At 46.5% G+C, this 72089-nt stretch overlaps 1 protein-coding gene across 1 annotated transcript; it reads left to right on the top strand.

Moving 5' to 3' along the window:
- The first annotated feature begins 3926 nt into the window (after window positions 1–3926).
- Window positions 3927–52346, top strand: ADD2 (adducin 2). The gene is made up of 14 exons (XM_052648544.1): window positions 3927–4109; window positions 5824–5962; window positions 15553–15704; window positions 16130–16210; window positions 19635–19784; window positions 20948–21091; window positions 22949–23047; window positions 27828–28004; window positions 36450–36707; window positions 37616–37735; window positions 38839–38928; window positions 40921–41068; window positions 43010–43135; window positions 52039–52346. Exons 1-14 carry the CDS (start codon window positions 3927–3929, stop codon window positions 52344–52346), a joined length of 2175 nt encoding a protein of 724 aa, XP_052504504.1.
- Window positions 52347–72089: the final 19743 nt, after the last annotated feature.

Below are 72089 nucleotides of genomic sequence, written 5' to 3' on the forward strand. Positions count from 1 at the left end.
AACTCATGGTCTGGTTCCAGAGTCCTGCTTTTAACCACTAAGTTCTGCTGCTCACAGCTTTGATCACCTCCCAATATTTTGGAAGGGAAGGAAGGAACACAGAAGGATGCCTCTGGCTCCTGCTGTCACAGTAAGGGAGTCAGGGTTCCATTTTCTCCCCTGCCGACTGGAGCAGCCCTATGGGACTGGGCTCTAACAAGTGAAGGCCGGCCTAGGGGCTCCTGTCCATCAGGCCCCGAATGTCTTCATTCCTCATGCTTTGTGGCAGAGAGCTACTTCAGAGACTTACAGATCGATTCCCGGAAAATCCAGATACTCCCAAAGGAAGGGAGAGGACCAGCCTTTTCCTGCCTGGATGAAAAGGATTTAGGCCAGGAAGGTTCAGTACCAGATGGTATCAGTCCTGGAGAAGCTGACAGTTCAGCTGTGACTTGGTGTTACAAGGAACACAAGGATCTCCATGCCCACATCCAGTGTATCCATTGAGGAATTGTCTATTGCTATTTTAAAAATAACATCAAAGATTTGGGGCTGTGAAGGTGCCAAAGAAAGAGAATGAAAATGGATAAGTGTGTGTGGGGGGGGGCAATGCCTCTGGAAGAACTTTGGTCTGCTGCAGTATTTGCCCAGGAGAATCTGGGTGGTGACCCCAAGTCTGCATGGCTCTGATGCATTCCCACGCATCAGATGTTTGACCTTGTGCTCTCTTGTTATTCCCCAAGTTCCAGAGATGAGGCTCGCTGGGAGCATGAAGCGGGTGAAGTATTCTTAATTCAACCCACGTGCATGGGATTGACTTGAAACCACAAGGCAGTCATCAGTAGGTCATGTGTGTTCTTTGCACATGTTTCTCTTTTGGCATTTGGCTTGATGAAGAGGCACTGGGGGAATGTGGGTAGAAGGTCTTGCTCCAGGAAACCTAGATCCTCCGTCCTTCTGCCTTTTTCTACATGAGTCTGTTTCTTTCCATAAAGTATCAGAGCTGGATGGGGCCCCAAGGTCCATTCTGTTCGTTCCCCCATTTAAGGATGGACAAAATGAGATCCAAAGAGGGAAAGTACTTACCTGAGTCCATGAACAAGGGAATGTCAGAACTGGGGCAGCACTGCAGGCTTCTGCTGCTGTTGCTGCTGCTAAGTCGCTTCAGTCTTGTCCGACTCTGTGCGACCCCATAGACGGCAGCCCACTAGGCTGCTCTGTCCCTGGGATTCTCCAGGCAAGAACACTGGAGTGGGTTGCCATTTCCTTCTCCAATGCGTGAAAGTGAAGTCGCTCAGTCGTGCCCGACTCTTAGCGACCCCATGGACTGCAGCCTACCAGGCTCCTCTGTCCATGGGATTTTCCAGGCAAGAGTACTGGAGTGGGTTCCCATTGCCTTCTCCCTGCAGGCTTCTAGTCTGGAGCTAATTCAGCCTGAAACATCCCCGACAGACTCCATCACTCTTTACTGAGATGAAGAATCTGGCTTTAAATGTCACTAAGTACAACCTCAAACATTCTCGCAACCTGCCAAATATGTTTCAAAATGTCTCTTTAGAGAATGTTTGCTTTGGGCTGCCACTCCCAGGCCGCTCGTTCCTCCCGCCTCCATCTCATCGACATGGCTGGTAAGGATGGTGCTAACTGGGGGAGATCTGTTGAGGGCTTTCACAAGGAGCTAATTAGTGACAGAATTAAGACCAGGGGTCATGGCTTTGTAGACTTGCAAAAGTGGGTTGTGGTGGCATTTGGACCACTCTTGCTGCCCAGGTCAAGAGTATGGTGGTAGATGGTAGTTAGAGTGGCAGGAAGGGGCCTGGACAGCCATGGGAAGTGGTGCATAACACTAGCGTTAGAGGCTTTGTGCCATCTTGGCATGCTTGCTAGAAATGGTAAGCTCCTGGAATGAATTTTTTTTGAAAGTCTCTCAGTTGTGTCTGACTCTGCAACCCAAGGACTATACAGTCCATGGAATTCTCCAGGCCAGAATACTGGAGTGGGTGGTTGTTCCCTTCTCCAGGGAATCTTCCTAACCCAGGGATCGAACTCAGGTCTCCCACATTGCAGGTGGATTCTTTGCAAGCTGAGCCACCAGGGAAGCCCTGGAATGAATGCCTTCTCTTATACGCCATAACCACAAACATTTATCTGTGGCATTTCAACCATGGCTGCCCATTAGAATCACCCAGAGAACTTAAAAAAAATCCTGATATCCAGGTTATACCCAAGATTAATAATATTAAAATCTCTGATATCGGTATTTTTCAAAGTTCTCCAGGAGATTCCAATGTTCACCCAAGCTTGAGAACCCCAAGGGTTCGGAGCTTCAGCTGACCCTTGAAGGACCTTGTCCATGTGTCTTCCCTTGGACTTGCTATTTGCCTTCCCCAAAGAACAAGAATGCAAACAACAATAATATCAGTCAATCACCCGAGTATTCTGGGCTGATGGGATGGGCTCCCACTTACTTCTCTTGCCTAGTATGCCCCTGCCTACCCTACTTGGAAGAACTGTAAGGTAGAGCGTAAAGTGCTGACAGAAGATGGAAAAAGAAGTCGCAGACATCTCATAGACAACAAGCATATGCTATCTGGTTGTCAACAAGGCCTGTTCCATAATGAGCTGCTGACTGATAGAAGGCTAAGGCATGGGCTAACAGGATGAGCCAAGAGGGCAGAGCAGATCAGGTCTGGGGAGGCCAGGAGCTGCTTTGAGAGAACAATGGCAGCTCCACCTCCTTCTGGAAGGGAGCCCCCAGAGGCAAAGTGAGGGAGGGGCAGATTAAGGATGAAAGCCAGGTACCTTGAGCTCAGGTAAAGCTCTTTTGTTGGTATCTTCCTATTTGCTTTCAAAAACTAGTTATTATTCAGTCAAGGCACTTGCCTTCTTTTGCTGAGAAGGCGCTCCTTCTTTTGGGAGAAGGCTGAAGTTCTGTAAGCCCCCACATCCTCTGGATGTTGAAGGAGCATGATAACTCAGGCTTGAGAGCCTAGCAGGGCTGACACAGAGCGAGACTGGTGGCCACAGTCCCACAGCTGGGAAGCCAAGGCTGAGTAGCAGCCTGCTTCTTCAGCAGGACTCCAGTATGGCCATAAGGACATTCATTCACTCATCATTCAGGCATTTTTAAAAGCCTGCTTGAGTGGAAAAAATAAGTGACTTGTTCCCAGCCCAACCTTCCAAGGATGGCCCTAGTTCTCACTCAAGGTCTAGATACGCAGGCCTCTGGGCAGCCCGGCATATGGTGTCCTTCAATCAGTGTTCATTGTTTCACTATTTCTCAATATGCATTTACTGGGGTTTAGAGAAACTCATTTTCCACTAATAAAAACTGCACACCTCTTTTAAATTCATGATAAGAAATGATTCTCCAGTGAGACACATTTTGCAGAAACAGATTCACCAATAATTCTTTTCCTGAGGCGGGAGCAAAGTCAAAGTTGTAGGGGGAAAAAAGCACTGCTTAGCCTGTTAGAAGTTCCCCGTTCTCTTTTCAGTTTCGTGGATTTCCCACCGCATGTTTTTTAGGAGGCTTCTTAGAGGGTTGACATTTTAGATCAAGTGAATAGCTTTACACTGTGTGGATAAGCATCACAAAATGCCCCCAAAGCTTTGCAGGTCGCGCTCGCCCTGGGGGACCAGTCTACTTGAACCTGAGTGCGGGCGCCCGAGCCCCGCGAGTCAGGCGGGGAAGGGCTGGGAGCCGGAGCCAGTGACTAACAGACCTTCACCTAGTCGGACGATGCATCAGCGCCCCCTACAGGCCGGCAGCCGCGGCGCCCTGCCTGCCAACCCGCCTCCCGGCTCTCACTCTCCTGGGAATAGCCTCATCCCACTCCCCACCCCCAATGCAAGCCCTCCGGCCTAGGAAGCGTGCACCCCGACTGGGAGCACCCTCCTTTCTTCTCGGCAGGGGTCCAGGAGTGGACTGCAAACCCACTAGGACGATGAGTGAAGAGACCGTCCCCGAGGCCGCCTCCCCGCCGCCCGCGCAGGGGCAGCAGTACTTCGACCGCTTCTCTGAGGACGACCCCGAGTACCTGCGCCTTCGCAGCCGCGCGGCCGACCTGAGGCAGGACTTCAACCTGATGGAGCAGAAGAAGCGCGTCACCATGATCCTGCAGAGCCCGGTGAGTGGGGGTCTGACCCCCGCGGGCAGGGGAGGAGGAAGGAGGCCAGAGGGAGGGCGGGGAAGGGGTGCAGAGCACGCTGACGCACCCGGTGAACCCGAAAGAGAAATTGCTTCTCTTCCGCTTGCTCAGAGACGAGCAGTTTTCAGCTCTGAGCAAGATGCTCTGGCTGCGTGGGTTATTTGAGTACCTCCCTAGTCGCCGGCGGATGGCAAAACCCGGGTTATGTGCAGCTTATGGCTTGTGTTTGACTCCCTGGTTGGGGAAGGTGGATCTGAGAAGCAGGAGCCCTACTTCAGTTCCTCGTGCCCCTTCTGAGCCTCACTTTCCAGTCTTCCTCTCCCTCTTCACCAAAAACTCAACAATTCGGGTAAACCAGGGGCCAGCGAGAGGTGCCACGTGGGAGGTCTGGGGCTCCTTTTTCTGCACACCGCCGAGAACTCTGTCCTGGCAAATAAGGCTTTGACATACCAAGGCAGGAGTGAAGTGGGCCTGAAAGCCCCAGGAGGCGGGGAATAGAGAGCAGAGGGGCAAGTCCGGGTCACCCAGCCCTGGCCAGAGTCTTGAGGTCAGTTGGCACCTGCCTTGCATGGACACAGTGCCCCAGGTGGTGTGTTGGGAAGGATGGAGGGTGGGTCTCCCGGACCAGTGAAGCAGGACCATGATGCAGGCCCTCCCAGCGGGGGGAAGAGCGGTGGGAACAGAGGCAATAGATCTCTCAGGGAGTAGAGCTGGGCGGTCCTCAGGAAACAGTACATGATCCTAAGTGTTGGTAAGCCCAGGGAGGAGTAGCATCTCCAGGTACTGGCCAGGATGGGCTCTGCCCCAGGCCCTGCCAAGGTATTGGAGAGCCAGGGCGTGCAGTGGGCTGTGTGTGACCCAGCTGAGAGCACACAGTAAACGCTAAGGAGGACGGGCCCCAGGTCTTGGTGACAGGTGACAGTGAGCTGGGGGGTTTGGAGGAGAATGCATCGGGATGACAGAATCTCTGTGTGACCAGAACGGGTGGCTGTTGTGTGGTAGCAGCGGAGGCGGAGTTAGTACTAACCCAAGTTTGGGAACCTGAAGGATGGGACTATTCTCAGGCAGGAGACGGGGCCAAGAGGCAGTCATGCTGCTTCTGTCCTTTTTTGTAGATTCCTCAACACCTAAGTGGCTCCCTATTTCCTCCTGAGTGTCACCTGATGGGCTGCCATGCCCTATCTATGGACTGATGGTCTGAAAAGCCAGGCTTAGAGTAGCAGGATATCAGAAATGACCTCTGAGGTCATCAACTCCTCCTGTATAGGACCCACCATCCCCACCCCTCATAAGGAAACTGAGGCCCAGAAGAGCTATCAGCCTGACTAATGACAGGAAAGATGGAATACTTTTTCATTCAATTCTGTTTTTTAAAATGTCTTTTAATTACTAAAGTGAAGTCCTGTTATGTCTGATGGGGGGAGGGGTCTAGGCTATCACTAAGACATCAGAAGGACCTGGATTCTAGAGAATATATTGCCTGGAGTTTTCCCCCAGGGCAAAGGGAATAGGATCCATTCCCAGCATCTCCTTATTGCTTCCCACGCAGCAGTTTGGGGAGGCTCCTGAGGTCTCAGATATGTGGGTCTGATCTAGCTGACCCAGGGGCCACGGTTGGGCACTTGGAAGAGGGGCCATCAGTATCCCTCCCACTTGAGACACACTGTGAGGAAGCCTCGGGGGCTTGCTTCAGTCTTTCAGGGAGGAGCTGGAAGGCCTTATCCAGGAGCAGATGAAGAAGGGAAACAACTCCTCCAACATCTGGGCCCTGCGGCAGATCGCGGACTTCATGGCCAGCACTTCCCACGCAGTCTTCCCAACATCTTCCATGAGTACGTGGGGAACTGGGGAGCTGCCAGGAGCAGAGGTGGAGGAAGTGGGGGGTGGGGTGAGGGGAAGGCACAGTAATAAGCAGCTTGGTTGCCAGGCTACGGAGTGAGTGGTACAGCTGCCTTAGCAGAACTGGGGGATCTGGGCAGCAGGGAAAGAAGTACCTGGCTCTGCTTCTAATGCTGCTGTGACGTAAAGGCCCACGGAGAATGATCCCTGATGCCCAGAACTAGGAGGGCGGGGGTGGTTCTGCTGGGGGAGGGGGTAGTATAACCCAGTGTCATTGCAGAGAGGCAGGGCAGCCTAGGTATGACCCCACCACCTCCACCCCTCATAAGGGGATTAGCGTAAAGGGAAGAGCTTTGCAACCCAAGATCCCTTACATGGCCTCTGCCTGAGGCCCGGGAGTGGACACTGGAGAGTGAGAATTTGGCTCCCTGCCACTCTAGCTTTGGGTACAGAACCTAAGAAAATCCTCCTAGCATCCAGCTCTCAGGCGGCTCTTTCCTCAGTCCCCTGGAGTCACTCCTTTGGAGATGGAGTTGGAAGGGGACACAATGAGGCCTTTGGAGCTGGTGTCTCCATGCCCCACTGGACAGGTCAACCTGACTCCACAGACAAGGGCCAAGAGCAGCCAAGGCTAGGTACAAACCCATCTTCCTTGGCTCTGAAGCTCTGCCCACAATCTTTAAGAAACAAACATTGGAAAATACTTTCCTCAATAAAATAAATACAGGATTATGGTTGAAAATTAGGAAAATAATCAAGAAAGGGAATTAAAAATCACTGAACTGTGTCCTTACAACCAAGACATTCTTATTATCAATGTTTTGGTGTGTGTCCTTCCAGCCTTTTTTTCTTAATACATGGAGACTATGCAAAAAATGCAATCACATTATACACACAAAGTTATATCCTTACCGTATCTTGACTAATTCTTCACATAAGAAATATGGTTATATAACATACATTTTGGTAGATGTATGCTATTCTATGCATGGTTGAATATGCCATAGTTTATTTTAATCAGTTTCCCATTTTTGGACTTTTAAGTCATTCCCAACTTTTTGCTATTATGAATGACAATTCAAGAAACATCCTTGTCAATAAATCTGTGATTAAATCCATGACTATTTTCTTAAGATAAATTGCTAGAAGTAGAATTGTTAGATTGAATTATATGCATCTTTTAAAGATTGTCATGCATAATGCCGAATTACCCTGGAGAAAGATGGAACGAATTTACATTGCTACCAGAAATGCAGGGGTGCCCATTTCCTCCACCCTGATCTGTAGTCTGTTACCATGTTTCATCCTGATGATATGATAGGAGATAAATGGTACTTTGTGTTTTAGAGTGCTTTTATTTGATTACTAATGAGATTGAATATTTTCGTATACATATTGGGCATGACAAAGAGAAAACCCAATATGCCCAATATGTATATGAAAATATTCAATCTTATTAGTAATCAAATAAAAGCACACTAAAACACAAAGTACCATTTATCACCTATCGTATCATCAGAGTGAAAAATGGTAACAGGCTGCAGGTCAATAGTAAATTGCCTGTCATACCCTTTGCCAGGTTTTCACTTGCACATTCTTTTCTTGGGCTTTTCTGGTGACTCAGCAGTAAAGCATCTGCCTGCAATACAGGAGACATAGCAGATGAGGGTTCGATCCCTGGATTGGGAAGATCCCCTGGAGGAGGAAATGGCAACCCACTCCAGTATTCTGGCCTGGACTATCCTGTGGGCGGAGGAGCCTCATGGACTATAGTTTGTGGGGTGGCAAAGAGTCAGACACAACTGAGCATGCATATTCTTTTTTTACAGGTTTAAAAATCTTCATAATGTAAGGCTAGTTCTCTACTCCCTATCAAATACACTACAGATTTTCCCCAGTGTCTCCTTTGCTTTTTAATTTTTTCATGATATTTTTGTGTCGTAGAATAATTTCCATGGAGTTGAATCTGTTTCTGTTTTCTTTTGTGTTGTCTGCTTTTGATTGTATGCTTAGAAACACCTTCCTTAGGTTTTACCATCCAATAAAATACTTTTAATTATTCATTTGCAATTTTTCTCAGCCATCATACAAGCTGATTCTTTAAAATAACTTTAGAAGTATTTTGTCAATCTCTTTATTCACCTCAAAAAAGTTCCTTCTGGGATTTTGAATGAGGTTGCATTAAATGAATAGATTAATTTGGTGGAGACTTTATAAATGTTCAATTTTATATTAGAACGTAAGCTCCATTGGGGAAAGGATATTTGTATGTTTTGTTCACTGTTAGAGTAGTATCCTGAACTTAGAAATGTAGCTGGCATGTAACAGGTGCTTACAAAATACCTGCATAAATGAATTTTAAATCTTTTCGGAAATGATATGTCTTCGATTATTTAATTCTTTAATGTCCGTCAGAAAAGATAGCAGCTATTTTTATGTTCAGTTCAGTTCAGTCATTCAGTTGTGTCCAACTCTTTGCGACCCCATGGACTGGAGCACACCAGGCTTCCCTGTCCATCACCAACTCTCGGAGCTTACTCAAACTCATGTCCATCGAGCTGGTGATGCCATCCAACCATCTCATTCTCTGTTGTCCCCTTCTCCTCCCGCCTTTAATCTTTCCCAGCATCAGGATCTTTTCAAATGAGTCAGTTCTTCGCATCAGGTGGCCAAAGGAGTGGAGCTTCAGCTTCAGCATCAGTCCTTCCAGTGAATATTCAGGACTGATCTCCTTTAGAATGGACTGGTTGGATCTCCTTGAAGTCCAAGGGACTCTCAAGAGTCTTCTCCAACACCACAATTCAAAAGCATCAATTCTTCGGTGCTCAGCTTTCTTTATAGTCCAACTCACATCCATACATGACTACTGGAAAAACCATAGCTTTGACTAGACGGACCTTTGTTGGCAAAGTAATGTCTCTGGCTTTTTATTATGCTGTCTAGGTTGATCATAGCTTTTCCTCCAAGGAGTAAGCGTCTTTTAATTTCATGGCTGCAATCACCATCTGCAGTGATTCTGGAGACCCCAAAAATAAAGTCTCTCACTATTTCCATTGTTTCCCCATCTATTTGCCATGAAGTGATGAGACTGGATGCCATGATCTTAGTTTTCTGAATGTTGAGCTTTAAGCCAACTTTTTCACTCTCTTTCACTTTCATCAAGAGGTTCTTTAGTTCTTTTTCACTTTCTGCCATAAAGGTGATATCATCTGCATATCTGAGGTTATTGATATTTCTCCTGGCAATCTTGATTCTAGCTTGTGCTTCATCCAGTCCAGCATTTCTCATGATGTACTCTGTATATAAGTTACATAAGCAGGGTGACAACATATAGCCTTGATATACTCCTTTTGCAATTTTATGTAGTGCTTGCTAATTTCTTTTTTTAAAAAATTAATTATTTTAATTAATGTATAATATTGTGGTGGTTTTTGACATACATTGACAGTTACTAATTTCTTGTTAAATTTATTCTGGAAATTTTATGTAATTTGTCATTTTGAGTGATTCTCCATTCAGATCTTTTTCTGGTTATAGCTGTCACCTAGGGAAATCACTGGAGTTATACATATATAAATGTGTGTGTATTTATGTATATTATGTTTATATATATTATATACATATATATATATTTGTCATTGGAGTTATATATATATTATACATCATTGGAGTTATATATATATATATATATATATATATATATATATATACACACACACACACACACACACACATATATATATACTAACCCCTTATTGAGCTCCTAAATTCTATATCTTCTCAATGAATTCTTTTGGGTTTTGTATATCAAAAGAAATCACATAGTCATTTTGCATTCTTCAACATTTTGCCCTTTGGTTTATTTTTCCAGTTTTCTCACTGCATCCATTAGAACTCACAGAACAATGTTTAATAATAGATCAGAGAGGAATCATCTTTGTCTTGTTTCTGACTTTAATGGTAATTCTTTTACCACAAGAGTTTGAGATAATTATTCTTTATCATGTTGAGGAAATATCTTTGTATTCTAGTTCAATATGGGTTTTTCTCAGAAATGGATATTGAATTTTATAAAATGCATTTTTGGTATTTATTGATGTTTCTTTCCTTGATGTGGGTGAATTGTGTTAACAGATTTCTGAATATTGAACTCTTTTCATTCCTGAAATAAATCATTTGTGATTTTGATGCAGTCTTTGAAAATTACTCTTCTGGCTTTGATTTGCTGGAATTTTATTAATTTTTGCATCCATAGTTGCACGTGATGAAAAGCAATTAACTTTCGGGCAGCTTTTGCTTAGTACTGGCATTAAGGCTATCATTTCCTGAGATGAATCAGGGGGATCCCCACCCACTTCTTTGCCCTGCTGCTGCTCAGTCACTCAGTCGTGTTTGACTCTTTGTGATCCTACAGGCTATAGCCCGCCAGGCTCCCCTGTCCATGGGATTCTCCAGGCAAGAATGCTGAAGTGGGTTGCCACTTCCTTCTCCACTTCTTTGCCCTAACAGAGCAAAAATATTAGGTAGGAAGTCTCTGCTCTTTGAAGACTTATTATTCACTTTTGAAGCTGTCCAGATCTGAAATACTTGGGTAACATCTTTTTTTCTGTTTCATCTAAAGTTCTTTAAAATTTTGTTTTGCTGCTTCTTGAGTAAATTTTGGTCATATTTATATAAAATAATTCATTTCACATGGCTTTAAAAATTACTAGTGTGATTTACAATATTATTTTTATCATTTAAACTTTCTGCTGTGGATATGACATCCCATTCTCATTCCTGATGCCGTGTATTGCTGCTTCCTCCTTACCGGCAAATCCAGAGACTGGTTTATTCATAGATCTTCTCACATAAGCCAGTTCTTGGATTTATATATTGATTCTCCTAATTTCCTTGTATTCTGATTCATTGATTTTGTTTTTATACTCATCAATTCTTTTCCATAACTTTCCTTTGATTTATTTTAGTCTTTATATTTTTCTGTAATAGAATAAAATGGATTTGATTTATTTTCATATTTAATACAATAATAAAGACATGTAAGGCTATGAAGTTTTTTTCTTTGAGTATAAATTTGATCTTGTTCCATAAATTTTGACATGCAGAATTTTCTTTATTGTTAATTTCTAGGTAGCTTGCAGTTGCTGTTTTGGCTTCATTTTTATTCTAAAATAAAATAAGTACCCTCTGGGAGTGTGCTTTCTCATTTTTAGTGGTAGAATTTGTATTCTTTTAAAGGTTTATTGATAATGTCTAGTTTTATTGCATTATGTTTAGAAAATGTAGCCTACTTATTGTCTGTGTTGGGGATTTATTGAGTTTTTTTTGTGGCCTAATAATATCATATTTAAATGATACATGGATATAGACTCTATCCCTGGGGAATAGTATTTCATTTGTCAAATGTATTCATTTATCATTTTTTATTTCATAAAAAATTAATGTTGTGTTGTCTCCCACTGTATTTGATTTCTGTTCATTTCTCTGTATTTATGACAGCTTTTGCTTTGTATATCTTGATAAAATGCTTTTCAAAGCATAAATGTTTTTATAGCTATAGCTCCATTATGGATTATGCTTTTATTCCTTATAAAATGACCTACAAAATGGCTCTTTTTGTCCAAAAGAGCATTATTTTCCTTGGCTTCTATTTTGGTCATATTATGACCTCTGTTTATTTTTTGTTTATAGTTGGCTGGGCTACTTTTGATGGTCTCTTTATTTTTACCTGCTTTGTGTCACTTTATTTTAATGTTTGTTTTTATAAATCTCCTATAGTATTGTCTTTTGGCATCTGTTGTTATAACAAAGAAATCTAAAACAGTCTATTATTGGTTCCTTTGTTGGTAACCTTTTGTTTTCTCCTAGATGCTTGTGGAATTTCCTCCTTACCCTCACATTTCAGAAATGTTGTCAGAAAGCATCAAATTGTGGGTTATTTTCTTTTAATGGAATGCAGTAAGTCCTTATACTTTATACACACACACACACACACACACACACACACACACGTCTTGAACTCAAATTTTTTTCTTCTATTATATCAGTACAGTTCAGTTCAGTCACTCAGTCATGTCCGACTCTTTGCGACCCCATGAATCGCAGCACGCCAGGCCTCCCTGTCCATCACCAGCTCCCGGAGTTCACTCAAACTCACGCCCATCAAGTCAGTGATGCCATCCAGCCATCTCATCCTCTGTCGTCCCCTTCTCCTTCTGCATCCGAGTCTTTTCCAATGAGTCAACTCTTTGCATGAGGTGGCCAAAGTATTGGCGTTTCAGCTTTAGCATCAGTCCTTCCAAAGAACACCTAGGACTGATCACCTCTAGAATGGACTGGTTGGATCTCCTTGCAGTCCAAGGGACTCTCAAGAGTCTTCTCCAACACCACAGTTCAGAAGCATCAATTCTTCGGTGCTCATCTTTCTTCACAGTCCAACTCTCACATCCATACATGACCACAGGAAAAACCATAGCCTTGACTAGACGGAGCTTTGTTGGCAAAGTAATGTCTCTGCTTTTTAATATGCTGTCTAGGTTGGTCATAACTTTCCTTCCAAGGAGTAAGCGTCTTTTAAATTCATGGCTGCAATCACCATCTGCAGTGATTCTGGAGACCCCAAAAATAAAGTCTGACACTGTTTCCATTGTTTCTCCATCTGTTTCCCATGAAGTGATGGGACCGGATGCCATGATATTTGTTTTCTGAATGTTGAGCTTTAAGCCAACTTTTTCACTCTCCTCTTTCACTTTCATCAAGAGGCTTTTTAGTTCCTCTTCACTTTCTGCCATCAGGGTGGTGTCATCTGCATATCTGAGGTTATTGATATTTCTCCTGGCAATCTTGATTCTAGCTTGTGCTTCTTCCAGCCCAGCATGTCTCATGAGGTACTCTGCATAGAAGTTAAATAAGCAGGGTGACAATATACAGCCTTGACGTACTCCTTTTCCTATTTGGAACCAGTCTGTTGTTCCATGTCCAGTTCTAACTGTTGTTTCCTGACCTGCATACAGATTTCTCAAGAGGCAGGTCAAGTGGTCTGGTATTCCCATCTCTTTCAGAATTTTCCACAGTTTATTGTGATCCACACAGTCAAAGGCTTTGGCATAGTCAATCAAACAGAAATAGATGTTTTTCTGGAACTCTCTTGCTTTTTCCATGATCCAGCGGATGTTGGCAATTTGATCTCTGGTTCCTCTGCCTTTTCTAAAACCAGCTTGGACATCTGGAAGTTCATGGTTCACCTATTGCTAAAGTCTGGCTTGGAGAATTTTGAGCATTACTTTACTAGTGTGTGAGATAAGTGCAATTGTGCAGTAGTTTGAGCATTCTTTGGCATTGCCTTTCTTTGGGATTGGAATGAAAACTGACCTTTTCCAGTCCTGGGGCCAGTGCTGAGTTTTCCACATTTGCTGGCATATTGAGTGCAGCACTTTCACAGCATCATCTTTCAGGATTTGAAATAGCTCCACTGGAATTCCATCACCTCCACTAGCTTTGTTCGTAGTGATTCTTTCTAAGGCCCCCTTGACTTCTTATTCCAGGATGTGTGGCTCTAGGTGAGTAATCTACTTATATGCTTAGATGCCAGGGCTTCTTGTCTTTGTCCCGTGTCTATCAAATTCTTGCTCATCATTTTCATGTCTCTGATCTTACACTCTTCCTCTTGAAAGAGAAATAGGGCTTTCCATTACTTTACTGATCAGCATCTGCCAGGAAAACAGTTGGATGCCTGGAAATCTGGTTGGTGCATGCCAGGGTAACTGAGTCAGGGAATGTGGAGAAGGAAAATTCCAGGTGTCATGAGTCCAAGCCCAGAGAGGTTGTTCTTTGTCCAGCTCCATTCGCCTTAGGATTTTGTTCCCTTGAGTTTTTTTTTTTTTCCTGCTGTAGAGCATGTCGGTAGCTTTCTGGGGGGTTTGGTGGATTTTCATCTCTGTGTTTTCTTAGGTACTTTGAAATAATGGCCCAGTTAGACCTTCACTTGGTGAGGCTGATCAGAATAAGCATCCTTTGCAAGAAGCCCCTGAGGACAGAGGACTGGGGACTCCTGTGGAGCCCTCTGGCCTCTTCTGGGCCTGTGAGTGGGTAGTCCTTACGGGAAGCTCCACAGGGTTGGGGAGGCGGACTCTTAGGGGATACAGGACACAGAGGATATGATAGTGAGTGTTTTCAGACCTCTTCTGGCCTCCTGATCGTCTCTGGGGACTCCACAGGTATTTCTAAAAGAGGGTTCAAAGACCTTTCCCAACAACAGCCTCTCCCTATCTCCGGCTTTGCTTGGGGGCCTTATGCTTTTGATATGCTTCCCTTCTTGCTGCCAGGGGCAAATACTTGTCTGGGGAACTAGAAAGGAGGCAAGGAGCCTTGACTAGTCAGCTTGGAATAGAAATCCTTAATTTTGAGATTTTGTTGCTGTTTTTCTTGCCAGTTCAGCCAGGTCTTTGGACCACTTGTATCCCTGTCAACTTCCTATACTGGACCCATGCCCTAGAGGCATACCACGGCTGGTGGGCACAAGCCTTTCGGGGGCATCTTCCTGACATGAGGTGTTTGAGGCTTGCTCTGCTTGCTTTGTGCTCCCAGTCCACCTTCATATCACAGACCTTATCATTTCAACTAATGGCAGACCTGATACAGGACGTACATCATGTGCTGTGGCCGTGAGGTTTGCAGTGATGGTGGAAGCTTCCAAAGAGCATTTTCATCCATTAAAGTTTTTAGAGGGATGCTGAGAAAGGCAGCATCAGGAGGCTCCCAGCCAGATGTCGTTTTAAGCCAGAACCCTTTCCTATTGATTCTCTTATTGTTTCCTAGACACTGATTAATTGGAGGGCTGGGGCTCAGAGGCCCTCTTCTGGCTTCGGAGGTATGCAGGCAGTGGTCAGCATGGTTCATGGGACTGACTAGACCCTTTGGGTGCCCTGAGTAGAAGACTATCAGACTCTCTAGGTTCATTTCCATATTACCAGATTCCCAGAAAGAGCCATAAAAAGCCAAGCGACTGCATATCTGGAGGCGGTCAGAAGTAGTTCACCCTCAGCCTCTGGCCCTTCAGCCCACCACAGCCACACTGACTTCTGGAGGTTTATGACTTGTCAGAAAAAGTTGAGGAAATTACCTCCTGGTTGACTTGGCTTTCTGTTTGCCCTTTTCCAAATCAGAGAAAAAGTTAGTTAAAACAATAGAATAATGCTTAGTTACTTCTTCATTAAAGCTAACTGATAAAATGTACCCATATTTCCACTCAGAAATTTATTTTTGCATTTATTCAATGTCTGTCTCTAGGGTTTATAGTCAGCTTGAGCTGAGATCCTTGCATTTGTGGCTTGAGTCTGGCCATGGGTTTTGACCCAAAGCAATGCCTTTCTTCCCTTAAGAAGCAGAGGACTTTATTGGGCACAACTGTCCATTCTGTGGAGGGTTTTCTCCTCTGGAGTCAGGGTCAAAGGATGTTGAATTCCCTGCCCACAGGAGTCTCGTGTATGGATGTAGCACCCAGGAGAACTGGGAGAGGGTAGGGGCAAGGCAGGAGAGTGCGGACGTGAGCTCCTGACCTGAAAGCTGCCCTGTGCCCCTTCAGGCTTCTCCATGATGACGCCCATCAATGACCTCCACACAGCCGACTCCTTGAACCTGGCCAAGGGGGAGCGGCTCATGCGGTGCAAGATCAGCAGTGTCTACCGCCTCCTGGACCTGTATGGCTGGGCCCAGCTGAGCGACACCTACGTGACGGTGAGGACAGCGTCCGGGGCTGGGTGGGGCTCTGCCTGTGGCCTCCCCCAGAGGGAGACTTCCTGAGCCTTGGCGTGGCTGTGACACTGCTGGCCGTGAGCTCTTCCAAGGTTTCTAGCCACTGTGGCTACCTGAAATAGACAACCTGCCTAGCGGGCACGTCTCTGGATGAGGAGCCAGGAATTTCTGCATCCTATTTCTAGGGCCACCCTTGACCATTGGGAGATTCCTCTTATAGCTCCATTTCCCTGGCTCCAAATAAAGGCTGAGTCTTCATCTCTCATGGGTCAGGAGTAAGTAAGTGTTCTTGGGGTGGGGGGAGATTTGTATGCAGTGGATTCAGGGGTAAAGGTGATTCAAGCACAGTATCATTGGAAATGGCCCCTCTCCCTTCTCACCACTGGGAACACATGTCTTTCCTCCAGCTGAGAGTCAGCAAGGAGCAGGACCACTTCCTGATCAGCCCTAAGGGAGTCTCTTGCAGTGAAGTCACAGCATCCAGCCTGGTAAGTACAGTGTGACATCTCACTACCAATTTCTTGTTGAAATGACAGTACCATCTTTGCTCCATGCTGCTGCTACTGCTGCTGCTAAGTCGCTTCAGTCATGTCTGACTCTGTGCGACCCCATAGATGGTAGCCCACCAGGCTCCCCTGTCCCTGGGATTCTCAAGGCAGGAACACTGGAGTGGGTTGCCATTTCCTTCTCCAATGCATGAAAGTGAAAAGTGAAAGTGAAGTCGCTCAGTCGTGTCCAACTCTTAGCGATCCCATGGACTGTAGCCTACCAGGCTCCTCCGTCCATGGGATTTTCCAGGCAAGAGTACTGGAGTGGGGTGCCATTGTTTTCTCCGTTGCTCCATGCTAGCCACTGCCATCTTGTCCTTCAAGCAGTTTGCAATCTGGTGGGAGAGAGAAGTCACATGGACACCAAAACAAACTGTGCAGAGAGCATGATGTGACCAAGAGACCAAATGGGAAGTGAAGGCAGCAAAAACACTAGGAGGGAGAGGGAAGGAAAGATGAGCCTAGAGGCCTCTGAGCCCAGGATTGGACTTCAAAGGCTGGGAGTCAGGAAGCCTTCCTGGCTCAGGGGTACATTAGAACAACAGCCAGTGCTTTGTCCCAAAGAATGCAAGGTTCTTCTAGTGCTATGAGAGAGAGCTTCTGGGTCCTCTTTCTGGGCTGAGTTTTCAAATTTGCGCAATGGCGTACCCACACACCCTATGGCCCTGAGCTCTCCTCAAGAGGGGAGACTGTCTTCTCACGGGACAAAGGCACTGCGTGCGACAGTAACTGTCCTGTTATGCTGTAGAGATTCTGGCGTGACAACAGGTCACATATCCACAGCTGAGATAAGGAACACACAAGGGCAGAGAGAGCTCATCCCAGAGAGGGAAGTCTGAGTGGGCCACCCAGCCGAGGAGGCTGGGGAGCTGAGCTGAATGGAAACCAGGGTCTGCATCAGACCCTTGCAGGTTTAAGTTCCTGAGATGGCAGGGTGGCTGCCATGTTCATGGGTCAGGCCACTTGAAAGGAATGTTCATCCTGTAAAATTCACTTAAAATAGGATTTAGTAAGAGAGGGCTGTTGACCATCTTGTGCTTCTGCTGGAACTGGTGTTGTCAGTAGCGTGTTCCCTGCTTTGGTACCACTTGTCTGCCTGGGCCTCTGGGCTGGGTGTGGTAGGTGTGTTGTGGAACTGCCCTGTGTGCTGCATTCAGGGGCCTGTCCCTGTGCTGGAATTTTAAGAGCCAAAGCTGACATGATTTTTAGAAAGGAAAAATCTAGCCTGCTAATGTCCAGCAAACACTTCTAGTCAATAAGTTAGGCTAAATTAACTACCTACCAGCTTCTGGGAGACTGCTCGTGGAGCAGGAGGTGTTTTCAGCCTAAGGGTGTTTCAGGATTAGGGTTGTGTTGAGTGATTTGGAACCTAAGAAGGAGGTGATGGGGACTTCCCTATAGCTCAAGCGGTAAAGAATCTGCCTGCAATGCAGGAACCTATGCTTCGATCCCTGGGCTGGGAAGATCCTGTGGAGAACGGACTGTCAATCCATTCCAGTATTCTTGCCTGGAGAATCCCATGGACGGAGAAGCCTGGCAGGCTACAGTTTATGGGGTCACAAAGAGTCAGACACGACTGAGCGACTAGCAGTGTCTGGCCAGGGGCAGTTCTGGGGTGGGGGGCACAGAATGAGGCCAAAGCTATTGGTGCAGTTAGGATGAATGTCTCCGGTTAACTGGGAGGAAGTGTCAGTCATCTACTGAGATGATCTTATGGTTTTCATTCTTCGCTTTGTTGATGTGTTGTATGGTACTGATTAATTTGCATATACTGAACCATCCTTGTATTCCTGGGATAAATCCCACTTGATCATGGTGTGTTGTTGTTCATCACCAAGTCATATCCAACTCTTTGCAACCCCCTGGACTACAGCACACCTGACTTGCCTGTCCCTCACTATCTCCCAGTTTGCCCAAACTCATGTCCATTTCACTGGTGATACCTCCAACCCTCTCATCCTCTGTATAGTCCTTTTAATGTGTTATTGGATTCAGTTTGCTAGTATTTTGTTGAGGATTCTTCCATCTATATTCGTATTCATCAGTGATATTAATCTGCGATTTTCTTTTTTGTGTGAGATATTTTTCTGGTTTTGGTATCATGATATTGGTGGCCTCATAGAATGAATTTGGGAGTGTTTGTTCCTCTGCAGTTATTTTGGAAGAGTTTCAGAAAGATAGGTATTAACTCTTCTCTAACTGTTTGATACAATTCACACCTGAAGCCACCTGTTCTTGGACTTTTGTTTGTTGGAAGCTTTTAATCATAGGTCAGTCATGTGATTGACCTGTTCATATTTCCTGTTTCTTCCTGGTACAGTCTTAGAAGGTTGTTCATCTCAATGAATTTGTCCATCTCCCAGGTTGTCCATTTTATTGGCATATGTTAATAGTTGCTTGTAGTAGTCTCTTATGATCCTTTGTGTTGGTCATATTTGCATTTGTACAAACTTGTTTTTGCTTTTCCTTAGACATGATTAAGGAGTGGCTTCTGTCTTCTGTGTCACAGTCAAAAGTGGTCTTCTCTGATGATGATGTTCTGTGAGATTGTTTATGTTAAGCAGGAAGTGCTATGGCTTAGCTGTGTGCCGGGCCAGCAACAGCCACCAGAAGTTATGTGTATGTGTATGTGTGCACACATGCATGGGCATGCCTGTGTTTTCACTGTAACACCCACAACCCCTTGGAGTCAAAAGCAGATTATGAGACCAGGGACTGCTCTCTCATTTGTCTTTTAAGACCTAGCTTTTGGGTGACTGGTAAATGGATGCTCATTATACTATCCTCTTTACCTTTGCGTGTGATTAAATTTTTTCAAAATAATAAGCTGGAAAAAAAGAAAAAGGCTCAGTTTAGATGCTGCTTCCTCTGGGAAGGCTTCTCTGCTCTCCTATTTCCACTGGGATTAAAGACTCATCCTATCTGCTTCTAGAGAATTCTATGAATGACTCTCTCCTTGCACCTTGATACTCAAACTGTGGTCCATGGACCAACAGCAGGGGTATCACTGGATTCTTTTTGGAAATGCAGACTCCCAGGCTGAGTTCTTGGCCTACCAAATTCGAATCTGCATTTTGGTAGGATCTCCAGGTGATCCTCATGCACAGTAAAGTTTGCGAAACTCTTGCATTTTTTGTGCTGAATTAAACTTGCCTTTGTTTCCCAGTAGCCTGTGTGCTTACCCTGCGGGCAGGAACTCTTCCCCCCACTCCACCACCAAGCACATCCATTGCCCATGGTGTGGTAGAGAGTGGACGTTGGTGGGTGGGCATATGCCTGGCCCACCTGCAGGGAGGGGAGTGAGGGGCCTCTGCCTTCTGGTGGTCAGAAGTCTGTCTTCCTCCTCACCCCCACCCCGGCCCAGATCAAGGTGAACATCCTGGGAGAGGTGGTGGAGAAGGGCAGTAGCTGCTTCCCCGTGGACACCTCGGGCTTCTGCCTGCACTCGGCCATCTACGCTGCCAGACCCGACGTGCGTTGCATCATCCACCTGCACACTCCGGCCACGGCGGCGGTAAGTGTCAGCTCTTCAGCCAGCATTTCAGCCCCCATGGCAGCAGCCGCATGGCACCTGTCTCTCTGAGAGTCTCCCCAAGGGGAGACATAAGTCCCTCCAAGCTAGGAGCAAACTCACCATTTAATGCAGTTCTGGAAAGATTCCCTAGAACTCAGGCCAAGGTGAGGAGGGACACCTGATGTGGGAATCTCCTCCTCTCCATTTTTCTGACTGTGGAAGTCTCAGACTGTGGAGATAAGGTGAAGGTGTGTACTGTCGGCTCCTCTGTGTCCCCCAACTGCTGCATACGCAAACCAGCCCCACTTGTGTGGGTGATGGCACCTTCTGAGCCTCTGCTTAGGTCAGGCTGGCACCTGCTCCCTAGCCCAGGCTCTGGCACGGACAGGTCTTGTTATGAGATCAGATGGTGGGAACCTGCACTGTGTCCACTTTTCACAATGTCTGGGGTTGGGGTGGGGGGCTGAGAGCTGGGGCAGGAGCAAAGAGAACTGGGAGAGAACAGAGGGAAGACCATCAAGGAGCAGGCTGTCCCCTGAGGGTCTCTGGACATTTCTCTGTCTACCTGAGGTGCTGCAGTGTACCTGGAAAGACAGCAGACCCCAACTTACCAATCCCCTGGCCGTGCACCTACAGGGGCAGAGCAGACCTGCCACTGACTTGTGATTTTTCTCTGCAAAATCACACTGGTTTACAAGCACTCAGACCTTCCAAAAGTTAGACTAAGGCTATGTGATGTATTTGTGCCAAGTGTGCATTTCTGCAGAGCTGGGGCTGACGTGAGGGGCAAGATGACTGAAGGAAAGTGAGAGGCTCTCCAATCTCTCCATGTTCCTTGCTTTTAATAAAGGCCAAGGGTTGGCACATGGTGGTTACAGCCTGGGTTTTAATCATCTCTCCTAGCACTTGCATTGCCCCATTGCTGGAAAAATGGGAGCTTCTCAATGGGCCTCCCTGTCAGTGAAGAGTCGTGGCTGTTTCTGCAGCCAAGGCTGAAGGTCTCTACCAACCCACCCCCTGGACCCTGGACCCTGGACCCTGCTTCACCGCTGCCTGTCCCCAGACAGAGCTTGACTGGGCCATCTGAGGAGAGGGCCACTGGGACAGAGGGGCAGGGGGTGGGGAAGGTGGGGGTGAGCTAACCATTCCTCATCTCACCGAAGGTGTCAGCCATGAAGTGGGGCCTCCTGCCTGTGTCCCACAATGCCCTGCTGGTGGGGGACATGGCATATTATGACTTTAATGGCGAGATGGAGCAGGAAGCTGATCGGATCAACCTGCAGAAGTGCCTTGGACCCACCTGCAAGGTTTGGCTCAGCTATTCTAGGAAGATGCTCTGGGAGGGGTTGTCAAAAACCCACATCACAAAAGGGATAACTATTCATTGGAAAATGTTTATAAGTTGCAGATAAACAAGAGCAACAGAAGAAAGGAAATAATCTTTCACCCTACCCTTTGATTTTGATGCACACTCCCATATCTATTCACGTAGATTTACAAAACTAGGATTGTAAAACTCTTCTTTCCCCTTAGCAATATAGAGTCAACTCCTCTGTAAGTTATTAAAATACTTTCTAATCACTATTTTAAATTATATGTCACTGTATGAATGGCTGTGCCGTCATTTACCTGAACAGTCCTCTATGGTTGGACACTGAAAAGATTTTTCTCCGTGAATTTTCTTTTAATATAAACAATTCCATGATGAAAATTCCTTCTGCTACATCTTTGGGTTTGCTTCCTAAAGGATGCATAGTTTAACTTATTACCGCATAGTAACAAACTGCCCTCTCCTCCGGACGAGGCTAGTATGTATGAGAATGCCATTTTTCTGTAGTCTCCTCAAACTTGAGTGTTCTCCCTTAGTTTTTATTCTTTTGCTAACTTGACAGAACAGAATCTCATTTTTATTGCTTGATTTAAGTCTGAAGACCTATTTTATAACAGCACATAATCAGGGCTGGTGAGCTTCGAGGGGGACGTTTCAGAGCCAAGCCTGGCTTGATGGGCACTTTGCCCCCTTCCTTGCTGCTGCTGGAGTCATCTCCCATTTGAGAGTCCCTTTCTCCCCATCTCTAACATGGAGCAGAAATCCCTGCTACCCTCTCCTGCCTTGCTCTGAAACCTCATGAGCAGAGCCAGGAGAGAGGTGATGTTCACAACCCTGAAATGCTACAAAAAGACAAGGGGCGTTCACTATCTGTAAAATCTTTTGTGAGCGAGAGTCATAGTCTCTTCCCATCTGTGTGGCTCTTAAGAGGAAAAAAACTCCAGCTGTTTTCAGCAAGAACGGACGTGAGGACTAGGCCACTGGGTCTCAGCCCAGGTACTGGAAGGACAGATCTGATGCTTGGGTCTGTGTCCCAGCCCCCAGGTGGGTGTCACCTGGGTATTACTCAGAGCATCCTTAAGGATGAAACCAACCAAGAAGGGAGGGTGCACCTGGACCTTGGTGTAAATTGATTCCTGTTTTTCCCCCTTTTAGATCTGCCTGCCCCTGGCTGAGTCAAAAACACTGCACCATCAGTGATGGCCTGGGTTCTAACTCTGCCCCTAATTAGCTGGGGGACTTTCAATTTCTTTAGGCTTCTATTTCCTCTAATGAGATAGAATAAAATGTTGCTATGGCCTCTTTCACAGAACTGTAGGATCTTAGAGCTTCCAGGCTCCACAGAGTTCATGGGGAGAAAGCCTGGGGGCCAGAGGTGACCCAACTCACCTGTGTATGCAGGATCATCTCTCGCGGATCACTCCCTTGGATTTGATTCACAAGTCAACCCAGTCACAGGGGACAAGTTGGACCCTTGTATTTAACAGCAAATACATTTATTCACTTTGACATACCATTCATTTTTCAGACTTCTAAGCTCTCAGGGCCTAAAAAAACCAAGCCTTGCCCAAAGAAATCCACCAAGCTATTCAGTCTCAGTTTTAAAAAGCACCTTCCATTTCTTCGGGTATATGCCTTAAGCATTCTTTTGGGTGGATATTAAAACTCATGGGGGTTGCATTGGGTTTTTGCATAGGGAGAGTGAGTGAGGAACTAGGCGGCAGGTGTTCCAGGATGAGATACGGAAATTGATCTGAATAAAATGAGAAATCTCTCCCTCTTAACTGAAGTTTAGAAGGCTGAAAGTGTCAATTGGCTGTTTGCTCCTGTACAGATCCTGGTGCTAAGAAACCATGGAGTGGTTGCTCTGGGTGATACTGTGGAGGAAGCATTTTATAAGATCTTCCACCTACAGGCTGCGTGTGAGATACAGGTAAGCATGTTCCTCTGGACAGCGGGCCTAGGAGAGGCTCCGATCGGGGCCAAGGGGTAATGGTGGTGGCCCCATGCGCTGTGATTTAAGGAGACCTTTAAGGGAGCCTCACCCTGTTTCTCTGCCTTATCCTTCTAAAGTTTCACACTTAGTTTTACAGCTTTAAAATTTTTTATCACCCTTGCCAAACAACCAGCACCCAACTCTTGGGGGTCAGTGTTGAGGGCAGGAAGATGCCTGGGCTCACCAGTAGGACAGTGGGAGGACTGTCCCGTGCTCCTGTGTTACCTGGGGTGTCACAAACACCACCCAGGCAGGTCTGCTTTTCTTTGCTTGGCGGAGGCTAACTTGCCACGACCCTGAATGTGGTCAAGTTCAGAAAGAGAAATGGAGAGAAGGCCCAGGTGGAGTGTTGGCGTGACAGGCCTGGCACCAGGGAAGCCCCAGGGTGAAGTCCAGGGAGCCTGTGGTGTGGTCCTCCGAGCTGGTAAAGGATGAGATGGAGGGTGGGTGGAGACGTAATAGGGAAACACACATCCTGCAGTTTTATCAAGTAACAAGGTGGTTTTGGTTAAGCCAAGCACATGCTCCTTCCAGCGCAGCAAGCCATCAGGGGTGAGTAGGGGGGTCTTGCACAACTGACTGGGCTCCATCCTGGGTTCTGTGCGCTTGGGTCAGGGACTTGCTCCCTGCAAGCCTCCATTTCCTGTTTCCTCAGCTGTAGAACTGGGTCTATAGAGGCCTTCTGAGGATGGCCTTTCAGACAAGGAGAGGTGTTGCTGATGGTATTTTCAGGACTCAGTTGACAGGGGAGGCCAGCTGCTCCAGGGTGAGTCAGCTCTTAGCAGCCCTCGTGGTGTCCCGTCTGCCCTCTCCTGGCAGGTCTGGGCAGAGCAGTGTCCCAGGAAGACCGCTCACCCTTCTCTTGGTCGCTATGCAGGAAGAATGAGAGTAATCCCCAAAGCATCACTAGTGAAGGCTGTACAGGTGGGACCTTTCTCAGTGGTTTTTAAAGGATAAGTTGAGAGGACAGTGATGAAGAGGTGACCCCTCCCCCCATCCAATGATGCTGGCCTTGAACTCTGACCCCTGGATGATGTTAGAACCTGGCAGAGCTTCTGATAAGCCCACTTTCTCTTCTCCACATCTGAACTCTGAAGAGTTTCCCATTTTTCTGTAGAAGGAGGCTTCTGTGAGAAAATAGCTCACGATAAAGCCTTATCTCCTTGCAAAGATAGCCCAGCCCTAAAAACGAATGGATAGAGTACGCCTCCGTAGGCTCTAGATCCCCAGAAAGCACCCCTGTGCTATTTAACCAAAGGGAGGAAGTCCATCTAGCTGGGCCTTCGGCTAGATGAAGGGCCGAGCTGCCCACCACTCTGCTGGACGGCCCCTGCTGCTCCTCTTGGCCCTGCCTGCTGTCGCGTTCTTTTCAGCTGGGACTGGTTCGATGTGACTTTTATAAAGTACATCAGGCAGTGGGGGCAGATAACTCCAAGAAAGGCTCCAGTGTCTTTTTTCAGTGAGTGGAGCAGGAAGGCTTCTACAGGGAGAAATGAACTGGAAGGAGCAGAAGAAAAACAGGAGAGATAGGTGAAGGGTGTGGGTGGATGAAGGCTCAGAAGAGACCAGGTGCCAGCAGCCTGCAGAGCTGTTGGGACTGCAGCCCCTGCAAGGGACATTTCCAGATGGATGACCTGCACTGGAGTTCTGCTTGCATCGTGGGACTAATTTTCTCTCTCAGTGACCTTGGCAAATACGCAGATGTGTCTGTGGTCATTTCAGTGGTTCAAGGCTAAGAGCCTGTTCCTCTCTCCTGGGGACAGCATTCTCTTTGCTTTCCATCCATTTGGGGTTCCAGGAAACTGGGTCATCCTCTGCAGAGAGGTGGCTACCTGCTCTGCTTACAGGCAGATGAGAAGAAGCTCAGGCAACTCTCCATGTGCTTCCCATCGCCATGGAAACGCATAGGGGAAGAGGGAGGTGGGAGGAGGCAGCTCATGCAAGGAAGTGGGCAGTTCTCTCCTCCTCCACAAATGACCAGTCCCTGGGGCACTGCTTCTCAGCGTTCCATGGTAAAGCCTCAGAATTTGTTTTTCATAAGTGTTTCTGTGGCGGTCTTTATGCACCAGGTGCTGTTCTAAGAGTTTTAGGAATACCTTAAATAAACCTCATGAAGTCAATATACTATTTTCATTTTATAGGGAGGGTAAAATAGCTGCTTAAAGTTACACAGCAAGTAGGTTTACACTGCAGAGCCAGGATCCAAACGCAGGTAGCCTGGTACCCAAGTTCTATGTCTTAAACACTGCCTTTCAGGGCAGTAAAGGCTGGTGGGAAAGGTCAGCTGACAGGCTGCGGCCTCTCCCCAGGGAGCTGGCACTTCAAGTCAAGGTTTCAGGGTCCCAGGGCTAAAGCCTGCCTTGACCAGGTAGGAGTCCAGGATGAATGTGGTAATTGATCAGCCAGCTAGGATTCGCTATCTTTGAGAGTGTATTTCCACATGCTCAGGCTCAGTGCCGGGTGTGAGGGACTTCAGAATTAGAGAACAGGGCAGCAGAGGGCAGAACTGGGACCAGTGAATGAACATGATAAAAAGGTAGATTTCAACTCAATGTAATCTCTATCATCTCATTGTAACCCTTCTAACATTTGGACAATAATACTTTAGGCTGCCTCTTCAAGCATGGAGCTGACACCTTCTAGGAATATTAGATAAGGACTCTTATTTTTTGTGAGAGTATGGAATAAATGGCCTCTAGGTGTCTGTATTTGCAATGGAGGCTTCTGTGGGACACATGCCTTGGATGAAGAGGGCGTGGAAAATGCTTGTTCTTACTTCTTCCTCGTCACAGAGTGTTGGGGGTCACTGGAAAGGTTGCCTGGCTGACCTCCAGGAAGTCTCATGGGGCTGTATGCTACCCTGGTGACTCTAATACTCTCTGGAGTATGTCCAGGATCCTCAGGGCTTCATCGGCCTGGGTTTCTCATCAGGCTACATCGATTTCTTTCATCTTCAGTAAAACAATAACTGACATAAAAACTGGAACACTGAAAGTTTAAATAATCAGAGCTGTTCCCCCATAACAAGCAGGTTTACAAGGAGTAACAAATATTAATCAGAACACTAGGGTCTTGATGCTGTGTCTGACTCTTTGCGACGCTATGGACTGTAGCCTCCCAGGCTCCTCTATCCATGGGGATTCTCCAAACAAGAATACTGGAGAGAGTTTCCATGCCCTCCTCCAGGGCTCTTCCCAACCCAGGACTCAAACCCAGGTCTCCCGCATTGCAGGAGGATTCTTTACCATCTGAGCCACCAGGGAAGCCCGAGAATACTGGCGTGGGTATCCTGTCCCTTCTTCAGGGGATCTTCCTGACCCAGGAATCGAACTGGAGTCTCCTGCATTGCAGGCAGATTCTTTACCAGCTGAGCTACTGGGAAAGGGTCTTGATGTGCAGTACAAAACTTCAGCTTCAATACTTACAACACTTGGGATCCACCATTTCTCTCTATGTCTGGACTTAGCCAGGAAACCACATCATAGCCAATTGTATCTGGATGGCAGATACGGGGTGTAAATAGAATGTACTTTCAGATGAGCATGGAATTAGAAAATAAAATTAGTTGGATTCATGAATGTTTTTAGGATCATTCTAAAACTGCCTGTTTTATACACACACCTCTTGCGCTAAAACCCAAAGTCCATTGCTTCTGGTTACCTGTATGGTCGCCTCCCCATGGCGCCTTGACCGTGGAGCAAACACTCTAAGTCTGTTGGTGAAAGTTTTCTGAGCCCTATACAGAGCCTGACTGTGCCTGTCGGCTGTTCATCTGTTTCCTTTTCCTGGGCTTCCTTGAGTGACTAAACCCATTATGGAGGATATTCTTCCTCTAGACCTGTTAATTCATCCCAACAGGCCACACTCATATTTTGTTGGCCTAGAAGCCAGCTTATTTCTTTCAAGTGACTTGTTTTTTAAGGGGAGATATTTCAGAAACAGAAAAATACAGGGAATAATACAATACCCACGCTCCACCCACCAGATTTAACAAATATCAACAGCTTTTTTCTTCTTGGAGAAGTAAAATATTATAGACAAGAATGGACGTCTCTTTCTCAAATTCCTTTGTTCCCTGGAAATAATCACAGTTTGAAGTTGGCCTCTGTGCCAGGTAACTTTTCAGTCCCCTGCGCTGTTTTATTCTCAATATTTAACATTTGCTGCTGCTGCTGCTGCTGCTGCTAAGTCACTTCAGTTGTGTCTGACTCTGCGCGACCCCATAGACGGCAGCCCACCAGGCTCCCCTGTCCCTGGGATTCTCCAGGCAAGAACACTGGAGTAGGTTGCCATTTCCTTCTCCAATGCATGAAAGTGAAAAGTGAAAGTGAAGTCGCTCAGTTGTGCCCGACTCTTAGCGACCCCATGGACTGCAGCCTACCAGGCTCCTCCACCCATGGGATTTTCCAGGCAAGAGTACTGGAGTGGGGTGCCATTGCTTTCTCCTAACACTTGCTATGTCTCCCTAAAAACTGATATTAGGAAAGAAATACTAATACCTTTGTCCTTGGGAATGGGCACATGCCCTACAAGTTTGGAGCAGCTTTCCTCTGGGAGGAAAAAGCCAAATACAACTCAGTTTTCCAGAGATTTCTGTTTCTAACCTTCCCTGATTCCCATTCTCTGTTATGCACAGGAGCACAGAATGTGTACAAGGTTGTGGGTGTACACACACACGCACATGTGTGAGCTGATGGCTTTCTGCTCGTTGCCACAGGTGTCTGCTCTGTCCAGCGCGGGGGGCGTGGAGAACCTCATCCTGCTGGAACAGGAGAAGCAGCGACCTCATGAGGTGGGCTCTGTGCAGTGGGCAGGGGGCACCTTCGGGCCCATGAGGAAGAGCCGGCTGGGGGAGCACGAGTTCGAGGCCCTCATGAGGATGCTGGACAATCTGGTGAGTCTCCTGCCATTGTCCTTCCAGACCAGTCCTTTGTGGCTTAACCCCCCAAAACCAGTCAGTATGAAGCACTCAGTAGATGTGAGAACTGCCAGCATCACAATTCAGTTGTTAAAGCTCCTTGACTGGCAAGTTGACTAAGAGTTTGTGGTCATGCTAATAGTACTTGAGTCTTCTCAAACAATGGCCTTTGCCACTCCCTTTCCAAGGGCTGTGGATGCCACACCTGCTGGGTGCCCTTTGGAGAAGGGGTAGGAAGCTACTGGTTGGCGTGTGAGGTGGTAATCCAGCAGAAAGCAGGACCACAGAGCCTCTCTCATATTGTGGCTTGGTTTGCTCCTCTTTTGCAGTTAGCTCTGTGTTTCCTTCTAATCTCATGATTTTAACGCAGAAAACATAATAGCTTTGATTTCCCTATTCCCGATAAACAGCGTTACAACACTGTTCCTATTGTGATGAATCAAACAATCAGGTAAAAAATTAACTGATATGTGACTAGCGTGGGCTTTATAGGGTCCAAAAGCATTATAAGACATCCTTCCTTCTGGAACTAACAGTTTAATTGATGACATATGACATAAACAGGAAACAATTCAAGAATAAGAGGAAAGCGTATACAGTGAGGAACTAACTGCAAGAAGAAGCTATGACTTCCCAGATTGCTCAGAAGAATGAAGATGAGCCCTATTTTTATAACATTCCTGTATTATTTCCCCTCCTCCTCACTGCTACTAATTTGGACCCTTTCATTATTATGTCTGGGTCATTGCAATAATTAATCCTTTCCTTTTTGCTTCCAGTTCCTCCAAAGCATCACCAGTTTATTACAGGGCTGAGCATGATCCACAATGAAAATACAACTCCTATTAACGTTTGTGTGTCGAGTAATCTGTGGCTGAATAAAACACCAGGACCAAATGGTTTCATGCAGAAATTCCCTCAAACCTTTAAGAAACAGACTATTCCTATGCTGTTTAAACTGTTGCAGAGAACAGTGAAAGAAGGAAACCAAGTCATAACAGTTATAACACATTCAGACAAATCTCACTTTGAGTTGATGAAAAACGCTGCATGAAAACTAGCAAATAGTATCTGGCATAATATTAGAATAATAATACATGATAACCAAGTGAGGGTTCATTCCTTGTATTGAAGGATGGTTTAATATTATAAATCTAAATATATTTCATGATATCAATGAGTCAAAGGATAAAAACCTATGGATCACTTTGAGATCAAAAGGTATTTGATAAAAATGTAATCTCGATTTATAAAAATAATAGGTGTTAAGTAGGATAGGAAGTCATTTATTTAATATGATTAAAATTACCTGTTTTTTTTTGTCAAAACAAACACCAGTATCATGGTGAAACACTAGAAGAATTCCCATTAAATTTCAAAACTAAACAGTGATTCTGTTCTCAGCACTATTATTTAATGTTGTTCAAGAATAATACTGGAAATCAATTCAAGGCAGTGAGATCTAAAAATAAGAGGTGTACATGTTGTAAAGAAAACAAAATTACTCTTATTTATAGTTAGTACATCTACCTACCTCTAAGGTTCAAAAGAATCAACTGAGAAAAGTTAGAAATAATGAGTGCATGTCAAGAAAAAAAAAGGAAAAAGACTCAAATGAACAAAATTAGAAATGAAAAAGGAGAGGTTTCAACAGACAATGCAGAAATACAAAGGATAATAAGAGACCTACTATGAGCAATATATGCCGATAAAATGGACAACCTGGAAGAAATGGACAAATTCTTAGAAAAGTTAAACCTTCCAGGACTGAACAGGAAGAAATAGAAATTATGAACAGATAAATTACAAGCACTGTAGTAGAAACGGTGTTAAAAATCTCCCTAAAAACAAAAGCCCAGGGCCAGATGGCTTCACAGGTTAATTCTATCAAATATTTAGAGAAGAGCTAATGTCTAGCCTTCTCAAACTTTTGCAAGAAATGGCAGAGGAAGGAACACTTCCAAACTCATTCTATGAAACCACATCACCCTGATACCAAAACCAGACTTCACACACAAAAAGAAAATTACATAGATGCAAAAATCCTCCACAAAATTCTAGCAAACAGAATCCAACAACACATTAAAAGGATCCTATACCATGATCAAATCAACTTTATCCCAGGGATGCAAGGATTCTTCAGTGTACACCAATCCATCAATGTGATACACCATGTTAATAAATTTAAAGATGAAAATCATTTGATAATCTCAATGGATACAGAAAAAACTTTCAACAAAATTCAGCATCCGCTTATGACAAAAACTCTTCAGAACATGGGCATGGGAGGAACCTGCTTCAACTTAATAAGGGCCATATATGACAGACCCACAGCAAATATTATTTTCAATGGTGGAAAACTGAAAACATTTTCTTTAACATCAGGAACAAGACAAGGATGCCCACTCTCATCACTTTTATTCAGCATAGTTTTGGAAGTCCTAGCCATGGCAATCAGAGAAGAAAGAGAAATGAAAGGAATCCAGATTGGAAAAGAAGAAGTAAAACTCTCACTGTTTGCAGATGGCCTGATACTATACATAGAAAACCCTATAAGATACTATCAGAAAGTTGCTAGAGCTAATCAATGAATTTAGTAAAGTCACAGGGTAAAAAATCAATACACAGAAGTACCTTGCATTCCTACATATGAACAATGAAAAATCAGAAAGAGAAATTAAGGAATCAATCATATTCACCATTGCAAAAAAAAAAAAAAAAAAGAGAGAGAGAATAAAACACCTAAGAATAAACCTACCTAAGGAGACAAAAGACCTGTATACCAAAAACTATAAGACACTCATGAAAGAAATCAAAGATAACACAAACAGATGGAGAGATATATTATGTTCTTAGATTAGAAGACTCAATATTGTGAAAATGACTATACTATCCAAAGCTATCTACAGATTCAATGAAATACCTATCAAATTTCCATGGCATTTTTCAGAGAACTGGAACAGAAAATTTCACAATTTGTATGGAAACACAAAAGACCCCAAATAGCTAAAGCAATCTTGAGAAAGAAAAATGGAGCTGGAGGAGTCAACCTTCTTGACTTCAGACTATACTACAAAGCAATAGTCATCAAGACAATATGGTACTGGCACAAAACAGAAATATAGACTAATGGAACAAGAGAGAAAGCCCATAAATCCATGCACCTGTGGGCACTTTGTTTTTGACAAAGGAGGCAAAAATATGCAATGGAGAAAAGATAGTCTGTTCAATAATTGGTGCTAGGAAAACTGACAGCTCCATGTAAAAGAATGAAATTAGAACTTGTCCTGACACCATAAATACAAATAAACTCAAAATGGATTAAAGACCATTTAAGACCAGAAACTATAAAGCTCTTAGAGTAAAAAACATAGGCAGAACATTTTTGGACATAAATTGCAGCAAGATCCTCTATGATCCACCTCCTAAAGTAATGGAAATAAAAAATGAAAACAAACAAATGAGACCTAATTAAAATTAAAAGCTTTTGCACAGCAAAAGAAACCATTTATAAGATGAAAAGGCAACCTTTAGAATGGGAGAAAATAATTGCAAATGAAGCAACTGACAAAGGATTAACCTCCAAAATATATAAGCAGCTTATGTAGCTCAATATCAGAAAAACAAACAGAAAAAACAATCAAAAAATGGGCAGAAGACCTAAACAGACATTTCTCTAAAGAAGACATATGAATGGCCAGTAAAACATGAAAAATTGCTCAAAATTGCTCATTATTAGAGAAATGCAAATAAAAACTACAATGAGGAATCACCTGACACCAGTCAGAATGGCCATCATCAAAAAATCTACAAATAATAAATGCTGGAGAGGATGTGGAAAAAAGGAGACATTCTTGCACAGTTGATGGGAATGTAAATTGATACAGCCACTATGAAGAATAGTACAGAGATTTCTTTAAAAAAAAAAAAAAGGAATAAAACTACCATATGACCCAGCAATCCCACTACTGGGCATATACCCTGAGAAAATCATAATTGAAAAAGACACATGTACCCCAGTGTTCACTGCAGCACTGTTTACAACAGCTAGGACATGAAAGCAGCCTAGATGTCCATCAACAGATATAAACAAGACTATAAGCAAGATATAAGCAAGAATACTGGAGTGGGTTGCCGTGTCCTCCTCCAGGGGCTCTTCCCGACCCAGGGATCCAACCCGCATCTCTATGTCTCCTATATTGGCAAGCGGGTTCTTTACCACTAGCTCCACTTGTAAAGCCCTGTACATACATACAAGGAAATATTACTCAGCTATAAAAAGGAACAAATTTGAGTCAGTTCTAGTGAGGTGAACGAATCTAGAGCCTGTTATATAAGGAAAAGTAAGTCAGAAAGAAAGAAAGTTAGTAAGTCAGAAAATATCGTGTATGAATGCATATATATGGAATCTAGAAAAATGGCACTGATGTACCTATTTGCAGGACAGAAATAGAGACACAGAGAATTGACTTATGGACACAGTAGGGGAAGGAGAGTGAGACGAATTGAGAGAGTGACACGGAAGCATATACTTTACCGCATGTAAAATAGATAGCTAATGGGAAGTTGCGTGTAACACGGGGAGCTCAACTCCATGCTCTGGGACAACCTAGTGGGGTGGGATGGGGTGGGGGCCAGGAGGGAGGTTCAAGAGGTAGGGGGCATATATATGTGCTTATAGATTCGTGTTGCTGTATGGTAAAAACCAACACAGCATTGTAAAGCAATTATCCTCCAATTTTTAAAAAATGAGTGTATTTAAAGTGGTCAATTATGAAAATATGTGTAAAAATTAGTAGCTTTTTTGTATTTTAACATATAATAATGTATGTGAAAATATGAGAGGAAATAATCCTATTTGTAAACGCAGCAACATCATAAAGTTTTAAGCAGAAGCCCTTTAAAGACAGCTGTAAATTTTACCAATAGACATCAGAGAAAACCTTAAATCAGTGAAGAGCTATAATTTATTCTTGGTTAAAAGCTTCAATAGGGTAAAGAGGCTTCCAAGTTAATCAATAAACTCAATGTAATTTCCTCAAAAGTGGAGCAAGATATAAGGACTTAGCAAAATGTTCTTTCAGATGAAATTCAGAATGGCTTGGAAAATCCTATAGTGATTTCCACCACATGGTAAAGTGCGATAAGGCTTTAGTCATTGAAGGGAGGGGCATTAGTCCAGAAGGGACAGGCCAATCAGAGCTACAGCTTAGAGAGTCCAGAAATAGATCCCAGATACATGAAAATTTAACAGGAGAAACAGCCATCTTATAAATCTGTGGGGAAAGATAGACTTCTAGCCCTGTGGGAAATGAACCTAGGGTGGCTTGTTGCTTTATCCTTTCCAAAAGATAGATTCCTCATTTGCCAAAAATTTAAACATGAAAAGGAAATTCATATAGATATTTAAAAACATAGATTAATATTTTTGATGCTCTTGTGTTGGGAAAGGCCTTGTCAAGCATGGCAGGAAAGCCTGAAATCATGATGACAAATATTGACAGTTATGATTACATTAAAATTCAAATTTTACATTTTTAAAACCCACCTCACCCACCATAAACAAAACTAAAGACAAAGTATGGGGAAAATATTTGCAACATCTGTGACAGTCAAAAGATCCGTCTTTACTATAAAAGAAATAATATGAAAAGATAAACATCACAATAGGAAAATGAACTGAGGACACAGTTTTACAAGGGAAGATATTCGAGGCCATTAAATGTAATTAATATCCAATCTTACTAGTAACCTAAAAAAGAACAAAACAAAAGTAGGTTTTACTTTTAACCCATCTGACTGCCAATGATTTTTTTAAAAACCTCAACAATATTCAGTGTGGGGAAAGGAGATGAGAACTGGGAACTCCAGCACTATTGGCACAAGTGCAAACTGGCTCATTGTCTTGGGAAGATGGACATGATAAATATATAAGAACCTTTAAAATAAATATGTAAAAACTGTGCATCCTTTGACTCAGTCATTTTCATTACTAGGCATTTATGTTAACTGCCTAAAGAAAAATGTATAAAATTGCTCATTTCAGGGTTGTTTATAATGTTTTGAAATTAACAAAAGTTCTTCCAGTGTTGGTTAGATAAACTGTGATATGTGCATTCACTGGCATATTATGTAGCTGTTCAAAGGCTGCTGTGTGTCTATGTTCAATAACATGAAGAAATTTCTAAGACACATAGATGAACTAGAGAAGCAACTTATAAAGCTGATTATGTAGTAATACTTACAATAGCCAAGATATGGAAGCAACCTAAGTATCCACTGATGGAAGAATGGATAAAGAAAAAGTGGTGCTTATATATATATAAAATATATATACCATATATATACCATATGTATATGGTAGAATATTATTCAGCCATGAAAAGAAAGAAGTCTAACCATTTGAAACAATGTGGATGGAACTTGAGGGAATTATGCTAAGTGAAATAAGTCATACAGAAAAAGACAAATACTGTATGATCTCATTTATATATGGAATTGAAAAAAAAAAAACAACTAAAAAGTTCAAACTCTTAGATGCAGAGAACAGATTGGTAGCTGCCAGGTGTGGGGCAGAGAGAAATGGGTAAAGGGTCAAAGCTAAAAGCTTCCATATATAAAATAAGTAATCCTGGGTGTAATGTATAGCATGGTGACTGTAGTTATTAATACTGTGTTATATATTTAAAAGTTGCTAAAAGAGTAAGTAGATCTTTAAAGTTCTCATCACAAGAAAAAAATTGTAACTAAGTAAGGTGACATCTAGTTGAATCTAGATGTCAACTAGATTCAGGGTGATCATTTCGCAATACATACAATTTCTTTTTAACTGAAGTATAGTAGCCACTCCAGTATTCTTGCCTAGGAAATCCCATGGACAGAGGAGCCTGGCGGGCTACAGTCTATGGGGTCACAAAAGACCGGGCACAGTTTAGTGACTAAAACATGACATAGTTGATTTACAATGCTGTGTTAGTTCCAGGTGTATAGCAAAGTGATTCAGTTATGCATAGAATACGTACGAATATTGAGTCACTGTGTTGTACACCTGAAACTAATGTAATGTTACATGTCAATTATATCTTGGTTTTTTAGAAGGCTGCTTATGTGGTGCAGTCCCATTTATATAGTGTTTTATATATTATATATATATTATATATTAATTATATGCTATGCCATGCCAAGTCGCTTTAGTCGTGTCCGACTCTGTGTGACCCCATAGACAGCCGCCCGCCAGGCTCCCCCGTCCCTGGGATTCTCCAGGCAAGAACACTTGAGTGGGTTGCCATTTCCTTCTCCAATGCATGAAAGTGAAGTCGCTCAGTAGTGTCCGACTCCTAGCGACCCCATGGACTGCAGCCCACCAGGCCCCTCTGTCCATGAGATTTTCCAGGCAGGAGCAATGGAGTGGGGTGCCATCACCCTCTCTCTGTATATTTACAAATGTGCATATGTATATGTATGCTTAGAGAGATGACTGAAAGGATTTTTAGTGGTTGTCTCTCAGGATGAGATTTTGCATAAAACCCATATTTTCCTTACTTTTTTTCATATTGCTTAATTTTTCTACATGGCTATGTATTTTTTTGTAATCCACCTAATTTTTAATGCCACTTTAACTTAAAAAAAGGTGACTGGTAGAGCTAAGAATTATTCCAGCAGCTGCTAAGATTCCTGAATGTTCATTCTAAGTAACAGCCCACCTTTGAGGAATATGGTCCTTCTTAGGAGATAGGGATGTTCTCGAGTCAAATTCAGAGGTCCCAAGAGAGAAATAGTCAAGAAACTTCAGAGTTGAGAAAGGGAGGGCTACTGTTCAAATCAGCTGGGAAGCTTTTTAAAGTCCTGTAGCCCAGATTGTACCAATGTCCAGTGAAATGGGCAACCCTGAGGTGAGCCCGGATATCTATATTTTCAAAGCTCTTTTGTGATTCCAGTGTGTTGATAACTACTGGACCAGACCCAAAGCTGGAGCTCTGTCTGGTCCACAAGATTTTGGTGACTTTCTCACCCCTGATCAAAGGGCTTGTTGGAGTGGAGGAAAGGAAGGGGACTAAGACAGGGAGCAAGTAGAGAATCTGCCTGCAATGTGGGAGACCTGGGTTCAGTCCCTGGGTGGGGAATCTCCCCTGCAGAAAGAAATAGCAACCCACTCCAGTATTCTTGCCTGCAGAATCCCACGGACCGAGGAACTTGGTGGGCTGCAGTCCATGGGGGTCACAAAGAGTCAGACATGACTGAGCAACTAACAATTTCACTTTCTTCCAGAGGTGTGGCAAGGCCTGGGTTGTATTTTATTATGGAGACTTTGGGTTAAACTGAGTCCTTTAGATGGAAGGGGGTGAAGTGTGTGGGCCGGCCAGCTGGCATGTTATTGACCATTTTCCCTACCTTAAGTGGTTCTATTTTTGTTCTTTTCAGGGTTACAGAACAGGCTACACCTACCGCTATCCCTTCGTTCAAGAGAAAACCAAACACAAAAGTGAGGTGGAGATTCCAGCCACGGTCACTGCCTTCGTGTTTGAGGAGGACGGCACCCCAGTGCCTGCCCTGCGGCAGCATGCCCAGAAGCAGCAGAAGGAGAAGACCCGCTGGCTCAACACGCCCAACACCTACCTGCGGGTCAACGTGGCCGACGAGGTCCAGAGGAGCATGGGCAGCCCTCGGCCCAAGACCACAGTAAGGAGGGCAGAGGGGCCTCCGCTGGGGAGATTGGGGTCAGAGGAGAGCGCCTGACCCCCTGTGCAGGCTAAACCACTTTAAAAGAGGAACAGAGCAAACCTCCCTCAGGCCTGGGCTAGTCCTGTCTCCCCTTAGGGCTTCCTACTGGGCCTCTGGGAGCAGCTGCTCATGCCCATAGAGCAGATCGCCTGTTTCTTGTACCTCTGTGCTGAGTTTCTGGGTCCAGAGGGTGGCTGAACCAGGTCACTCTCAGCCGTATGAAAGCTTTTTGCTGCCACATCCAGAAGGGGCTTCTTGGAAGTTTGGGGGATGGGTATCCAACATTTGAATTGACCATCTGATGCAAAACCAGGAGGAAGGTGGGTACTTGCTTCCATCACATTGTCCTCTCCCATTAAACCCTCTTCTGTGGACTTGCTTTAGGCATTAGATGTGTTGAAGAGACCTGCCCAGAGGTTGAATTTTTACAAATTTTATGCTCTTTCCCTCTTTCTCTCTCACATAAATACCTCTGACCCTTAATTTGATTTTCACTACTTACTTTGTTAAGTAGCTGGCAGCCAAATCGAATAGCTCTTCATTAAAAAAATGAAGCTATCCACAAGTCCTCTTAAAACGCGAGTGGCCACCTGACTGTCGAAACTGGTCACCAAGGCTCTGTCCCTCCTCTGAAGTGTTATTTATGGCCTTTGATCAGGGGCCTTAGTTTGGTTGCTGGGTCATCTGCTGCCCATCTCTGCTCTGGGAGGCAGACATCCAAGTGCCCCAAGAGGAGGGAGTGTGTTTGTCTAGGCTTGCTGACCTTCCATGCAGGCTGGTCAGCCCAGCTCTCCTGGGGTGGACCATTGGGGTGGCCGGTGAGCTGTGTGCCTTTGTCTTACCCACTGGGCCTTGTGTGTGTTCAGTGGATGAAGGCTGACGAGGTGGAGAAATCCAGCAGTGGCATGCCCATACGGATCGAAAACCCAAACCAATTTGTGCCTCTCTATACTGACCCCCAAGAAGTGCTGGACATGCGCAACAAGGTAAGGTGTAGCTAACTGCCTCCCATCTCTTCTCCCACAAGGGTGTAAGGAAGGGGCGTCCGCAGGATGTGCCCGACTTACCCCAGGTGCCTCTTATGGGAAAGAAAAAAAGAAAGCGTCAGTTGCTCAAGTCATGTCCAATTCTTTATGACCCCATGGACTGTAGCCCACCAGGTTCCTCTATTCATGCAATTCTCCAGGTAAGAATCCTGGAGTGGAATAGCAATCCACTCCCTTCTCCAAGGGATCTTCCAGACCCAGGGATTGAACTTAGGTCTCCTGCATTGCAGGCATATTCTTTACCGTCTGAGCCACCAGGGAAGCCCATACGGGAAAGAAGGTATCATTTATTGGTCGTATTCCAGGCACGGTGCTAAGTGCTGTGCTTTTTCCATCACGTGTAAACATCTAAGACAGGGGTGCTAGCTTCAGACAGTGGATGTGTCTACTGCTGCTGCTGCTGCTGCTAAGTCGCTTCAGTCGTGTCCGACTCTCTGCGACCCCATAGATGGCAGCCCACCAGTCTCCCCCGTCCCTGGGATTGTCCAATGAGGCCCCCAAATTGAATTTTTACCAATTTTATGCTGTTTCCCTTTGGCTCATTTTCAAAATTGCAAAATCCTTTATATTTATTTCTCTACCTTGGCTGTATAGTTCACTCACTTATTTTCTTCATGTTACTTTAAATACCTAAGTTGGAACAGAACCACCTCCAATAGGTCAGGCATGCTCTCGGAGCAGCATTTCAATGTGTGCGCCTCTGAAATGCAGATTTCTGGCTTACCCTCAACCCTCCTCCCACGGGTTTGAGATTTAACATGTAGGAGGTGTCCCCCTTCCCCAGAAATCTGTAGTTTAAACCAATTCCTCCGGGGCTTTATAGGAATATTGAAAATTGAGAATCCCCCTCAAGGATCTACCATGCCTCGTTTCACTCTTCATCTCTTACAATGACCTTCTTAGAGTTCATGAGAATCTGGTGTTTCACTCGTTCCCTGGACGTGATGTGTTACTGTGTTCTGTTCACACCACACTGGGCGGCCTATTAAGTACGCCTTGCTTCTGGACCGCTAGCTCACTGCTCCCCCCGCCTTTCCACACAGATTCGAGAACAAAACAGACAGGATGTGAAGTCGGCAGGGCCCCAGTCCCAGCTGCTGGCGAGCGTCATCGCAGAGAAGAGCCGAAGCCCGGTACAGCAGATGCTGCCCCCGCCTGCAGGGGAAACGAGTTTGCCTTCTGGGTCTGCAGTGCCTGGGGCTGGGCGGCAGAACCCCTGAGCCCACATATGCCCACCTTTCCCTGTGCTCTTGGGCGCTGGTGCTCTTGCTGCAAAATGGATGCTGTGAGGACTGAGGACAGTGTCTTATCGCCCGCTGTGGGCGCCGGGAGGGCCGGGAGAAGGGGTGGGGAGCAGCCCAATCCGCCCACCCGCCAGAGTGATATGAAGTGATATGGCTTCCCTGGTTCCCCTGTGGAACTCCCGTCTGCCCTCTGCCAGTGCTCTGCAGGGTGGGCTCGCAGGAGCAGTGGCTGGCCGCTCCCAGCGGCTCTACAGCTGCCTGCTCCAAATGGTTCTGTCCTCTGTGCTTGAATATGGCATCATCAGGCCATACCTCTGAGAGGATGCCCATGTGCTCTCAGAGGGCAGACATGTATATAAGGACAGGTGCTCTGCAGGAGGGGGAGGGCCAGTGAGTTGCCTGCAAAACCCACATGGAGTTAGAAAATACAAAGTTGTTTCCATGCTTGAGATAGAACAGTGTTTGTGTAGTGCTTAGCAAAAGGGGTAAAGGTCAGAGTTCTGGCTTGTGTTGGAAATCATTGCTGCTCATTGCAAAGTCACAGTGGCATCTTCCTTAGCAGTAATGGCTGGGGCCGGGTGTGTGGAGGATTCAGGGACCATTCCTCTCTGCAGAGCAAACTGATGTCATGATTGCAGATGGGGCTGCAACTCACAAGATGGGTGCCCATTGGCAAGGGAAGTGTGAAGGTCATGCCATCCCCTCCGCCCCACGCCAGCTCAACCAAGAGGAGGGACATCAAATGTGCTACAGGGTCAAGGATAGACATACCCGCCCATAATATTGGGGGGAGGTGAGAATTCAATACAATGAGCAAAATTATTAAAAACGCTGCCATTTATACTGAGTGCTCTCCTTGGAGTCCCTCTTCTTGGGATCTTGGTGTTGGACTCTCCTGTGAACCCCATAATTGATAGGCCCAGTGCTGCCCTTCTTTTGGTAGGAGCCCAGGGTCCATCATCAGAATACCTGATGGGCCAGAAACAGATGGCCTGAGAGTGCGTGATGTGGGCCAGCTGCTCTGGCTCACCTCCCTTGGGCTTCACTTTCTTTGGCTCTTCAGGTCCAGAGCACTGTATCCTCAAAGGCCAAGAGGAGGATGCTGAGTTAGGATAAAGGGATAAAGGGCTTTGGGATCTGAATATCAGTCCCTGTCCTGGGTGAGAGGGGTCAAAGAATTCCCGGAGCTCACACAAGGCCCAGCGGTGAGCTCTCCAGAGCCAGGGGCTCCCCAGAGGTGTTGAAACACAGTGATTTTGCCAGTGTCCCTGTAGGGACCTGCAAAGCAGGCAGGTTGAAGATCCAAGATTCAAGACCTTGACTTCCTTGAATTTATGACTGTGTGCACAACAGAACTAACAGTTTGGACTGAGAATGCTGGAGTCACTGTGTGTTTTTTGCATATGACTTACTGCTGTGTGCTGTGTGGCTTGTCCTGCTGCTGGGGGAGGAGGGGTGGTGGGTGGGGAGTGGCTGGCTTGAAGCTGGTTGAGCCAACGCTTTGCTTGCTGGGTTTTGGCTGGCTGATTGTGGGCCGCTGACTGTATTTGCATAGTGACAGCTTGCAAGTGTCCACAGGAGAGATTGCAATAAAGGTGCATCTTCCTTCTCCTTGGGAGCATCCTTTGATTTTATTTCCAGGGCAGAGGGAGGTACCCCTGCATTCATCCAGGCAGTTGCAGAGAATCCAGGTCTTGGGGTGAGATAGCCATGGGAAGGAGTGAGCAACCCCACCCCAAGGCCCTGAGCTATTCCCAAGGAGCTGCTTGCCACGCTGTCCCTAGCAAGACCATGGGCAGCCACATGAGTCTGAAAGGAAGCTGGGGCCTGGGCCCCGAGCACGGCGTTCAGAGGGCAACACGCTCTGTGGTTAACTTTCAGTCCACAGACAGCCAGCTGATGTCCCAGGGCCAGGCGGATGCCAAAGACGAATCCGAGGAGACGGCACCCAACCCCTTCAGCCAACTCACGGACCAGGAGCTGGAGGAGTACAAGAAGGAGGTGGAGAGGAAGAAGCTAGAACTGGAGGGTAAATAACCCTGGTGGGGGGCCAGTGCTTCAGGACCTGCTGGAGGGAGGGGAGAGCTTGGGGCACCAGGGAGGCAGCAGAGAAACTGAGGCCATCACTACCCCCTGCTACCCACCCCCAAGCAGCCGGACCCACTCCTTCCTGCCCACCAGAGCCCCAGGGCTCCATCCAGGCTTCTTTGCTTTGTTTTCAATCTTCATTTGCTTCTCTGTGCCTCTTCTCTCCTATGTCTTCAATTTGACCTTCCTGCCTCATCACCAAACAATATTCTTAGGAGCATAATACTGTTATCCCCAATAATGCCCCTCATGGCTCCTACCTGGCGGTGGTTACATCGTGCTCCCATGATCCCATTGACGCCCTCATCTGGGAAGAAGGAGTTAATCCATGTGGTGCTTAGTTAGAGTAGCACCATATAAATATGGCCTAGGTCAGTAAGCACCAGACAAATGTTGGTTATAATAATGTGATCACTGTTACTGATGGATCTATCTGGTTTTGGTATAAACCTGGAAATCAGAACTGTCAGCAGCCAAGGCCTTTACGTCAGAATCTCAGTCAAGCCCATCTCTCCACGCTGACTCTTGAGAGCTTGTTCATGCCTTTGTCCCTTCCTGGCAGAGTTTCCCTTCTTGGCTACGTTATTCAATATCGTCTACACTTCAGGCTCTGCGGCAAACTTCTGTCCACCTAGGAAGCCCTCTCTGTTCCCCTCATGAGCTGTCCCTTCTCTTTGCTCTAGATGCACTTGGGGTCTGCGACACAGGACTTAGCTCTTGATTTTGTCCACCAGACAAGATGATGCTGAAAGCTCAGCCTCTCTCTGCACCAGTTGCAGAATCAAATCTCAGAGACAGAGTTTTGGGTGAAGTAGATAGGAATAGCTTTACTGTTTTGCCAGGCCAAGGGGGCAATGGTGGGCTTATGCCGTCACAACCATGTGTTCCAACTTAGGGAAGATAGTGAGAAATTTAGTATTAATTGTCCAAAGAGGGCGTGATCAGCTCATGGACATTCTTTGGATGGGTTGGTGGTGTGGTAAGTTGGAGTCAGCATCGTTAGCCTTCAGTTCCAACTGATCTGGGGTCTGCATGCTTGTGGGCAGCATGTCATTATCAATCATTACCTTCTTCCACTTGGAGGGCATTTCAGTATCTGCAAAATAGCTCAAAGATATGGTTGTGTGCATCCTCTGATGGGCCTTGCCCCAAAGCTGCTCTTGCTGTTTGTTTCTCCCTTGTCTCACCTCCTGTCCCTTTGATAATTAACAACAGCTTGAATCTCCCCATTGGAACTCAGGGAAGATCATGGAGGTTGAATGAAGGTAGCTTTCTATAATCAAAGAGATGAGGGACAGAGAGGCCTTGTGCCCAGGAGTCCCACAGGCCCCTGCATGGTATCAAAGGCTTTTATTCCCTCAGGGAAGGACCTTTTTCCACGTCCTCCCTCCCCACCCAAAGTCAGCCATCTTCCTGGGCACAAAGGCACTAGAAGAACCCTTGCCAGCTTGCTTGGAGTTCTCACGTGCCAGTCAAAGAAGTAGATAGAAAAATATAGTGCTTTTTGTCTCTAGAGATTGTTTGGACTGAACATGTAAATTACATAAATAATATGTGAGCTGCATACAAATGTTGGGCGGGAATTCCCCTGCAGTCTTGCGTCCACATCAGGGGTAATATAATCCATCCAAGGATGTGATTTGATAGAGGAAACAGACCTAGACTCTGACTCCTCCCATTTGCCTCGCCCAGAGTGTAGCAGACATTTAAAAAAGTGTGTGGGCAGGGGTGGGGGTGGCGGTGGGGGGATGGGGAAGCAGCTAATTCCAGTTAGGGGAAATGAGGGAGGACCAAGTAGAAGAAAGCATTGCCTCAAAGCACTCTGTCTGCCCATCTCTCTTCTGCCTGACCTCTGTCCTGAGTTGGTTTTCTGTGTTTTCAGGAGAGAAGGAGCCTGCCCCAGAGGAACCTGGCTCCCCTGTGAAGTCTGCACCTGCTTCTCCAGCTCAGAGCCCAGCCAAGTCCGAGCCGAAGAGCCCCGTGGGCTCTCCCTCCAAATCTGTGGATGGTGAGTTGAGCTGAAGTGCTCGCTGGCAGGGAGGAGGCACAGACCCAGAAAGGGGTCTGCATGGAGTTGTGCACTGCAGCGCCCCTGCCTTTTGACACATGCTGCCCTCCTACCAGAAACTCCTTCCCCTCTGCTATTTCTAGGGATCCTGAAATAGAGGTTGCCAGTTTTAAGCCTGTTCCATTCACAGGCTGTGACAATACATCTTGCGGGTATAGCCCGGTCTAAGCAATGCTGAGTACTTTAATGACTGGCCCATAGCCTCCTCGTCTTCAACTCAGGCCAGACTGCTGGTGGGCCTTTCTAGATGCAGCAGCCCAGTGCTTAGACTCTACTGTGCACAGGGATCACCTAGGCATCTGGTTAAAGTGAAGATTAAAATGTTAAAATTAAGATGCAGTAAGTCTGGGGTGGGACCTGAGACCCTGCATGTCCAGCAAGCTCCCAGGTAAGGCTGATGATGTCCTTGTCAACCTTGACTGTGCATTAGAATCACCTGGGGAGCTTTACAGTTCCTGACACCTGCCAAGGTCCTACCCCAGTGATTCCGAGTTCAGTGGTCTAGGAGTAGGGGTGGAGGAGTGCAGCCTAAAGTGATAAGATCTCTCTCCAGGTGAGTCTAATACATAGCCCAGGTTGAAAACCACATCATTAGATGCTAGTTTATAGAACAGAGCTCTAGGCCCAACTCAACTGGTAACTAATAAGAACTCAACTGCTGATTTTAGAAGATCAGTCTTCATGCCTCAGTTTCCTTGACTGTCAAATGGGGCTACTAATATTGCTATTTTTCCTTTTGAAGGTTCTTTTATATATAAGGGAAGGTATAGATGAAAACATACTTGGAAAGAGTAAAAGCATGATTTAAATAGAAGATCCAATTGTGGTTATGATGAATAATATAGGTTTGGTAGATAATAATAATAATATCATCCTAACCCTAACCCTAAAAACCCAAAGGAGAAAAGGAAAGATATACCCATTTGAAGGCAGAGTTCCAAAGAATAGCAAGAAGAGATAAGAAAGCCTTCCTCAGTGAACAATGCAAAGAAATAGAAGAAAACAATAGAATGGGAAAGACTAGAGATCTCTTCAAGAAAATTAGAGATACCAAGGGGACACTTCACATAAAGATGGGCTCAATAAAGGACAGAAATGGTAGGGACCTAGCAGAAGCAGAAGATATTAAGAAGAGGTGGCAAGAATAAACAGAAGAACTGTACAAAAAAGATCCTCACGACCCGGATAATCACGATGGTGTAATCACTCAACTAGAGCCAGACATCCTGGAATGTGAAGTCAAATGGGCTTTAGGAAGCATCACTACAAACAAAGCTAGTGGAGGTGATGGAATTCCAGTTGAGCTATTTCAAATCCTGAAAGATGATGCTGTGAAAGTGCTGCACTCAATATGCCAGCAAATTTGGAAAACTCAGCAGTGGCCACAGGACTGGAAAAGATCAGTTTTCATTCCAATCCTAAAGAAAGACCATGCCAAAGAATGTTCAAACTACTTCACAATTGCACTCATCTCACACACTAGTAAAGTAATGCTTAAAATTCTCCAAGCCAGGCTTCAGCAATATGTGAACTGTGAACTTCCAGATGTTCAAGCCGGATTTAGAAAAGGCAGAGGAACCAGAAATCAAATTCCAACATCCGCTGGATCATGGAAAAAGCAAGAGAGTTCCAGAAAAACATCTATTTCTGTTTGATTGACTATGCCAAAGCCTTTGACTGTGTGGATCACAATAAACTGTGGAAAATTCTGAAAGAGATGGGAATCCCAGACCACCTGACCTGCCTCTTGAGAAATCTGTATGCAGGTCAGGAAACAACAGTTAGAACTGGACATGGAACAACAGACTGGTTCCAAATAGGAAAAGGAGTACATCAAGGCTGTATATTGTCACCCTGCTTATTTACCTTATATGCAGAGTACATCATGAGAAATGCTGGGCTGGAGGAAGAATAGGCTGGAATCAAGAATGCTGGGAGAAATATCAATAACCTCAGATATGCAGATGACACCACCCTTATGGCAGAAAGTGAAGAAGAACTAAAGAGCCTCTTGATGAAAGTGAAAGAGGAGAGTGAAAAAGTTGGCTTGAAGCTCAACATTCAGAAACTAAGATCATGGCATCTGGTCCCATCACTTCATGGGAAATAGATGGGGAAACAGTGGAAACAGTGTCAGACTTTATTTTTCTGGGCTCCAAAATCACTGCAGATGGTGATTGCAGCCATGAAATTAAAAGACACTTACTCCTTGGAAGGAAAGTTATGACCAACCTAGACAGCATATGGAAAAGCAGAGACATTACTTTGTCAACAAAGGTCCGTCTAGTCAAGGCTATGGTTTTTCCTGTGGTCATGTATGGATGTGAGAGTTGGACTATAAAGAAAGCTGAGTGCAGAATTGATGCTTTTGAACTGTGGTGTTGGAGAAGACTCTTGAGGGTCCCTTGGACTGCAAGGAGACACAACCAGTCCATTCTAAAGGAAATCAGTCCTGAATTTTCATTGGAAGGACTGATGCTGAAGCTGAAACTGCTATACTTTGGCCACCTGATGCAAAGAGCTGACTCATTTGAAAAGACCCTGATGCTGGGAGGGATTGAGGGCAGGAGGAGAAGGGGACGACAGAGGATGAGATGGTTGGATGACATCACTGACTCAATGGACATGAGTTTGGATGAACTCCGGGAGTTAGCGATGGACAGGGAGGCCTGGCGTGCTGCGATTCATGGGGTCTCAAAGAGTCAGATACGACTGAGCGACTGAACTGAACTGAATAATATTGTCCACACCTCCCAGATCATGAAAGTGGCTTTAATGAGCTTCTGGAATCACTGTGGGGAATGAATGCTCCTCTCCTGGGTTCCCCGGGGCCCTCACTAGGGAGGGCTGGACCCCATGCAGATGGTACCAGCTGGGTGGCCTGATGGACCCTTCCCCTTCCTGGGTAGAATGGCCAGACATGTGGATGCTGCTTGCATACCACAATCCTGAGCTCCTTCTGTAAGTGAGTTGCTGCCTTGACCGCAGGCCTAGCACTGCCAGAGGAAACCCATCTGCTTGGGGCCAGAGCCTGGGTGGATGTCCCGTGACTGTGTCCATCTGTCTCATCACAGTGTTGTCGGCCTGTCTGCACCAGTGTTTTCCTTCCTCTTCCCATTTGTGCCTTCATCAAAGGAGTTTCCTCTGATTCTGAATACCTGTCTCTGTCAGAAGTACAGAGATGCCGTTTACTAACTTACTCCAACACTCGCAATGTGGGGAGGGAGGAGTATTTCAAAGGAAATAGATTTCTCCTCAGTTTTTAATTTGCAGTTTACAGCCTTGCCTTTGGGAGGTTTCCTGACTGTAAATGCCATGACCAATTCCACATGTGCTGTGCATGGCCTAGGCTTCCTCTAAGAGAGATGCACTCATGCACACTCTTGTATTCATGCAGGGCACACCTCCCAGAAGCAGCAGTCCCCCACAGTGAATGCACTGTGGGACCAGCTGCTGGGTGCTCCCCTCTGGCAGTTCCTGTCGCCTCAGGAGCACATCTGCAGCCCATTCCTAATGCATGGGCCCATCTAAGGAGCCCATGGTGTCTTCTAGGGCTGGAGGCCACAGCCTGAATGACTTTGGGGCACAACTGCCAGATCTGGATGCAGAGAGCACCCAGCCTGACTGCTGTCTGCAGCATCCCTGCAGCCAACTGCAGGAAGGTGATACCACTGAGAAGAGGCTTCCATTTCAGCTCTTGGGAGGCCCTTAGAGCACTCTCTGCTGTCCAGTGGGACAGAGGGCAGGAGGAGGAGGATGTAAGGGGTGGGATCACTGCTTTCCCACTGGCTGAATTCCTGCTTTTCTCTGACCCAAATCCGTGCTCCATGGAGAGGCACACCCCAGTTGAGTTGTTAGAAAAAAGACTTCCTGAAATAGATAGAGTTGGAGAATGTGGACCTCTTTGGAGCCGACCTCACGTGATGAGGCCCAGTTGGAGCTGTCTAGGGTGACTGTTGTGAGGTGGGGCTGGGTGGCTTGGCCATGCTGCCTGATGTCTTGCCCAGCTCCTCAGGGCTAACACTCCAAGTAGCATCTGCACTTTCACATGTAGCTCACCTATTGGGTCAAGAATGGCTTTTTCTCCATCTGTCACCATACTCTCAAATCCTCTTGTGCTAAATCACCTCACCATCACTCTTCCTCTGTCTCCTACCACCCAGCCTCTCTGAAAGAGGCTTTCAAGTCCTCCTCCTTCACCTCTGCCATCTCTCTCATCACCTTCTCTTTGACCAGCTCCTGACTGTCCCTGCCCCTGAAAACTCCATCCCCCCAGGAGCACTGGCTATTCCCGCAAAGAAATAGCCCTGCGTTTGACATTAGAAGATCAGCCCTGTCACTGACTAATTTAGCCATCTCAAATAAGTTGCTTAAAAACACTAAAGAATAGGGAACTAACATGAATCCTTGCCTTTCCTAATTCACAGCATCGTTATCAGGATAAAAGGAGCTCCTAAATATAAAAGGATCCAGTACTGTGTGTTCATAAATGAGCTCTCACTGTGTACTGTGTTCCCAGGGTTGTGAGAGATACTATACTGCTTGCTGTTTTAAGTCACTAAGTTTTGGGGTGGTTTGTTATGTAGCAGTAGATAATTATTAAATCATAGCACTTAATGAGAACCGGTTTATGGAAATTAGTTCTTCTGTGGGTTGACTAGGCTCGGCGGGATGGTTCTTATGCTCCACTGATGTCAGCTGGAGCTGCAGTCATCTGGGTGCCTGACTGAACTAGAATTTCCAAGATAATGCACTCACATGTCAGGTGCCTTGGTAGGAGTGGCTGGAAGGCTGGGCTCAGCTGGGACAGTGGAATGGCTGGGCCTCTTTGTCTGTCTCTGTCTCTCTCCACATGGTTGTAGGTACTCTTCATGTGGCTTCTCCATCTATGTTCCCATCAAGGTTGTTGGACTTTATACATGGTGCCTCAGGGCTCCCCAAACAGAAGCTAGCAGAAGCTGCTAGGCTTTCTTAATTCTTTAGCCTAAGGCTGGTTAGAAAGCACTTCCTTTAATGGCATTTCCTCTAGTGGTGCTTCCTCTGCATTCTGTTGCTTCCTCCAAGTCACAGGGCCATCCCATACTCAGTGTGGGAGGGGGCCACACTCAAGTGTAAAATTAATATATTGGTAGTAGGTTTAGAAAAGGGCAAGATCATTGTCAAATGTCGAGAGAGGCTTGAAGCAGACCATGGGGAGATATATGCTTGGACTGGCAGACAAGAGTAGAGTGAGCTTTCCAGGGTGTGGGCATTTCTGGGAGGGGACACTGGAGGACTGAGAGACAAGTGTTTGGATGCTGAGGGAAAGTGAGAAATCCACTCTGAGAGGTAAGTACCCAAACAAGCTTGGCATCTCCCTCCCAAAGCACCTCTCTTCCTCCTCCAGCCTCTGCAAGCCTTTCAGCTCTTTCCAGCCCATGAGGGTGTAGATATTGTCCCTGACTGCCAAGCCCAGTCTTTCTCTGAAAGAGAAAGGGCACTCTCCCTACTCCCTTTCCTCTTCCCTCTGCTTCCTGACCATCATCCTTGGATAGACACCCCCATTTTCTAGCGTCTCTTTCATTCCACCCACTCCCACATCTGACTCCTACTCCCAGAGCTCCAAGTGCCCCATCTAGGAGAGAAAGCCAGTGATTTTCCTTAGGGGATGTGAGAAGGTGAGTTTCCAACTGCTTCTAGTTGCTGGGCCTCTTCCCAGCCTGGTCTTCAAATAGCTGAAGACCCATCAAGTTCTGATCTTACTTGTTTTGGGCTTTTAGCAGAGGAGGGATCTGGACTCTCAGAGCTGGTCCTTGATGCTTTTCTTACTGGGGCCCAATAAGTATTTCTAGAGCCCTGTCCTGCTTCCCCTTCTCTTGGCCAGCCACACCCTTCCATGTTTTTGGTTTCTTCCAGTTGAGGGAGTGATGACCTTAATTTGGAACCTGACTTCTCCAAGGCCTATTGCCTCCCAGCCCCACTTTGTGTTTCTGCTGCTCCCCGAACAATTCATCATGAGAAAGCTCTGTATACTGCCAGCGTGAGAGATGCTGGCAGTATACTCAGCATGGTCTCATTTTCTGGATGGGGAAGAAGAACCTGGGTGTATACCTCTAAAGCAAGACATGGCAGAAGCTGTGGCTGTGGATGAGGCTGCTGGGGTGGGCATGGGTGAATGGTGCTGTTGGAGTAAGGATGCCTGTTACCACCAGGACAGGAAGAGGCACATGGACAGAAAGGGGGAGCCCTCTAATCTGCAGTTGTGTTCATAGAGCTAGAAAACAGGTAACAAAGTCATCGGAGAGGGGGAGACTTGAGAAATATGACCTCATCAGTCACCTAAGTGAGGGGCCATGAAAGGAACAAAGAAAGTCCAGGAGATTGAGAGTGGGGACAGGGGAGGAGGTTCAGAAGGTAAAGGCCAGCACACAGGCTGCTCTTTGTTTACATGGTTGGCTCAGGCTGTGACAAGTAAGAAAGATGACAATGTGCGGTGTTGGCTTGGTTGGAAAAAACCGTTCACGTGTTCATTTGTTTGCTGATGCATTCAACCATTCATGGGTTCCACAGTCACTTTTTGAGTACCTCCTATGAGCTAGTTACATAAATAATTAAACACAATCTTATCTAATTTATTTCAGTTTTGAGGGAGGGGATAGACATGTAAAAGAAGTGATTGTTTTATATTGCTGTGATGGGAATTTGTATAGTAGGGGCCGAAAGGAGTGACACATTCTACCTGGAAGCAAGGATGGGATCAGGAAAGAGTTCAAGGGGAGGGTAAGACTCAAGCTGATTCATTGTGTGGGTGAAGGTTGGGGACATGGAGAAGATAGAGAAGGGTGGTCCAGGCAGAGGGAAACAGGCTGTGATGGCAGAGACGGGTCCAGGGACAGAGGGTTGATGAGGCCAAAAGCAGATGAGGAGAGGAGAGGAGAGCGGTCGGGGGAAGGTTGTGTCTGGACTGCTTTCCTGTGTTTAAGAGAATGGCCAGTGATGACCATGGGCATGCATAGTGGGAGAGCAGACCATAAGGGCCATAGGAGTCAAGGGCTTTAGAGGGCTTGGTAGGTGGATGATGGCAGGATGCGGGCCAGACAGTAGGAAGATGGGAGTCAGAGCCAAGGCCCTCAGTACTAAGAGAGGACAGTCCTCAGGAGTCATTGGAGAAGACCTTGGTTTGCCCAGAGGGTTAAACTAGCCCATTCTAACTGTTTCCAAATTTAACGCCCTCTTCCATGTAACCAGATATTTCTTCAGTCTTTACCCTGTTAAGAACCCTAGCCCTTTCCCAAGATGTCTGTTTTGTCCCGCTCTGTAAATGACCAGCCCCACCTTCCCTAGCTATCCTTCCCACTTACACACATGCATACTCACGTGCACATTCACACACACACACTCATACACATGAACATGTACACATGTGTGTTCAACACATGCACACTCACACGTGTGTGCAATCACACCTGCACACTTGTGTGCAATCACATGTGCCTACCATGTGCACATTCACACACTTAGATACACATGCTCACTCATATGTGCATACTCACACACATGCACACACATGCACTCTCACACATATACAAGCACTCGTGTGCACTTACATATAGACACATGCACACACATGCATAATGCACACACTTGCACACTCACAGAAGTGCAGACACACACATGCATACTAACACCCAGTCACAGTCACAAATGTGCACTCATGCACACACTGATACATACAGGTGTGCACTCACACACATGCATGTGCACACTGACACAGATACACATGTTCACTCATACGTACATACTCACACACGTGTATACTCATACATGCACACTCATGCACACACAAGTACTCATGTGTACTCACATACTGACACATGTGCACACATGCATAATGCACGTGCACACGTGCACTCTCACACACACTTGCACACTTACAGAAGTGTACATTCACACACATGCACGCACATGCACATCAACATCCAGTCACCATCACACATGTGCACTCGTGCACACATACACAGGTGTGCACTCACACACATGCACTCTCACACACAGATAACACTCACACGTCTCAGTTTCACACAGTGTAAAGAGCACTAAGCTGGGACAGCAGGAGGCTGAAGTCTGTCCCCTTTTACTATTTCACTCAATTTTCCCATCGGTAAAATGGGGAGGAGCGAGATGATCCTCACATTCCCTTCTACTTTTCCAAGTCTACAGTTATAGTTTTCCTTCCTCCCTCCCCGTCCATGCATTTCAGAACTTGAATGGGAAGGAGGGTGGGGTGAGAGTGGGAAGGAGGAGGAGGGGCGGTTGGAGGGTTCTGTTTCTGGCCTTGAACGGGTGGCAGTCTGTAGGGTCTGGGCCACTCAGGAAACCCCAGCCTCGCTCTGCCTGCCCCTGCTCTGCCTACTGGGAAGATACTGCCCATTTTTTAAAGTTCCTCACTGGTGTGGGAAATGAAATGGGTATGAAAGCATGTTGTTTTCATATTTTTACTGGTGAAACTGAACCAGTGACAATTCTTAGACACCTCCCCTGAGCTGTCCAGCCTCTCTGTTGCCCGTGTCTTTTCCTCATTCTGTCCATACCAAGGAAAGCTCCCACCTGGGCCCTTGCTGAGTTGCTGCCACATTTGGACATCATGACCCATTTACATTTGTAGACAAGAACCCAGAGCCCCAGCCCACCAAGGGCCTGTTCTCTACTGTCTGGGAGAGAGCCCTCCCCTGACAACGCGGGCCTGCCACTTCCACGACTCTAGATTTCCCATATAGAATTGCCTGGAAATGGTTCTGTAGCCCCAGACAGAAGCTCTTGTCTGAATGAAATCTAATGGGTCATGTGTTTGGATCTTTTTCTAGAAGAGGCTAAGCTGACGGAAACAAGCAAAGACACCACAGAGCCGGACGTGACGCAGCAGGAAGGAGTGGTGGTCAATGGGAGAGAGGACGGGCAGACGGTGGAGGACACCCTCAGCAAAGGCCTCAGCCAGATGACCACCAGTGCTGACACGGATGTCGACACCTCCAAGGACAAAACCGAGTCTGTCACCAGTGGCCCCATGTCCCCAGAGGGCTCACCTTCCAAGTCTCCCTCAAAGAAGAAGAAGAAATTCCGCACCCCATCCTTCCTGAAGAAGAGCAAAAAGAAGGAGAAAGTGGAGTCCTGATTTGCAGTCCCCTGCGGCTCCCGTTTGTGTCTCCCCTACCCCTGCCCCATCTTCTCCCGTCTCTGACCCTGGAAGCATGGGGCCGAGGAGGGGTCGAATAGGCCCTGGGTCACACTCCAATGGGAAACTTAGAGATTGTCCCCCCCAGCCCCTCATTGTCCCTCTGCCCCACAGAAATCAGGTGACTTTCCCAAGGTCACTCAGCTAGTTCAAGGCAGAGCTCGCACTAGAATTCACGTCTCCTGGCTCGCGGTCCTGTGCTCCTTCCAGACACAACACTGCCTAGTTGTGGGCCACGCTCACAAGGATGCTGCCCCTGATCTGAGCCCAGGGCAAGGGGCCAAAGCCGGCTGCCAGCTCCCACCAACCAGGCCCCATTCAGACAGGCTGAGGCTTCCCTGAGCAAGGTCCTTGTCCTTGCGGGAACCCAGTCTCTTGCTGATGGAGCTATCACTATATTTAGAAATCTCTCTTCTCTTTCCTGTAGGGTAATAGCCCTGCTGCTCACAGTACCCAGACAAATGGACCTGTCCCCTCCACCAGAAGTTAATCCCTGTTCCCAAGGGCTGATGGCTTAGCTTGTGCTTCCCCAACCACTAACCTTGAGCTTTCTTCATGGAACCTCTGGAATGATGGCCGGAACAGTTGTAAGAGTGGGCAGGCATGAGGGCAGCCAGGTCAACCCCAAAGCAGGGGATGGTTTGATCAGTATAAGAAGCCAGGGACTTAACACATTTGAATTGTGCATCTCAGGCGCTTGAAAACTAAAACCAAATTTAGCTTAGAAAAAAACTCATCTCATGCTCAGGGCTGAAATTTGCGGAAATTTTGATCCTCTGTTAGCTTTGGGTTGTACCAGGAGGATCGGGACAGTGTGGATATATGACGCCTTTCCAGCATTCCTGACACTTGAGCAACACTACTTGTCTGGTTTGCCTCCTGTCCAACATTAGGGGTCCCCTGACTTTCCCTCAAACCTAGAAACCCTGGCTCATAGCCTGGAACTGGCATCTTACCCTTGGCCCCTTGACCTTGGCTCCTCTGGGTTATGGGTCCAGCAGAGGAGAATGAGGTGAGCTCTTCAGAATTAATCCTCTTGGATCAGCTTTCAGAGAAAGGCTTGGGTGTCCCTGGCCTTGTTACTCTCTGTCCATCCATCCTAGGGCCTGTAAGAGCCACAGCTGTATTTTAAATGCCATCACCATCTTTTCATACCTTTCTGTGGGACACTGATCTATGAGCATTGTTGGCTCCTAAAAACTAGACAATCCAGTCTCTTTTAAGCACAGTGTCTTCAAAGAATATTTTCCCTTTCTGTCCTGAATATTGTCAAAGTATTTTTGAAAGTTCTTAATCATAGTTTTCTGCTTTTGAGCACTTCCTACACACTCACACACTCACACACATACACACACACCATGTAGGCTTCACATACACTATATCCTTTAACTCTTGAGACAGTACTGTGATGTGGGTCAGATTATTCCCATTTTATGGGTATGAAAACTGAGCCCCCCCCAAAAATAATTGACTTGTTCCAGTGACTTGGCTAGAAAGATCCAGAGCCTGGATTGAATCCAGGTCTGTCAGAGTCAGAACGTTTGCACTTAGCAGCTGTGATGATCAGAAAACTTTAATTCCCAAGAGTGGTTATTTTGGTCCAGGACTGTTTTGTTTCTGCAACTGGTTGTCCACTGCATAAGTGAAGGTGGGAGACCACCCACCTTTTCCCCCATCAGTGCAAAGTGAGTTCCTGGTGATTGTGGGCTGTGACTGGGCCAGTGTGGACTTCTGACAAAGGAGAGGCCAGAGCCTTCTGGTTGCAGCCAGGAGCACCATCCATAGTTGGTAAGGATGGGGTGAAGAAATGAAACTGACACATTACTAAAGAAAGCCCTATACGGGTGTCCCTAGAGCAGATTCCTAACTGCTGCCCAGACTCCTCTCTCTGTTTTGCTTCTGAGTCAAGTCTTGTGATGGATGACCCAGGTCAGTAAAGTCTGTGATGTGGGAAATGCCTTTCAAAGCCAATCCTTTGATGCCTTTTAAAGAAAACTATTTCACAGCCGTCCATTCATCCTGATATTTGTTAAGGATCCACTCAGTGGTGGGCACTCTGCTGACATTAAAAGAAAACAATCGTTGCGACTAGAATAGTCAGTGGCAGGTGGTGTTAAGAGCAAGGTAGGATGGAAACAGCCACTGGTGCAGCTTTCTGCGTTTGAGTGACTAGCTCAGAAATAATCTTGACTGACTCTTTGCTTTCAACAAATTCTCTCTATTCTCTTTACAACAGGGAGGCCTCATTTAGATGAACGTGCCTTGCAGGAGTTTATGCCATGGGGCCACCTCGTACCCATCCATCTGTTCTTTCTTCATGTGTTCAGAAACCATGCATGAGCTTGGGTCATGGGCCAGGCCTGAGGACTGTCCCTACCCAGAGGAGGTCTCCAAGTCTAGGAGGCGTGTTACGGAATAGGCAAGGATGTAGAGGTGGCATAAGGAGGCATCAATTTACTATCTTCCAGGCCAGAGAAACCTTCCTGCAAGGAGTGATGTTGAGTTAGGTTTTCAGAACAAAGAGAAATTTTCCAGGAGGACAAGAGGATAAGCAGGACATTGGTGATCACTGAAGTGTGTGTGTGTAAAGGCCTGGAAGTTTGGAGCGCCAGGTGCATCCATGGAGTGATTCAGTGTTGCTGGGACGGGCAGTGTGAGGTGGGTGGTGGGCTTCACTTTGCAGGTGGGCAGGGTGGATTGTAAAGAAACTGGTAGAAGGTGTGGAGGAGCTAGACTTCCTCATGTACGGCATCTGGAGCCGCTGAGGGCTGTGGTCATGGTAGATCAAGAGCAGGCTGCATTTTAGAAAAATTGCTTTGGTAGCTGAGTGGAGAACGGAGTGCAGGGGAGGGGACAGGGCTGGAGGAATGGCAGGGCTCCATGAGGAGGCCTTTCTGAAACAGCAGCACCAAAACAGATGTGGTGAGCTGCCTTCCACTGCCTCTACCTTTATAGCAAACAGTGAGCCTGCAGTGCAGAATTCATTCCCATGGAATTCTCTGGAGAAGGCATCTGATGAGAGCTCTACAGTGAGGAGAAGGGATCGTCGAAGAGCTAATGCTCACTGCAGTTTGGGGTTCTGTTTTGTCTCGAGCTAGAGTTGCTAGGAGAGCCGTTGAGTCCCCCAGTCCTCCCCTTGCATGTGTAGGAAATGCCTGGTGAGACTCAGAGGCCGTGCTCTGAGTGCTACAGAAGCAGGCGTGGGGTCCAAACAAGACCACAGGCTCTTAGGGTGAGGAGAAGGGACATGTTCTTTGGCTCTAAATACAAGTTTGGCTGAATACTTTGACCAGTTATCTGTCTGGAGAAAATGTACATATGGGAAGCTCAGAATTGTTAGGCCATAGGATAGTTTCCAGGAAAGTGTAGATAGACCATGGGAAAGGATGACAAAGTGTAGACAAATAAGCTGTGGTCTGGATGCTGAACTGGGGAGTGGAGCAGTTTCTGAGCCTGTTTCCTTGGGAAGACGGGCAGGTGTGGGAGTGAGGAGGCAGAGGGAGAGATGCTTACAGAGAAGCAAGCTTGGCGCCAGTGGCTCTGTGCACGGGCTGGTACCCAGCAGTGATGTGTGAGAGCGTGCACAAACTTTCCCAAAACTTTGCAAAAGTGCTGCCGAGAGACCAGCTCAGATCTGTGCTCCATAACAGCCTCCAGACGTGACCCAAGTCACTGTCCGACTTTGGCCAGGTTATACAGATAAAACTAACCTCCCTCAACACTCCTGTAAAGAAGATGGGGTTCTTCTTCTGTAGACAGATGAATTTTTTTTAAAGGACTTGGTGGGAGGGAGCTGGATAAGAAACCTGGTCCAATAAGAATCCCACTGGGGAGCATCACCCTTATACCACTGATTGTTCATGGAGCTCAGTCTCTGCCCCCTGCCCAGTGGGTGTATCAGTCACTCCTGAATGGGGCAAGACACTCACGCATGTTGCTCGGGGCTGTCATTACAGAGGGCTCCTACCGTCAACACGGGGAGAAGTGCCATGAGGCCACTTCGGTTGCTGTGGGTTGGAGAGAACCATTCACCCAACAGCACAGTTCACTTCTGAAAGCCTAGAAGATGGAAAGGAAGGGTGGATTTTTCCACGGAGGTAGGCAGAGTGTCGGATAGACACATAGCCTACCCTCGGCCTCTGTGCCATCTTTTGCATGAGTATAAATTTTATGCTGTAGCTCCAGGCAGGAGTATGCAGTTTTTGTCTGTTGAACAAATGAAAAAAGTGACTGCCTTTCCCCAGGATACTCGTGTGGGTCAGTGGCAACCCTCGAGGTGGCTGTACTTGGCAGTTATCTCTCTGAACGCAGAGGAAGCAGGTCCTTTTACGTCTTCTCTACCACATGAGCTCAAGCCTAAGATGATAACATTCAAAGAGTCTGAGAAGGAATGAAGGAGGGGATGAATCTGTGCTCTCCACCTCCTCAGAAAGGACACGGATCCTCACTGTTCAAAACCTGAAGGGACGTTATGTCACCACAGCTCCACATCTGTTCTGAGAGGGGCGCTTTAGAGTGTCAGGGGCCTGAACTGACTGATGAAATGTGCTCGTTGGTTGTTTATCTGTGGGCAGGCCCACTGGTGCCGAAATATGAAAAAATGTGCACAGCACACAGTAGAGTGACGGGCTCCAGACGTCCTAAGCATGGGCGTCACCTCCTTTTTACCAGAACTGAGTGCACGGGTAGAGGCCTGTTACCCGTGCACACCGATCCCCCTTCAGCCTCCCACAGTGAGAGGCCACCTTACACAGGACTTGGCATGAGGGTTTCAGGCAGGGTGTCCTCTCGACCTGAGAAAGCACCTTGCATTATTTTCGTGTAGACAGGCTTCTCCTTTCAGGAATGATGAGGAAGAATCTTCAGTTAGGGTTTTCTTAGAAGTGTAGAAGTTGTGGTTTGTGTTGGTTTGTACTTAGGTGGTATGAAGTTTTGCCAAACTGACATTTGGTGACCTTTGCCTTCAAGATTGCCCCCAAAGTTGAGTCATCACTATGAGACATTGGGGCCTGAAGACAGAGGAGGAGTGCTCACTGTTACTGCCATGAGGAGGGACTTGGGCACAGTGGGCATGGGGAAGCACCAGTGGCTGTCTCCAGATAGTCAGCTCCCGACATTTCTCACCCACTGTTCCCAAGCAGCAGTGATGGGTACACCCCCCCCCCCCCCCCCCCCCCGCTTAGCAATGTGAAGAAAATGTTTTGAGGCCTTCAGGGAGTTGGTAGGAGAATAGCAAGAAAAGCCCTAACCTCTTTTCCCCAGAATCTTGTATAATTCTGAGACATGCAAAGGCCAGATCTTCTTTTTGATATTGAACCTGAAGGAGGATGATAAGTGGACCAAGGACAGGGGCTGCATTACGTACATCAAAGCATTCATAAAATGGGAATATATTTTGGGGACCCCAGCCCCTTCATTTCAACTCTACCCCCATGCCTATCAGTCCTACTTTGTGGGTGATTGATCTCCACAGGCTGCTCCACCTTTAAACTTCTGTAAACTACGCTACACCGCTGAGTCCCAGCCCTCTCCTGGTGGGGGGAGAAGGGGTGCAGAACTAGTCCTGAGCCTGGCTGGCCTGGCAGGGCGCAGGGGGCCTGGTGGAGCGCAGTGTTCTCTAAAGCTGTGGATGGTTTCGGTGATACGTCTGTGTCTGACAATCGTCATCCCCTTGTACATACCTGGTCTGTGTTTAGCTTTGCCTAGTATTGTGAGGTTTCAAATAGGGGTTCCATGTAAATACTCTTTCTGCTACTGAAATGCCAGCCCCCGGATTGTGCATCTTCCCCACAAAGGGTTTTGCCTTTATGCTAACACTTTTTGAGCCACTGGTGTGCAGATTGACTAGTTTCTTGGGCTTTTATTTTGCAATTTTATATATATATACACACATATATAATATAATATATATATATTTATGGGTTGGTTTTGTACAGTTTTCTGTTTGAATCTCTGAGCACCAAAGCTGCCCTTGGATTTTCAAGAGAACTTTCCAAAGCCACTTGCTGAGCCCCCGCTGCTTTGGTGTTTGTGGTGCCGGGCGATATCTCTGCCCATGGATTTCTGTATGTATGTGCTGTTTTCTCACCTGCAGATATTACCCTAGTAAATCTACCATGCTTGGCTTCCCAGTGTGTGACCCCTCTCTGTCGGCTACCCAGTTTTTCTGGCTCTGTGGGGCTCAGAAGCCAGAGGGGTGCTCCCTACATGGGACCTTTTATCCCAGAGACCTCTTGCGTGGAAAGCTGGATGTATGAATCATTGAGTTCCGACTGGGGAGGGAGGTGATAAAATGCTACAGTCTTCTGAGAAGGGAAAGGCCGTATGGATTTGTGAACGTCTCCGTGGAGGACAGTCCATTCAGACGGATTGGATGGGAGGGAGTTGCAGAAACAAACCCGTGGGGCCCCCTGGAAGCAGGGAACAAATCCACAGGCTGGAACACAAAGAGGTTCTGGAATCAGAGGACAGTGGGGGTGGGGGGAAGCTAAGATGTTACCTTGAAGGGTGAAAGGGGAACAGAGACACTAGGGGAGAAAGAAGAGGAGGGAAGAACTGCTTTGCCCCTCCCAGCTCATCTTTACTCAAATAAGGGGCCCGGTGTTTGTTCAAGGTCCACACACATCAGTCAGGCTCTGTTTAAGCAACTTATAGCACCTCATTTAATCCCCATAAACTAAGAGCACGATCCTATTAATATTACCCATTACACAGGTGAGGAAACAGCCTCAGAAATAAGGAAATTGTCTTGGGCCATGGGTAAATATGTAAAGCTCAAATGCAAACCAAGTTCTTCTAGGTAGCCAAGTTCTTCCCCGCTGCCCACTACCCAGTGTCCTGAGCAAAGAGACCTCCACAGAGACAGACTCGATCACCACTCCCAGGCCCACTGTTTCCACAATGCAGCTTCTTTTCGTATCCAGGTGTCCCCAAAGTCCCCATGGGCTTCCCCCAGGAGCTGAGGCTCTCCCCTGGCCCAAAGCCATGAGCGCCGCCTCCTCCTCCTAAATTTCCACTGTGGTGACTAAAGGCATCCAAGCATGGGGGCCGAGTGCCCTCCACCAGCTAGAAACGCTGAGGATTTTCTTCAAATATCAACAACCTCAACCTCAGATATGCAGATGATGCCACTCTAACGGTAGAAAATGAAGAGGAACTAATTATGAGGGTGAAAAAGGAGAGTGAAAATGCTGACTTAAAACTCAACATTCAAAAAATTAAGATCCAGCATCCGGTCCCATCACTTCATGGCAAATAGGGAAAAAGTGAAAGCAGTGACAGATTTTATTTCCCTGGGCTCCAAAATCACTGCGGATGGTGACTTCAACCATGAAATGAAAACACACTTGCTCCTTTGAAGGAAAGCTGTAACAAACCTAAACAGCATATCAAAAAGCAGAGACATCACTTTGCCAACAAAGACCCATACAGCCAAAGCTATAGTTTTTCCAGTAGTCATGTATGGATGTGAGAGTTGGACCATAAAGAAGGCTGAAGGTCAAAGAATTGATGCTTTCAAATTGTGGTACTGCAGAAGACTCTTGAGAGTCCCTTGGACTGCAAGGAGATTGAACCAGTCAATCCTAAAGGATATCAACCCTGAATATTCACTGGAAGGACTGATGCAGAAGTTCCAAGACTCTGGCCACTTGATGCTAAAATCCAGCTTGCTGGAAAAGACCCTGATGCTGGGAAAGATAGAGGGCAAAAGGAGAAGGGGGCGGCAGAGGATGAGATGGTTGGATGGCATCACCAACTCAATCGACATGAATTTCAGTGGACTCTGGGAGGTAGTGGAAGACAGAGGAACCTGTCATGCTGCAGTGCATGCGACTGGAAAGAGACACGACTTAGCGACTGAACAAGAAATAAAGTGCAAGAAGGAAGATTTAAGGTTAACCAACCATGTGTGAAAGGTGAGCCAGCCTGCTGAGGAGAGGGAAGAAACCCACAGTGGAAGCCAGATAACAGATAGCAGTGAGGGATGCCCAGGACACAGGAGGAGGAGATGTGGCCGGGGGCAGGGGATGGGGGACGGGGGATCTGGCCTCAAGGCAGAGAGCCAGGTCCAGGGTTCACACGGCTGGAACCCTGTTTGCAAGGTCTCAGTAACAAGGGGAAGAAGAGATGCCTCGCACCAGGATCCTGACAAGGGTCAGAGTGCTGGGACCCCAGCTAGTGCCGGCCACCCTAATAAGTATGAAAAAGGACGTTTTCAGTCAGGTTATTGCATGGTCCACCGTGCCACACAGATAACTAGACCACTAATCTGACAAAATATAACCTTTAGATGCAAAAATCTTTCCTTTTCTCTTCCTTTGGATCTTTGGACAGAGAGCCACGCACCTCTGATGGGACTGTCTTTAATCAGATAAAGATCTCACTCTTCCAGGAATAAGCAGGGAGAATATCGGTGTGGTAGTGATTTAGCAGTTCAAATGCAGGAACCAGTCTGAGAAATGGGAAGACGTACTCCTCAGTGAAGCTGGATTACTACCAAAAGCAGGAAGAGGTTAAGAAAATCTTTATTAATATCCACTTATTAGAAAAGACCAGCCAGTCATGAAAAGGAAGCACTTTAAATCAAGAAAAATAAAATTTGATGATAAAAAACAATGCCATATTCTAAAACGAGGCATGGGCAGTCAACAAAGGTTGAATATCATCGATGAATGAGGAGGGCATAGTGTTCAGATAGGTAAGGATCCCCAGTCCAGCATTAGAAAAAATTAGCCAATCATATGTCCAGTTGATTGGGAAATCAGTACAAGTAAATAACTCAAGAATAGAAGGACATGGGATTAAAAAATGGTCGTGAGCAATTAAATAAATTTATACCTAAGTCTAATATTTCATTGTCAATTTAACAAACTGGAAGCAATTGTTTAAAAAGTAGTTATTGGAGTACACACACACACACACACACACACAAACACATACTTGGAACAGCAGAGAAGTACAATATGCTAAATTAATCATTATTGATGAAAGGGATCTAATAGGTTATTTTATTTTTAAGACCGTTATGGAAATAACTGGTTCAATTACATATAAGGTTATGAACTTAGAGATGATTTATAAAATTTTAGAAATAGTTTTCATTAAAAGGCCATATAAGCTTCCAAATTATTGAATAGAAAAATAACAATAAAAAGTGAATCATTAGGAATCCAGCTAAGATGGAGTAACAGAGACAATTATCTTTCTTAAAAAAAAAACCCAAAAGAAATGAATAAAATATATGAAACAGGAATTTTTAAGACACTTGAAAATGATCATTCACTAAAACAAGGACGCTTTCTTGCCTTTCCTCCTGCCCCATACCTGCAGTCTGCTGGGTCGCCTACTCCCACTACCAAAGATGTCCACTAGTCGGCGACATTTCCTTTCTCGGCTTCCCATGAAGAAACAGCTCCAGGCAGCACGGTTCCATGTTTTGCCAGGCAGCCTCCAGCAGTGCTGTCACGGGCTTACTTTAGTCAACAGCAAAGGGATCAGGGATGAGCAGTGAGCCTCCTTACTCATCAAAGACCTAAGATAGTGATTTCTGAGCAGCCCTTAACACTTATCTAATATCTAGTACTCACCGCCTGGTTTCCAGAGTCCACACCTTTTGGGCAGCCTGCACGTTGGTCCAACTCATCAGAACCTGTTCTCCTGGCCAGGAGGCCACACACAATAGTGAGCAGGATCCCAGAGCTCTGGAACCACACTGCTTGGACTGAATCCTGGCTCTGGGCTCATGAGCTCTGTGCCTTGGGCAAGTCACTCATCATCTCCAAGTACAGTTTCTTCATCTGTAAAGTGAGAAAGTTTGGGGGGACTAATTTGGGGTGATTTGTGATTTTGAATCATACAGTGAGGGACACCATAAAAATTTCACTACCTCAGACTTCTAAAGGACACTTTCTACTATTCTTAAAACAAATACATGGAGACACACTCACAAACACACACAGAAATACACTCAACCCCACATAACCCTTCACACATGAAGCAACCACACACACACACACACACACATCATACTCACATACCTCTGGGATCATGCTAAATAAACTTGATGTTCTCAGTTTCCATTGTTTTATCCATTCAGAAGACCCTAAATCCAGAGAATGAAGCAGAAGCCCCTCCCCTCTAGAAGTGGTCTTTGCCTCCTACAATCTCTGCAGAGCCAACAAGGGGTCTCCCTGACTACCGTAACTGCTCTGGACATTTGTGAGTACAAGGCGAGAGTATATTGGAAGCTCACATCCTATATAGCTAAACATTTTAAGTTAAATTGATTCTAAATTCCTGCTTTTAAAAATATACATTCATAATAGGATGGAAGGCCAAGTTCAAATTTAGAATTCTTAGACTCACTGGAGTCCCCAGTGGGACACACACAAAAATGACACTGGCAGGGGGTGGAGAGGGGGGCACTGACTCCCAGTCTCTAAGCACTAGTCTGAGTCTTTTTGTCCCAATGTGGGGTCCAGCTCATGCCATTGTGTGTACATGGAGGGACAACTAGACCTCACGTCCAGGCTCTGTACACACCCTCTGGGCAAATAGCTGCCCTCCGGCTGTCCTCTAAGTCCTTGGGAAGATGAGCTCTGGGAAGAAACTGTGCGGACACCAAAAGTGGGTCAGCGGCTGTTGGGGCAGGAAATTCGGAGCCCTGGATTTCCAGAGCATGGGGGTAGCCCTCATGGGCGTGTCCCCTTGGTCATGCTGACTCCACCCCCATGGAGGGCGTGGCCAGAGAAAGTATCAGTGCGGGACACAGGGCAGCGGCCCGCTTGTTGGGGTTTAGGGGCAGAAATCCTAAGGAGGGAAGAGTAAGCAGTGCTGCCCTCTGAGAAGTTGCTGAGAAGGCTGAACAGGTCCCATTAATTAACAAAGCAAAAGCTCGCCACGGGCTTGATGGGAAGCGTTCTGCTGTAACAGGGAAGGCAGACACTTGCCAAGGTCTGCTCTAAGGCGGCTGCTGGATTTGCCAGGTTTTATAGGGACCAAGGGACGTTTGCTTTCCCTGGGGTCTAAACACCGCCTGGGTTTCTGTAGGTGATACTGAAATACAGTAAGACACTGAAGCCTCTCAGCGTTGAAATCTTAATGGTGAGCATTTCATTTCTCTCTAACTCATGGCTACTGAAGCATGATAAATACAGACAGGAAACCAGGCTGGCCTGGGGGTTGGTTCACTGCCCATCTGGCGCTCCCCCTCGTGTGGTCAGGACACAGCCTTTATCAGATCATCCAGGGGTGATCCGGCCCAGGACTATAGCTTATTTTCCACAGGTGGCATTTTCAGATGGCTCCTTCCTAGTGACACTTAGGGAGGCACCTTTATCTTATCCTTTCACCATCTCCCCAACACCCAGGCTCCTTCTGGGAGGAGACCAGAGGCCTCTAACCCCAGCCTCTGCAGGAGGAGGCTTGTTAGCACCACTACGGACAGCAACGTTTGCCCCCTGGCCTCTAGTTCTGGGCTGTAGCTCTCTGGATTGTCTATAAATGTCACCCAAGATTCATAACTAAACTTGGGGTACAGATGTGACCAAGTCTCTCATTTTCTTCCCTTTGGCTGTTCTGTCTACTTATATGAGCAGACAGGCCAGCATTGCCCCCTTGAGGCCATCCCCAGCCGCCTCTCTCTAGAGTTTCTAGAGCGACCAGGTGGGGTTGGGTCTGAAGTCCAGCACTTACACCAGAGGAGGACCACTGGGGAGACGTGAATCCACTCTGCTGCTGTGACTTTTGCTGAAGCTTGACATGGCCGTGAAAATGGGTCCCTTGTGCTCTGTCAGCTGACATCACTTGCAGTGATACTCCCACACTGGCCCAATTCCCACCATCCCACACAGGGGCTTTCTGCTTGTTCCCCAAGGCACCACCCCAGGCTGGGGAGATGGGTCCTGTGGAGCATCCAGCCTCAGCCCCCACCAGTCCCTGGGATACCAGCCACACCCTCCCGCTAGTATCCACACATCCTGCTAGTCGTTTTTGGCCAGCAGATCTAGGTCAAAGACACTGTAATCCACCACCCAAGGGTGCTTTCTTCACTTCGAGAGGCTGGGAGAACTGGTCTGTGTCAGCTTCTTTGCTCTCCCTGTGCCCTGGGTCTTGATGCCAACAGCCCCTGGCTCTCCCCCCCACTTCTGCACATTGTGGCCACACCTGCCGATCACTGTGTGTGTGCGCTGTATTCTCTTCCCAGGGCAAGAGATGCCTCCTGCCACCCATGTATGCAGTTGTAAGGACCACTGGCAAGGGAGTGTCCCTTAAATAACGAAAGTCGGCCCCACTGTGACTTGCCTCCAAGGTGGCAAGGGCGCACCATGCTCCTCCTTATCCCAGCTGGGCTGTTATGTGGTAAACAGACTAGAGTGGGAGAGAGTGACTGTGGTTACCAAAGGTGGCTGGTACAGGGGTCTTGGTGAGAGATGACAGTGCACCAGGGTGGAGAGGAGGGTGGTCAAGGGCTGGGCAGAAGCCTGATGGGCAGTGGCTGCGCTGGGCGGGAGAGAGCCACAGTGCTCAGTACTCTCCTTAGCAGCCAGTGACCAGCACCTAACCCAAACTAGCTTGAGCCAAAAGGGGGATTCACTAGGTGGATACGTAGGCGCTCAACAAACCAAGGACAGCAGTGCAGAAAGGCCGGTAGGGGTCTGGGGGACTGGAATCAACTCATAGCCCCAGGCCACTCATCTTTGGGCTTTCTGCTTGTTCCCCAAGGCTCCATCTCCACTGGACTCACCATTTTCTTTGTTGAAGACGGGTTTTCTCTAGGACCTTCTCTATCTCATATCCCTGCATCTTTCACAACCCAAGACTTAACAGACTTCTTGCTCAGTCGTGTCTGACTCTTTGCGACCCAGGGACTGTAGCCCACCAGGCTCCTCCACCCATGGAATTTTCTAGGCAAGAGTACTGGAGTGGGTTGCCATTTCCTTCTCCAGGGGATCTTCCCAATCCAGGGATCGAACCCAGGTCTCCCGCACTGCAGGCAGATGCTTTACTGTCTGAGCCACCGGAGAAGCCCTTCACAACCCAAGAGGTCAGGAATTTTCTCTGTTAGTTCCATTTAGGAAAACCTGGGGGGAAGCCTCCGATGGTCCTGGCTGAGAACCAAGCCCATTCCAGGGCCACTTGCCAGATCTGGGGGGGCAACTGGGATGGACCCAGCAGGGTCGATAACCTATCTAGAGATGGGGAGCCCTGGAGGAGGATTGACCTAGAGAATGTCAGGAGTTTAGCTTGGAGTTGCTGACATCTAAGCAGAGCTGTCGGGGGATGAATCTAGAGCTCCAAGGAGAGGTCGGGCTGGAGCTGCTATTAGTAACTGGTGACCCAGCTTAGGGAACTGATGAGGCCAAGGAGATGGATTTAGAAAGCACGAAGAGAACCCTGGATGGGATTTCAAGGAAACCCCAGGCCATGGCAGAGGAGATGTTCTGGTAAAGGAGGCTGAGGAAAAGACAGCCTGAGAAGTCTGGGGAACAAAATGGTGTGGCTCGTGGAGACCAGGGGATGAGGCCAAGAAAGAGGGCGTCTCAGCAGTGGCAGAGCTGAGCAAGTTGAGACCCGAGACTGCCCAGTGAACTCAATGACCTGGAGGTGATTGGTGACCTCTGGAGGGATTTAATGGGGCAGAAGCCAGGATGGGATGGGAGGAGGACGAATGTTCAAGATGAGGAAATGAAGATGGGGAGGATGGACAACGCTGGGAAGAACTTCGACTGTGAAAGTGAAGAGAAAAGAACAGTGGCAGCTGGAGCATTGTGAGGGTTAAAGAGTGTTGGTGTTTTTACTTAATTTTATTAATTATCATTATAAATGTGCTAAGTCACTTCAGTTCAGTTCAGTTCAGTCGCTCAGTCGTGTCCGACTCTTTGCGACCCCATGAATCGCAGCACGCCAGGCCTCCCTGTTCATCACCAACTCCCGGAGTTCACTCAGACTCATGTCCATCGAGTCCGTGATGCCATCCAGCCATCTCATCCTCTGTCGTCCCTTTCTCCTACTGCCTCCAATCCTTCCCAGCATCAGAGTCTTTTCCAATGAGTCAACTCTTCGCATGAGGTGGCCAAAGTACTGGAGCTTCAGCTTTAGCATCATTCCTTCCAAAGAAATCCCAGGGTTGATCTCCTTCAGAATGGACTGATTGGATCTCTTTGCAGTCCAAGGGACTCTCAAGAGTCTTCTCCAACACCACAGTTCAAAAGCATCAATTCTTTGGCACTCAGCCTTCTTCACAGTCCAACTCTCACATCCGTACATGACCACTGGAAAAACCATAGCCTTGACTAGACGGACCCTAGTTGGCAAAGTAATGTCTCTGCTTTTGAATATGCTATCTAGGTTGGTCATAACTTTTCTTCCAAGGAGTAAGCATCTTTTAATTTCATGGCTGCAGTCACCATCTGCGGTGATTTTGGAGCCCGCAAAAATAAAGTCTGACACTGTTTCCACTGTTTCCCCATCTATTTCCCATGAAGTGATGGGACCGGATGCCATGATCTTCTTTTTCTGAATGTTGAGCTTTAAGCCAACTTTTTCACTCTCCTGTTTCACTTTCATATCTTAGTCTTTGCAACGCTATAGACTGTGGCTGTTTGTCCATGGGATTCTCCAGGCAAGAATACTGGAGTGGGTTGCCATGCCTTCCCCCAAGGGATATATAATAATATATTTTATCAAAGATTATGTATTATATATAAAATAACATAATAAGCCATTTATTAAATAATAGATAATAATAGTTGCCAGGGTCCAGCCCTGGTGGATCCAGGGTAATTCGAAGGGGAGATGGCATAGGCAAGGAAAACTTATTTATTTAATTAGAAATATAAAGAGAGATTAGGAAGAAATAGTGTAGTAGGAAAATTTAGTGGAGAAAAGAGGCTGAGTAACTTGGTTTACGTGGAAAACCAATAAAGTTCCAAGACAAGGAACTTGCACCATCTACGTTAGGCCCCTGGTGTCCTCTTGAATAGCAGGGGGTGCCCCGCCTTGGGCTCCCTCTCGCGTGGATCTTAGAAGCCGGGGCAAGTAAGTAGGCATGGCGAGCCTCCACACCCCAGATGGGAATTCAGCCAGAAAAGGAGAGAAGGAGAATAGACCACACAGGGGAAACCAGTCTTTCCAGTGACTGGCCCCTCCTCTATTGTCCGGAAAGGCCTTATGTACCTTTTGATTTTACATCGAGATCAATGGATAATACAAAATTATGCAGCATCAGCAGCCCTGACTCTTATCGAGACCAGGCTTTCTCTCTGCATACTTAGTCGTATACACAAGTCTTAGGTGATTTACATCATCTTCTGGCCAGGCCAATTAACATTTTACGGCACTTTTCTGATAAGGGTTTGTCAACCAGAAGACTTATTTGTCTTAAAAATGTTGTTTTTCCCAAAGTCTGGTGCCACTCTCAGAAAGCACTAAATAAAGTTACATTCTTATATAGCAAAGACACAACAATTTATAACAATGAAAGAAGTATAGTGATTTATAACAGAGAAAGTTAGTTAACTCAAAAGTCTTGTGTTGCTAACATCAAAACTACTATATTCCTATTTCTGCATCCCGAATACATTGATTAATATCCTCCCAGGTGCCTAAAAGATAAAGGATATGGAGGCCTGGTGGCAAACATTAACTCAACAAACTCTTCACCAAACTAATTCTTAACTCTAAAAGGCTCTAAATCTTTAAGATGTTTAAACTTTGTGCCTCTTGCAGTTGGGGGGCTGTAAGCAATTCACAAATTGTAAAAGTCTGGGGGAACCTGTCAGGCAAGTTAGAGAGCCATCAAAGGGGTTTAAGCTGAGACATTTTTTTTTATATGCAGGAGACTGTTAACTGGAGCCTTAAGTTAATTCCTTTTAGAGGCAGAAGAGTGGAAAGCACAGTACAATAAGGCAGGCAGACTCTGGTTTTTGGGGGTAGATGTTCAGGAAAACCCAGGGAGAACCCCTGAAGCCAGATCACACCTTTGCATTTTGTTGGGCTTCCTTCCTCATGACCTTTGCCATGGGCGGGATTCCTCATGCTGGCTCCCGGCAAACAGTGTATATACTAACATGTCCTTTTTACTTATTAGTATATAGTATATAACCAACTCCAGGGTTCTTGCCTGGAGAATCCCAGGGACTGGGGAGCCTGGTGGGCTGCCGTCTATGGGGTCGCACAGAGTCAGACACGAGTGAAGTGACTTAGCAGCAGCAGCAGCAGCAGCAGCAGCAGCATATAGTATATAGTACATATTATTAATATATATGTATATACATAATGGGCTTCCCAGGTGGTGCTAGCAGTAGAGAACCCTCCTACCAATGCAGGAGACATAAGAGAAGCAGGTTCAATCCCTTGGTCGGGAAGATCCCCTGGAGAAAGGAATGGCTACCCACTCTAGTATTCTTGCCTGGAGAATTCTGTGGACAGAGGAGCCTGGCAAGCTACAGTCCATGGGATCACAAGAGATGGACATGACTGAAATGGCATGCATGCACACATATACATAACATATAATACACATACCTACATAATGTATAAGATATAACGTAATGTATATCACATATACCACATAATATATAAGGATTATAATTAATATATTTTATAACAAGATTATGTAACAATAATTATGCAATTTTTTTTCTTGGCTCTGTGGCATGAGCAGGATCTTAGTGTTCCAGCCAGGAGCCAAACCCATGCCCCCTGCACTGAGAGTGCAGAGTCTTAACCACTGAGCCGCTAAGGAAGTCCCTATGCAATATTAGTAATCACATGTCTTAGTTCATGACACAGTCTCATCTTAGATGCATGTCAGAGATATTTATTTATCGAGCATCCCTGGTGGCTCACATAGTGAAGGATCTGCCTGCAATGTGGGAGACCTGGGTTTGATACCTGGGTTGGGAAGATCCCCTGGAGGAGGGCATGCAACCCACTCCAGTATTCTTGCATAGAATGAATATTTTAAGAAACACCTAAGATAAGAACAGGACTATTGACAATAACTTACTATGTACTCCTTCCCTCCATTGCCCTTGGCTTCCGCCATTGGAGGTACCAGCAACCCGAATCCCAGTTTATCATTCTCTTGTGGTATTTTCACACAGGGAACACTTAGTTAAAACAAATGAACTATGATATATGCAACAATATAGAGAAATCATACACTGTTTATTAAATGAAAAAAGGCTACCCCAGAGGTAGCCTATAGTATGCTATCCTTTCTATATATCTATATCTATCTATCTATCTATCTATCTATATACATATATAAAGTTAATTCATCAAGTTAAGAGCAACTGCAGCTAGAGCCCAGGTCAGGCAGGGATGAACGAAAGGTGAGGTCGGTGAACAGGGTTGTTGCAGAAGGTGAGTGAGTTCCTATCTGGTAACTTGCTGTTCCCTCTGAATCAGGAGGCAAGGCCATCTGCTGGGAGTCAGGGAAAAGAGAAAATGAACATGAGAGATGAGGAAAGAACAAAGAATGCTGACACTACTGAGGGATTAGTGGGAAAATGTGCTCACTGGAGAAACCCTGGAGGATTGCCTGGCAGTGGCAGCATGATGGACATTAATTTGTAGGCTTTGAAATCTGTGCTGAGAGCGCTGTTGCTGCCAACTCTCAGCTGCTGCCTGCAGGCCCAGAACAAGCAGAGCTGGGTGAACCGTGATGAAAGTCTGCCTGGTAGGGAGCTGAAAAGATGGAAGGTCAAGGGAGTTTGGTTTGTTATGGAGAGTGTTGACATGAGCGGCTGTGGACAGAGTTGGAACACGGGGAAGTGAAGGTGAGAGGAATGTGGACAGGGAAGAAAGCAGAGGGGTCAGCGACTGATGGTCCTGGTGACAGTGAAGGAGGGCCAGTGGAGGCCCGTGGACAAGCAGCTGGATGGCTCGAGGTGGGCATGTGAAGGACAGAGGCTGGACCCGGGGTGGTGACAAGCCTGGGCATGAGCCTGGGGGGAGGGACTGACTCAGGCTGGTGGACAAGGAGACCCTAAAATGACAGGTCTGGAGGAACAGCTAACACTGATGTCCTGACAGCAGGAGGTGAGGCAGTGCAGAGCCAGTGGGGGGTGCCCCTGACTGATGGGGACATGGAGGCCCAGAGCTGACGCCAGCAGGGGGATAGGATAGCAGGAACCGCTAAGAGAGGACTTCGGTTTTCCAGGCCTTCACAAGGCAGGAAGGGCAATTGTCTGAAGGTGGAAATCGGGCCCAAGGAGGTCAACCCAGGCTCCTGGCCTTGAGGAACATCAGGGGGGAGTGGGCAAAGCATCAGCTCAACTCCAGAGAGGGCTGCCCAGGAAGCAGGGACCTCGGGGGAGGTGAGGGGACACTCACAGAAGAGGTAGGGAGAGGATGAGCTTGCTGGGTGTAGAAAGGAAGAGAGGCCCTAGGGTAAAGGAGCCGAGAGGCACTGTGTCAGGACGGGACTGGCTGGATGGTGACACCTGCTGAGATGGCTGGATCAGGTCCTAAGGGCTTAAGTAGGGGGCTACTGGCCTCATGAAAAGGGCAGCCTGGCCAGAGGTCTCCAGCTGTTAAGGGCTCTATGGTCACCTTTGTTCAAGAGGGACTCTGCCTCCCAAAGTTCTCCCATCAGACTTTCCTCTCCCAGCCCCCAGCTGCCAGTGAGGGAGACCAGACTTCGTGGCTGTTTTCCCACAGAGGAACACAAGCTTTTTGGAGGAACAGGCCGATCTGCCTTTTCTCTGTAGCTCAGGGCCTAGCAAAGTGCCTGGCCCATGCGTGGGCCATGCAGGTGCTCAGATATTTATTAAACTGACTCAGAGCAGTAGAATATCACAGCGGGAGGAAGTGATCACTAAGATCACATAATTTACTGCCCCTCCCTCATTCTACAGATGAAGAAATGGAGGCACAGGGGTGACGCAGCTCACCCAGATTCACGCTGCTACTAAACACTGGCCTGTGTTGGGTGTGTCACATGACAAGATGCCGGTAAGGGTCCCAGAGGGGGTTCTGGTCCAGAATGCTTGGATTCAAGTCCCAGCTCTACCATTTATCAGCTATGTGATTACTTCATGCAGTCACCTGTAAACTGAGGCGCATAATGGTGCTGCCACATTGGGCTGTTGTAAACATTGAGCAAGTCGATCTGTTGAAAGCTCCTAGAACACAGCTGGACGAGTCATAGGGCGTGTGTTCACTGTTGTAGCTGTATCACCAAGTGAACCCTTAAATGAAGAAAAAAGTCTGCAAAAAAATTTTTTTAAGAAAAAGATTGTAAAATCTCACGATAAATGTTTGATTTTATCTATTTAAGTTTGCATTTGATTCTTATAACGATCACACAGACAATTATTTTTGAGGCAATCTTGCTTCATATCTTCAGTTCTCACTAACTACATAGAATATTCAACGGGCAGCAGTTTCTCTTGCAGGAAAGTTAAAAATAACGTGTGCCTCACCGTCCCCTAGTGACTTGGTTGTGACCTGTCACTCAGCTTTGGGCAAGAAACGGCTTTCTTGGGCTCGCTGCACCTCCCGAGGCCTCCAGGGGGCGCCCTCCCCCACACGAATCCACTCCCTTGTGAAGCGAGGTTCTCGTGCTTGCTTCAGATCCTTCAAGGACTGCCCAGGCCTCATGGCCCCCAGAGCGCAGCGAGCCCCACCAGCTGGACTCCGGGACACCATCCTGGGTCCAACTATGCGGCCTTC

This window comes from Budorcas taxicolor, chromosome 11 (genome assembly GCF_023091745.1).
Source record: "Budorcas taxicolor isolate Tak-1 chromosome 11, Takin1.1, whole genome shotgun sequence".
In the NCBI taxonomy this organism is placed as follows: Eukaryota; Metazoa; Chordata; class Mammalia; order Artiodactyla; family Bovidae; genus Budorcas; species Budorcas taxicolor.

Coding starts and splice junctions, on each gene's coding strand:
- ADD2 (XM_052648544.1), top strand. CDS start 3,927: ATGAGTGAAGAGACCGTCCCCGAGGCCGCCTCCCCGCCGCCCGCGCAG. Junction 5,963..15,552: donor CTTCCCAACATCTTCCATGA/GTACGTGGGGAA, acceptor GTGCCCCTTCAG/GCTTCTCCATGATGACGCCC. Junction 15,705..16,129: donor TGAGCGACACCTACGTGACG/GTGAGGACAGCG, acceptor TCTTTCCTCCAG/CTGAGAGTCAGCAAGGAGCA.